Genomic DNA, 72,089 nt, shown 5'->3' with positions numbered 1-72,089 from the left:
CTATGGAATTCTACTCAGCTGAACGAAACAAAGCCAGTCTCAAAACGTCATATGTTGCATGATTTCACTTACATACTGTTCTTGTCAAGATAAAATCATAGAGATGAAAACCAGATTTGTGGGTTAGGGGTAATCTGGGATGTGGGATGTTCGGGACTGTAAAGCAGTAGCCAGAGGGAGATCTTTTTGGTTATGGAAAAGTTCTGCATCTTGATTGTGGGAAAATGATGGAAAACAACACACACACATTAAGCCATTGTTGAATTCTTAATTTAGATATTGTACTGTAGCTATCTATGTAAGATGTATACATTGAGGAGAATTGGGTGAAGGGTACGTGACACCTTTCTGTACTATCTTAGCTATTTTCTGTGAATCTAAAATTATTTCAAAATAAAAAGTTAAAAAATTGTTAGAGAAAAAATTTATCATACATGAAGTCACACAGAATGACTGAGCTTCTTTTATTAATTATAAGATAGATTTGTCTAATGAAATACTCTTTTAATTGAAAGGGACCAGAAAGTTAAAAGTGATTAAGAAATATGGAAGTTCCCATCGTGGCTCAGAGGAAACAAATCGGACTAGTATCCATGAGGACGCAGGTTCGATTCCTGGCTTTGCTCAGTGGGTTAAGGATCTGGTGTTGCCGTGAGCTGTGGTGTAGGTCGCAGACATAGCTCAAATCTGCCATTGCTGTGGCTGTGGTGTTGGCCCGAGGCTACAGCTCTGATTCGACCCCTAGCCTGGGAAACTCCATATGCCGCATGTGTGGCCCTAAAAAGACAAAAAAAAAAAAAAAAAAAGGAAAAAAAAGAAATATGGAACAAATGACTTTTCCATATGTTAGCCAGGTTTCCTTTTCTTTTTTTGTCTGCCCCCACAGCACATGGAAGTTCCAGGGCCAGGGGTCGAACCAATGCCACAGCAGCGACCCAGGCCAGATCCTTAACCTGGGTAGCCACAAGAAAACTTCCCAGGTTTCCTAATTATGTTGAGATAACAGGTTTTTTTTATCATTAAAAATAGAACTACCATATAATCCCACAATTCCACTTTTGTATATTTATCTGAGCAAAAGAAAACACTAATTAGAAAAGACATATGCACCCCCATGTTCACTGCAGGATTTTTTACAATAGGCAAGATATAGAAGCAACCTGAGTGTCCATCAGTGGGTGAATAGATGAAGAAAATATGGCATGTATATAGAATGGAATATTATTCAGCCATAAAATAGAATGAAATCTTACTATTTGGATGGAACTTAGGGCATTATGCTAAATGAAATAAGTCAGACAGCCAGAGAAAGACAAATACTATAAGAGCTCACTTATCTGTGGAATAGAAGAAGGAGGAGAAGATGAAGATGAAGAAGGAGAAATAGCACCTTATAGAGAGAGAAGAGATTGGTGGTTGCCAGAGGGGGTGGGTTGGGGATGGGCAAATGGGTGAAGGGGGTCAAAAGGAACAAACGTCCAGTGATATAATAAATAAGTCATGGGGATATAATGTACAGCATGGTGACTATAGTTAATGATACTATATCGCATATTTGAAAGTTACTAAGGAGAAAAAATCTTAAAAGTCCTCCTCACAAGAAAAAAATTTTTTTGTTAACTGTGTGTGGTGCTGATCTAGCTAGATGTATGGTGATCATTTTGAAAACCCAAAAGTTTTTTTTAACACCAGTTGATGGCTGTTTCTAATATTTTTATGGAAATGAAAATGTCCCGGAATAGCCAAAAGAACTTTTAAAAAGAACAAAGTTGGAGTTCTCTTGTGGCTCAGTGGGTTAAGGATCTGGCATTGTCACTGCAGTGGTGCAGGTTGTTGCTGTGAAAGAAGATACTGGAATGGCAAACAAGCACATGAAAAGATGCTTAGTCATTAGGGAAATGCTGCCTCACAATGAGATACTACTGTGTATTCATCAGAAGGTCTAAAATTGATGATACTGGTGACACTGTGTTTGTGAGGATATGGATCACTGGAATGCTACTATACTGCTGATTAAAATGTAAATCACTTAATCATTTGGGAAACAGCTTAGTATATTTGTAAGAAGTTAAACGTATACCTACTACGTGATTAATCGATTCTTAAGCTAGGTATTTATTCAAGAGACATGAAAACACATGTGATGCAAAGAACTATATGCAAATGTTCACAACAGCTTTATTCAGAAAGGCAAGAAAATTAGAAACAACCCAAATGTACACCAACAAAGGTATGGATAAACAAAATTTGATATATCCAAAAAATGGAAAACTATTCAGCCATAAAAATGAATAAACTATATTGATCCACAACGACGTGTATCAATCACAAAATAATTATGCTGAATGAAAGAAGGAAGAAAAAAAGAATGTATGATTCCATCTATGTAAATTTCCAGAATATTCAGTGATTTTTTTAAAAAAATTGACCACACCTGCAGCATGCAGAAGGTCCCAGGCCAGGGATGGAACGTACGCCGTAGCTGTAACCAGAGCCACAGTAGTGGCAACACCAAATCCTTAACCTGCTGAGCCACGAGGGAACTCCATTTCCAGAATATCTAAATTGATCTGTTGTCACAGAAAGCATATCAGTATTTGCTTTGGTTTGAGGTTGGAGAAGAGCCATCAGGATTAACTGGAGAAAGGAGATTGCAAAGTTGCATGAGGAAACTTTTGGAGATGACAGTTACATTCTCATGTGTGTATAAATGTCAAAAATTATCAAAGTGCACATTTTAAATACATGCAATTTATTATATATTATTATATTATGTATATATATATATATAGCATTAAGTATATATTATATATCTATTCATATTATTATCTATTGTTCTTCCAAAAAGCTGTGATTATTATTTTTTTTAAATTTTAATTTAATTTTTTTTCTTTTCTAGGGCCGCACCCATGGCATATGGAGGTTCCCAGGCTAGGGGTCCAATCTGAGCTGTAGCCGCCAGCCTATGCCACAGCCACAGCAATGCCAGATCCGAGCCACATCTGCGACCCACACCATAGTTCACAGCAACGCCGGATCCCCAACCCACTGAGCAAGGCCAGGGATCGAACCTGCAACCTCATGGTTCCTAGTCTGATTAGTTAACCACTGAGCCACGATGGGAACTCCTGATTATTTTTTCAAAGCTAGCTAGCAACAAAAACAAAATGACTAGTCAAAAGTTTGCTTTGTTCCATACATAAAGGGGTGATGAAAAAATGATTTCTAGCAAAAATGAATAAAAATATGTATTGTAAGGTCAAGTTTTCCTACTCTGTATTTTTCCATTGTACTTTGTGGTCACAGTGATTTCTACTTTGCTAAAAGTGCATTATATGATAATATTTCTATAAAAATGATGAAAGATTTCTGTCTATAAAATTCTCTGTATTTCAAGTTTTAGTAGTTTCAAATGTGCACAAAGGTATTTGCCATATACACCTAATACTACAAAAGCAAATCAAATGATTCATTTCTCTACATCAACCAAGGATAATTCCTTCTTAAAATATAACCAAATTGTAGAAATTCAACAAACCTATGAAAATCACTGCATTTTAAAATAAAAAGCTGCCCTGGAACCATAAAAGTGAACATTCTTATACTATTCCCTGGTGTTTATCTTCTTGTTCTAACTAAAACCTGGTTCTCCACTGAGGATGTTGATTCACTTAAATCCTTCTCAACTGGTGGCTGTTTGCTCTTCCTACTCCTGCATCTCATGGTACTCACACTCTCCATTGCCACTTTCATGCCATCCTCTTCTGCTCATCCTTTATGATTCCAGCTGTGAATCCATTGCCTTTAAGACTATACCAACTCTACCACCCAATTCCCACTTTGTTGTATTTATTCAGAGACTCTAAGAATATCCTTAATCCCATTTGTAAAACTATGCTAACATTTGTTGCGATGATAAAAGGCTGAAATATTAAAAGACAATCTTTCCTGTGTTGAAGTGCCTTTATTCCTTTGACCAAGGTCAAATTGTATTTGCATAGGTCTATCTGTGGACTTACTATTCTGTTCCATTTATGTAGGTGTCTAGTTGTTTTAAATATGCTTTCTTGTTTATTTTTACTTTGAAATAAATCCTGAAATTGGGAAGTGTGTTCTTTATCAGTATCGTCTAAACTGCTCAAGATTTAAAACGAGTTTGTCAATATCTACAAAATAGCTTGCTGAAATTTTTATTGGGATTGCACTGGATCTTTAGATCAATTTAAGAAAAGTTGGCATACCAATAATATTGTGTCTTTTGATCATTAACAGGGAATATATCTCAATTGATATTTTTCATTACATTCAAGAGTGTTTCATATTTTTTCCACAGAGATTTGTAAATATTTTATTGGATTTAACTTGGCCTTTTTTTTTTTCTTCTTATTTGCTATGTTGTAAAGGGTATTGTTTCTTTCATATTCCAGTTACTTATTACTGGTATACAGAAAATCAACTGAATTTTGTTTAACTTTGAACTTAGCTTCATGTTATCTCTATAAATTCCCATAAGGGCACAGAACAATGGGTTCCCTTTCTTGAACTTCCCAAGTCACCATATTGAATAACCTGAATACTGAGTTTTCATTGATTCACCAGGACCACCCAGAAGAGACACAACCACCAATCAATGAACAGGTAGGTTTGAGCTTTCTGCGCTGTGCCCCCACGACCAGCAGGGGGCGCTTGAACCTACCATTTCTACCCCGCGCAGAGCGCTTGTCTGGTCGGAGCGCATGCGTGGTTCGACGGTACCGTCGGCGCCTCGTCCGCAGCGAGGGCGAGCAGTTAGTTTCCTTGCAACCAAGGGGACGCCCTGGCAACTTCTGGACAGCCTGGAGCTTCATCCGTGGGGAAGAAGCTTCCTGTTACGGCCGCAAGGACTAAGAAGCAGGCTCTGCCACGGTTTGTCCCCGACGTCTTTCTAAATAGTGAGTATAGCATTTTTCATTTTCTGGAATGTTCTCACGTGCTTTTGTCTTTACGTTCTCGTATAATATTTTAACAAGAATTAATTTGCGCAATTGTCCAGTCACTGAGGGGTTTTAAGGGTCGAATTCATAGCATCTTGTATAATGGTTTGTGGTTTCAGGGATTCTGGGGAGAAATCCTGATACAGTTTGAGAGGGAAACACATAGACACGTGAAAGTAATATAAAAAAATAGGGGCAGCCAGCCCTCTGTGGAGCCATAGCATAGCCTGAGGCAAAGGAGGAAAGGTTTCCCTCAAGCGCCTTCTTCCACTCACTTGTAGTAATGTTTCTACCAGTGATTCAGGGGGTGAGCATCTCTTGCTATATCTCACCCTGTTTCCAAGACCACCCCCAGTGTTGCCTTGTCGCTCATTTCTCTGCTCAGAAAGGAGCAGTTCACATTCTCATCTGAGCAGGGCCGCCTTCCACAGTAGTCCTGCAGATGGTGTGGCTGAGCGTGGCAGCCCTGTTTTCTCTTAAAAAAAAAAAATCAGAAGTATAATTTACACACCATAAAATCCACTGGTTTCATGTAGTACAATTCAGTGAATTTTAGAAAGTTGAGAGGTGTACACCCATCTCCACAGTCAAATTTATAACATTGCCCTCAACTCGAAAAGAAACCTAATGCTCATTTGTAGCCCCTTCTGGTAACACTTTATTCACTTGGCCTCCAAGGCACTTCTTTTCTCCTACTTTTCTGCTTAAGGCTGTTCCTTCTCAGTGTCTTTTGCTGGATGCACTCTTCCTTGTTGTCTTAATGTTGGGATGCCTTTGGGTTCAGTTCTGGGACCGCCTCATCTTTTCTCTCTCCATACTTAGCCTGAATGAATGTTTCCAGTCTCCTGGCTTTACAGACTATCCATATGCTAATAACATCTAATTTTATATTTCCAGCTTAGGCTTTCCTCAACTCCAGAGGACCCTTGCCTACTCAGCATCTCTGTGTGCATATTAAATTTAATAAATCTCCTAATCAGCCCCACATTCTCCTTGAACTGGAGACCTCTCCATCTAGAAGACTCAACATCCTATTCGTTAGTAAAACCTGTAGGCACTCCTTTAAAAAATATATACAAAATAATTATTTTTTCTGGTCAGTCAGATAAATACTCTGCAGTGCCAAACCTGCGGTGGCTCCCCTATTGAACTCGGTTTAAAAGCCAGTCCATGCAATGGCTTGCTTACAAAGCCCTGTTTAACTAGCCTTCCTTTATTTTGCTGAACTTCATTCATTCCTAAAGACTTTCCCAGTGTACACTGCAGCTACGCTGGCTGCCTCTATGTTCCTAGAACCAGGCAACAACTCTCCTTAGGGTATTTGCGTGGGATATTCCTTAGGTGAGTTCTTCTGTGCTAGCCCATGTTATCCCTTTCTCACATCCTTCATATGTTTTAGATATTTGCTCAAAAATCACCTTCTCACTAAGACTCTAGGAGAGGACAAATAAGTTTTTCTCCACCCATCTGAGTTTTTGGTGGAGACCGCTGTTGTGAAAACCAAACAAGTGTCTTAACATGTATTCCTCCTTTATACATGGAAGATACTTGGGGAGAGTAACTGTGAGGTGCTTTGAATTGTAAGTAAATGCCTTCTTAATAGGGAAAGGGGAGAGGGTATGTAGATAACTTAGGGGGTAGCAAATGATTTTTAGGCAAGATGAGGGACCCTTAGAAGAATAGATGGGAGGTATGTTGGTTTATGAGAAAGTTTGTTTGGCTGTAGTGTTGACTAATCGTCTCCACTCCTGTGATAAAAATCTTTCCTGGTTGATGAATTGCTCAGGGAGAGCGTCTATGACAGTTGAGTTTCTTTTGGAGGATCTGTCTATAGGCAGATAAGGGGTTTCAGAAAAAGCCCCTCCCTGAAGTTGCTATTTTTCAAAAACCTACAGCTCAACATAATCAAAATATCAAAGTGGCATATTTTGGAGTGGCAGATTCTCCTACCCTTCAAGCCTTCCTTGATCACTTCATTTTGCAGCAGGTCCCCATACTAGAACTCCAGACCCCCTTTAATCTGGTTGTGTATTTTTTCTCTTGCCCTTCATCACCTTCTAACGGTACAGAGTTTACTTATATCTGTGCCCCCTCCACCTGCCTAGAATGCAAGTTCCCTGAGGACAAATATTCTTGGTTCTTTTGTTTAATAATGGCGCGTAGGAGTTCCTATCATGCTGCAGTGGAAATGAATCTGTCTAGGAACCATGAGGTTGTGGGTTTGATCCCTGGCCTCACTTAGTGGGTTAAGGATCTCGTGTTGCCATGAGCTCTGGTGTAGGTCTCAGACATCCTCAGATCCTGCGTTGCTGTAGCTGTGGTGTAGGCCGGCTGCTGTAGCTCGGATTAGACCCCTCGCCTGGGAACCTCCATATACCACAGGTGTGACACTAAAAAGCAAAAAATTAAAAAAATAATAGTAAAAAAATAATGGCACGTAATTGGCACCAACAAATATTTGTTGAATGAATACCAAGTGGCAGTGTGTAACTATCATAATGAAAACAGTTGGGTATATAGTTTAAGAAGTAACTGAGGGGGAGGAGGAATTAGATGAAGGTGGCTGCAAGGTACAGACTTTCAGTTTTAAGATAAATAAGTACAAGGGACATAATGTACAACACGAAAAATATAACTAACACTGTTATACATTATATATGAAAGTTGTTCAGAGAGTAAATCCTAAGAGTTCTCATCACAAGGAAAACATTTTTTCTATTTCTTTAATTTTGTGTATATACAAGATGATGAATGTTCCCTTAATCTTGGAGTTCCCATCGTGGCTCAGTGGTTAACGAATCTGACTAGGAACCATAAGGTTGCAGGTTCGATCCCAGGCCTTGTTCAGTGGGTTAAGGATCTGGCGTTGCCGTGAGCTGTGGTGTAGGTTGCAGATGCAGCTCGGATCCCGAGTTGCTGTGGCTCTGGTGTAGGCCGGCGGCTACAGCTCTGATTAGATTAGACCCCTAGCCTGGGAACCTCCATATGCCACGGGAGCAGCCCTAGAAAAAGGCAAAAAGACCAAAAAAAAAAAAAAAGTTCCCTTAATCTTATTGCAGTAATCATTTCATGATGCATTTAAGTCAAATCAATATGCTGTATACCTTAAACTTATACAGTGCTGTATGTCAATTATATCTCAGTAAAACTGGACCAAAAAAAAATGAAAGATCAGTTTAACAAAATTGAAAGCTCAATTATTACAAGGCCCAGTTTCATATTAGCATACCCCCCACAATTAAAGTTAAAAATCTCACCTTCCCAGTGTTTTCCCAAATAAACTCCACATGGATTAAAGAGAGTGTGAAATGTGAGCCATAAAATCCCATTGGTCCTGGGAGTGACATAATGCTGTCTTTTCTTAAGGAAGGAAAACAAGTTATAGAAAAACGTTCTTTAAAATGAGCTCATACTTGTACAAATGAAAATGAGGTGGAAAAGAAAGCCTAACGTGTACATTTGAGTTAGCAGATGGTTGTGTGAGCAAGGAAAACTGTGTGGACAGATAAGCACAGAGATTTTGGCAATGGTTGAGGCTGGGCACAAGAATTAAACTAATTTTTTTCTTTATTTTACATAGTTGTGTATTATCTCAAGTATTAGAATAAGCAAGTAGTGTCTTTTAATGAATGTTCCACACATTTAAAAAATTAAACTTACCTCCTACCACATTAAACAAAGTCTTCAAGGATCAAACTTCCCAATCTGTAAAAAGGGATAATTTCTGGCCTTATGACTGATAATGACAATTGTTAACATTTGCCAAGTTCTGACTGATATTTCAGGCACTGTGCTAAGAGCTTCTATGTGGTTCTGCTGATTTAATCTGCATAATAAAACTCATGGCAGATAATATTACTTCAGCCTCAGTGATCTGTCAAGAGGATTAAATGAGCCAACATGCAGTAAGAAAATACTGCTATAAACTGAACACAACCTAGAAATGGAAGTAATTACATGATTTTATTTATTTATTAAATGTTTTAATTGAAATATGGTTGATTTATAATGTGTAAATTTCTGCTATATAGCAAAGTGACTCATATATATATATATATATATTCTTTTTTAAATATTATTTCCCATTATGGTTTATCACAGGACATTGAATGTAGTTCACTGTGCTATATTGTAGGATCTTCTTGATTATCCCCTTCCTGTATAGTAGGTTATATCTATTAACCCCAACCTCCCACTCCATCCCTCTCCCCCCTCCCCTCTTTGGCAACCACAAGTTGGTTCTCTATGTCTGTGAGTACCAGACTTGTATATATTTTCGTCTATACCCACGGCATGTGGAAGTTCCTGGGCTACGAATCGAACCCATGCCACAGCAACGACTTGAGCCACAGCAGTGACAACACCAGATCCTTAACCCACTGTGTCACAAGGGAATCCCAGACTTAGATTTTTAAAGGACCATTCTGGTATTGATATTTAGGATAAATTGAAGAATGGGGGAAAGCAGGGAGACCATTAATAGTCTATTGTAGTCATCCAAGAAGAAGACAATGGTAGCTTGGACCAATGTAGTAGAAGTGGAGGTGGTAAAAATGGTGAGATTTTATACGTATTTTAAAGGAAGTGTCAATAGGCATTATTTTATTCTTTTTTATAGCTGAGTGATATTTCATTGTATAAATATACCATGTCCGATTTATCTGTTTGTTAATGGACATTTTAGGTTGTTTCCATGTCATGGCTATTGTGAATAGTGCTGCAGTGAACAAAGGGGTGCATGTATCTTTTTGAATGCAAGTTTTGTCTGGATATATGCCCAGGGGTGGGATTGCTGGATCATATGGGAGTTCTATATTTAGTTTTCTGAAAAACCTCCATACTGTTTTACATAGTGGTTGTGCCAATTTACTTTCCCACCAACAGTGTAGGAAAGTTCCCTTTTTCCCACACCCTCTCCAGCATTTGTTATTTGTTGACTTTTTGATGATGGCCATTCTGACAGGTATGAGGTGGTACCTCATAGTAGTTTTGATTTGCTTTTCTTTAATAGTAATGTTGAGCATCTTTGCATGTGCTTTTTGGCCATCTATATGTCTTTGGAGAAATGTCTGTTTAGATCTCCTGCTCATTTTTTGATTGGGTTGTTTTTTTTTTTTTTTTGATATAGAGCTGCGTGAGTTCTTTGTATATTTTGGAGATTAATCCCTTGTTGGTTGCTTTGTTTGCAAATATTTTCTCCCATTCTGTGGGTTGTCTTTTGGTTTTGTGTATGGTTTTCTTTGCTATGCAAAAGCTTTTAAGTTTAATTAGGTCCCATTTGTTTATTTTTGTTTTTATTTTCATTACTCTAGAGGTTGGATCAAAAAATATATTGCTGTAATTTATGTCAAAGACTGTTCTGCCTATGCTTTCTTGTAAGAGTTTTATATGTCCAGACTTATATTTAGGTCATCAGTCCATTTAGGGTTTATTGTTGTATATTTATGTTTGAGAAGATTCCAGTTTCATTCTTTTACATGTCCATTTTCCCCAGCACCACTTATTGAGGAGACTGTATTTTCTCCATTGTATATTCTTGCCTCCTTTGTCAAAAATTAATTGACCATAAGTGTGCAGGTTTATTTCTGGACTTTCTATCCTGTTCATGGATCTGTGTATCTGTTTTTGTACTAGTACCATACCGTTTTGATGACTGTAGCTTTGTAGTGTAGTCTAAAGTCAGGGAGCCTGATTCCTCCAGCTCCATTTTTCTTTCTCAGGATTGCTTTGGCTATTCAGGGTCTTTTGTGTTTCCATACAAATCTAAAAAATTTTTGTTCTAGTTTTGTGAAAAATGCCATTGGTAATTTGATAGGGATTGTATTGAATCTGTAGAGTGCCTTGGGTAGCATATTCATTTTGAAAATATTCACTCCTCCAGTATAAAAGCATGGTATATCTTTTCATCTGTTTGTTTCATCTTTGATTTCCTTCATCACAGTATTATAGTTTCAGAATACAGGTCTATTGCCTCTTTAGGTAGGTTTATTCCTAGGTATTTTATTTTATTTTATTTTTGTCCTTGCCTGAGACATATGGAAGGTTCCTGGGCCAGAGATTGAACTGCAGTGACAATGTCATATCCTTAACCTGCTGCTCCGCAAGGGAACTCCAGTATTTTATTCTTTTTGATGTGATGGTTAATGGGATTGTTTCTTTAATTTCTCTTTCTGATCTTTGGTTGTTAGTGTATAGGAATGCAGGAGGTTTCTTTGTATTAATTCTGTATTGGGGGACTTTATCGAATTCATTGATGAGCTCTAGTAGTTTTCTGGTAGCAGCTTTAGGATTTTCTATATATAGTATCATGTCGTCTGACAGTTTTACTTCTTCTTTTCCAACTTGGATCCCTTTTATTTCTTTTGCTTTTCTAATTGCCATGGCTAGGACTTCCAGAACTATGTTAAATAAAAGTGGTGAGAGTGGACATCCTTTTCTTGTTCCTGATCTTGGAGGAAATGCTTTCACCTTTTCACTGTTGAGAATGATTTTAGCTGTGGTTTTGTCATATATGCCATTTATTATGTTGTGGTAGGGTCCCTCTGTGCTCACTTTCTGGAGAAGTTTTTTTTTTTTAAATCAAATGGGTGTTGAATTTTGTCAAAAGCTTTTTCTGCATCTGTTGAGATGATCATATGGTTTTTACTCTTCAGTTTAATGTGGTGTATCACACTGGTTGATTTGCAGATAGTGAAAAATCCTTATGTCCCTGGGAAAAATTCCATTTGATCGTGGTATATGATCCTTTTAATGTATTGCTGGATTCAGTTTGCTAGTATTTTGTTGAGGATTTTTGCATCAATGTTCATCAGTGATATTGGTCTATAATTTTCTTTTTAGTGGTATCTTTGTCTGGTTTTGGTATCGTTGGGGACATGGCTCGGATCGTCAGTGTCGAAAAATGAGACACATGAACACGGGGAGATCTTGACAAGGCTCTTTACTTCTGCACAAGGGCACTGGTGCTCCACAAACCACGTGCGCCTAACAAAGGACCCTCCCCTATTTATCCCTAATGCAGGTGATTTACCTGTCCCCTCCCCATAGGTCAGGTCAGGGCGCACATTCTTCTCGGTTGGCTAATTTGAAACAAATTGTTACTGGGAGAAGAGAGAAAGAGGAGGGGTTGTTGCAGGAAGGCGTTTCAGCCAAAACCGAGTCAGCCAAAACCGAAACCGGAGCAAAATGGAGTAACCAAGATGTCCTTTGATAGGAAAGACATTATGTTACTTTGCACAGTATCAGGGTGATGGTGCCTCATAGAATGAGTTTGGGAGTGTTACTTCCACTGCACAAACAGAAATTTATTTTTATTTTTTTTTATATTATTTTAAGAAGTTTAATATGAATCATCATCAAAATAAGCAATTAAAAATAGGTTCACAAAATACCTAATTTCTTTAATATTTAAAATTCTTTTTTTAATTTATTTTTTATTTTTTATTTTTTATTTTATTTTCCCACTGTACAGCAAGGGGGTCAGGTTATCCTTACATGTATACATTACAATTACAGTCCCCCCCCCCTTTCTTCACAAACAGAAATTTAATAACATGGATACCTCCTGAATGCATGGCAGATACCCACCAAAACTGAGTAATTTTACAAAATGGCCCAGGCCACCACTTTAAATACCATCTTCAGCTAAAGACAAAAGAAAAATGTTGGGAGGAGGGGAACCAGTTATGGGAGGTTTTCAGGAAAAACAGTAAACAAAGGAAGGCAGTTATGCAGATTTAAGTCTGCCTTCTCCCTTGATAAATAGTTTCGGGAAATTTAGAGTCTCCCTTCTAGTATTGGCACCTACAGGTAACTACCAGGAGGGGATTTAAAAGGGAAACTCCCTAACAAATAGAGTTTTCCCTTATAATGTAAATGTCCTTTACCAAAGGGTAACTTCCACCGGGTTTTCCAGAGTTCTCCTGTGTCTTGTATTTCTTGGAAATAACTAGCTCAAGATAATCCTTATGCCAAAAGGGCATATTTTGGTATGGCATATTTGGCTCTCTTTCAGCCTAATCACCTCCCAAAGCCCCATGTATTAATACCAATACCTCTGCGAGTTAGGATTTCACCACTTGAATGGAAAATTGCCATTTTGTTGCTGCAACTGTATGAAGACCCATGAAAATAAATAGAAGTTTACAAATATAATAAAAATCAATATAAATCAATATCAGGATAGTAGTATAGTAGCAGTATGTGTCTGGCAAGCCACTCAGTTCCAAATGTGCAGAACTAGGGGAAAAATAATAGAGACCAAAGAAAGAAAAGATATTATGACCTCACATATACAAAGGCTTATGAATAAAGAACTATAATATGTAGCTTTATTACTAAATACAGAAACCAAAGCAACCTAAGTGAGTATCTATAGTGTCTTATTCTCCTGTTCTATTTTTAATATTCTGAGTGTAAAGATTCCTGCTCCTTTAAAACAGTCTATTATATTATGTGAGTTGCTTAAAGCTGGTAGTGGTAGTGGAATGGATTCTGGATGCTTGCTTTCTAGGCTCATTATCTGCAAGGATAAGCTGAGGGGATTCTCCTCTTTTATAATGAACTCTATGGGGAGCCTAAAAGAGTTTGGGAGAACACATAACTCAGTTTGAGTCACAGTTCAACCATTTAGTAGTTTTGTCAGTTAGATCAAGTTAAATTTTCTAAGTCTCAGTTCTTCCTTCTATAAAATGAAAACACTGATATCTCTTGTAGGGTCTTTAGTAAGATGATACACACACACACACACACACACACACACACACACACACACACACACACACACACAGTGCTTAGCATTGTGCCTGGCTATTAGAAAACACTCAAAATGCCAGTAATTAATATTATAAGATTACCTGTTAAATAAAATGGTTTAGAAGAGTTTTTCCAATATGCTTAATTAATAAAGGAGTTAATTTATGTGATAAGCGTTCTGGAAAAATAATTTATGGTGAGGGGCATAGAGAGTATTAGAGGAAAGTAGTAGCTTTTTTTTTTTTTTTTTGCTTTTTAGGGCCACACCCGCGGCATATGGAAGTTCACAGGCTAGGGGGCGAATTGGAACTGTAGTCTCTGGCCTATGCCAGAGCCACAGCAACGCCAGATCCGAGCCGTTTCTGCGACCTACATCACAGCTCATGGCAACACCGGATCCTTAACCCACTTGAGAGAGGCTAGGGACTGAACCTGCAACCTCACGGTTCCTAGTCAGATTTGTTTCCGCTGCACCATGATGGGAACTCCAGTAGTAGTTATTTTTATGCAGTGATCTTTTTCTTATAAGGTGATATTTGAGCAAAGACCTGAAGGAAGTGAGAGAACAAGCCATGCAAGTATTTGGAGATAGAAGAGAATGCTGTAGGCAGGGAAAACCCCAAATGCACCAAAATACCATGCCTGACATATTAGCCTTAGGTTAGGGTTAGGTTAGGATTTGGGATACCAACCAGGAAGCTATTTCATGAAGAGCATAGTCAGTACAGGGATTAGTGGTAGAAGATGAGTTCAGAGAAGTAGCCAGAAGGTTGATCTTGGAGGGGCTCATGTGATTGAGAATGGACTTTGAAATTAATCAGAAAAAAGTAGGAAGCGGTTTCAACAAGTTTTAAGCAGAGATACCATCTGACATGTTTTAACTGATCTGCTCAACATATTATGATCAGATTGAGCCATGGATCAAAAGGCCATAAGCAAGGGAGTTCCCATTGTGGTGCAGTGGAAACGAGTCCAACTAGGAACCATGAGGTGGTGGGTTCGATCCTTGGCCTCGCTTAGCGGATTAAATATCTGGCATTGCCGTGAGCTGTGGTGTAGGTTGCAGACGTGGCTTAGATCCTGCATTGCTGTGGCTGTGGTGTAGGCTGTCAGCTATAGCTCTGATTCAGTCCCTAGCCTGGAAACCTCCATATGCTATGAGTGCATCCCTAAAAAGCAAAAAAGGGGGGGAGGCATAAGCAGGGAGACCAGTTTGAAGGCTATTGTAATAATCCAGGTAGGAGATAATATTTGGACCATAATGTTGTTACTGGAATGTGGTTGAGAATTGACTTGTTTCTAGATATCTTTCGAAGTGCTAATGGACTAGATTGGTTGTGTGAACAAAATTGAGGAGTCCAGTTAATTCCTACGTTTTTACCTGAGCATTTGGTAATTCAAGATGCCTATTAGATATCCAAGTGAAATTTAAGTTTGTAGTTGGAAGGGAGATGCTGGATCTGGCGTAGAGCCATGCACTTGGGATTTATGAGGCTGTACGTGAATTTAATGTCATGAGAAAATACAAAATCATTTAGAAAGTGAATATATAGAGAGATCATAGATGGATGTGAATTTGAGAAAGAGCTTCTTAACTTGGTGCTTAACCCCACCCCCTAGTCCTGCTCCATCATATTGTCAGGAGAACATCATCATCCACACCATTGCTACTGTAAGGAGAGAAAACTGCACCTAGCCCAGCAGCAGCACCAGCACAGTGCCAGCCAAAGACAATGGGATACCACTAAGTGCTACTGCAACCTGCAACCTGACTGCAATAGGGAACCAATAACATGTGCAAGCAAGGGAGTCAGCTCCTAAACTTCCTCTCCTCATCCTGCCACTGCCCTACTCTACATGTTAGGCAATTGCATCAGTAAATTATACAGTTACCCTATCTATGAAAGATTTAAAACAAAAGTGCACATAAAATGAACATAGATGGCAGATTATGTATGAGACACATGTTAGCTAAAGGAAAGATATTATAACAATTTTGTCAGATAAAACAGAATTTGAAGTGAAAACATCATAAAAGATAAATGGGGTGTTATTTACTGATAACAAGAAAAATGGATCAGGAGAATCCAGTGATCATGAGAGCAGCACTCTAAAGCTATAAATGACAGAACCACAGAGAAAAGGCAAGTCAGACATTTTAGTTGGTATTATTAACATGCTTCTATTAGAAATTGATGGACAAGGATGCCAAAAACTCTAGTAAACTAGAAGATATAAATAACACAATTAGAGTAGCTAAGAGCATAAACTCTGGCAGACTGCTGAGTTCAGGTTTCATCTCTACTCTCACGTAGCTGTGTGACTTTGGGAAAATTATTTAACGGTTTTTTTAATCAGGTTTTTTTTATAAAATGGACATGATAATACATATCTCACAAGGTTTTGTTGAGGAATGAATGAATTATTGTATTTAAAGTGCTTGGGTAGTATCAGATACAGTTAATTACTATCAATAAATATATATAAATTTATACCTAGTCGAGAATACACATTTTAAATTGAGATATAATTGATACATAGTATTATATTAGTTTTAGGTGTACAAAATTATACATAATTTTTTAACCAAAATGAAACATTCACAGAATTTGGCCATGACACAAAAAAGAAATCTAAATAAATTCTAAAGAATCAGCATCAAGCAGGATGTGTTTCCCTGACCACAGTGAAACAAAATTAGGTATCAGTCAAAAGTGATGAATGAAAAGAGTCTTGTCTGGAAAAATATACTAATAAGTAACACTTGAATTTATAAGTATAAATAGGGGAAATAGTGAAATACTTAAATGAGAATGTTATTAAAAATACTGCATGTCAAAATGTACGGAACAAAGCTAAAGCAGAACCTAGAAGGGGACATACAATGAACGTCCATAAAGGAGTTGGAATCTTACCTCAAGGGTAAGCTCAATGTCACTCTACATCACTGTGCCACAGTGTTACTGAGCAGCATGAGTTGTTTTCCCATTGCTGAGATTCCCATTATGGCTTTCATAACTACATGTTGCATAGTTTATCTGTGTGGCATGTTCTAATTCTATATAAGGAGGGCTGCTGCTAGCAATCTGGACTTAAATTACAATATGGGACTTTAGTTATATATCATCTATCTCTGTTGTTATAAGATGAAAACATAATATAAATATAAAATTTTCCTTTGTAAAGATGAACTTTCCTGATACTATTGCCCTGTTCTTGCTTGCCACCATCTGTTACAAAATCTTCAACCTGTCCCACTATTCTTTTGGTGCATTATTTTAATTTGTGTGGAGTCTGTAAAGGTAGCTGAGAAAGGATAAAAGATAAAAGAATGACATATGTGCCAGGAAGGATGGCTTTTTCAAATTAGTTTCAAAGATAAAGCTGTGTTGACTAAAAAAATACACAACCTGAAAGTTGAGAGTTAAGTTTTATTTGGGGTAAAATTAAGACTTAAGCCTGGGAGACAGCATCTCAGGTAGCCCTGAGAAACCACTTGGAGGTGGTGATGGGGGAGCTAGGAAATATAGGAGTTTTTGCAACAAAGGGCAGGGAGCAGGAATCAGAGAGGCCCGGGCTCACTGAAATCATTCCTTTGATATGCACATCAGCTATCAGGGCCAGTATCCTGAGTTTTCATAGCCTGCACGACTCACGGGCTCTCACCCTTGGAGGTGACCACATTCACATGGACTGTGGCATTCTTTTATTCTTAACCACAGATGAGGTTGAAATACCACCCAAGGAGGAAAAGGAGGGATATCAGGATACGAGAAAGGTGAAGGGGAGGTGCATGCAGCACACACACATTTTACAAACGTTTGTTGCTGATCGCCTGAAGGTTGCTACCAGTCACAAGGAGCAGACATCACTATGGCGGATTTTAGTGTTTTTCTGGCTATGAGGAGATCCAAGAATTGGGCACATAAAACCTTCTCCTAAAAATATCTGACTATCTGAAGGCCTGTCCTTCCAGTTTTCCTAGAGCACAGAGTGCCTCACTCCTAGTCTCTAGCCCGAGCTCCACTCAGGCAGTGCTGTGGGTTGGTAGCTGCAATGGCTCATGTTTTAGTTCATGTAGAGGCAGATGGCAAGTGCCAAACTTCAGTTCACAGCTGGACCCTACTTAAAGTGGTAAGGACAGATTTTTAAGCAGTGACACAGTATTGCAATAAGGAAGAAGGTCCAGTGTGAACAGATTTCAACTTTGGTTTGTACAGAGATGACGGGGTGTTTTAAAGGGAGAAGAAGTGAAGAGAGAAGGGATGGTAGAGGCTTGAGCAGAATCAGGGAAGAGGGAATTTACAAAAAGCAGGGGTTACTCCTTGTGCCACATATCTGGGTTTGCTAACTGGTGCTTATCAAAGTTAGGTTCCCCTCCTCCCACAGAGGCTGGGAGACAGCAGCTCTGTGTTCAGGTGCTGGCTGGGACAAACAGTACTTGCTTTTGGCAGCCTTGATTTTTCTCAGGAGGACACTTTTAGGAGGGCTGGTGTCATGCTAGGGATGTGTCCTTAGACTGCTAGATGCTATGTTGATGTTTGTCCAAGTCTTTTAATGAGTGTTGGAGATGGACAAAATAATTTTTTTTTTTTGTCTTTTTTTGAGGGCTGCACCCGCGGCATATGGAGGCTCCCAGGCTAGGGGTCTAATCGGAGTTGTAGCTGCTGGCTCTGCTCAGCCACAGCAATGCCAGATCCAAGCTGCATCTGTGACCTACACCACAGCTCATGGCAATGTCGGATCCTTAACCCACTGAGCGAGGCCAGGGAGCGAACCCACAATCTCATGGTTCCTAGTCGGATTTGTTTCCGCTGTGCCACAACAGGAACTCCGCTGGACAAAATAATTTGTTCTGAAAATCTCTATATTATTATCAAAGTGGTCATAGGACAAACTAGATCAGGAAATGCTGTTCTAAGAAAGAAAGCACAGAGGCCTAATAAATAATCTGCCTCCAGTATTTCCTTCCTCTAATCCCATTTCCATACTGTCATTTTACTAATCTTTGTAAACCTGTGACCTTATTACTTCTTTCTTAAAACTTGTCATGTATTTGTTATCTGTATACCTAGATCATGAGAATTATAAACTTTCTTTTTCACCTTCAAGTTACTGATGCCTAGCACATAGTAGATGTTCACTGCATGTTTATTGCGTAGAATTGGTCTGTGGTAAAAGTTGTTATGCAAAAACTTGATATCCAAAAAATAGTAGCAGTGGAAAAAAAGAGGAGAGGAGACATGGGGTTATAAATCTATAGAGATCACATTTCCTTGGGGGAGTCCCTGTTTCCAAAACCATTTCCTTCTAAACAGTTTTACTTAATTTTCCTTCTCATCTCAGAAATCTAATCTTCACAAAGTCTTACTGCTCATCTGAAAGAGGTAATTTAAAAACTAAAAAGTTGCCAAAGGAAAATAATATCCTAATAATTAAATGTGATTGAGTTTAGCTGTCTTGTGCTCTCTGCTTATGTGTTATTTGTTCATTAAGTGAAAATGAATAGACAGGTAGATGGCACACCCCCACATTCACAGAGGCAGAATATCTTGAAAATTTGTGCTATAGGCAGTCAATCCTAAAGTGCAGTTCTTCTAGAAATATTTTATTTATGAATCATTGAATGATTTTTTTTTTCATCTTTTAGGGTCACACCCGTGGCATATGGAGGTTCCCAGGCTAGGGGTCCAACTGGAGCTGTAGTCACTGGCCTACACCATAGCCACAGCAACATCAGATCTGAGCCACATCTGTGACCTACACCAGAGCTCACAGCAACACCGGATCCTTAACCCACTGATTGAGGCCAGGGATGGAACCCACATCCTCATAGATGCTTGTGGGGTTCATTAACCATTGAGCCATGGCAGAAATTCCCTGACTTTTTTGGTTAAGTGATTTCTTTTATCTAATTTTGTTTTTCTTCTTCTAATGATTTACATTTGTTTGCATTCTCTAGCACAAGACAAAATCAGCATAGGGGACCACTCAGTAGCAGAGGGAATCAGTTGACTCTCCAATCCATAGACTTTACTCAATGAAAGCAAACACTCAGACCCTAATGAATAGCGGTGGGAGTTGCGTTGCTGGAATTCTAAAAATAAAAGTATCAAAACACTTCTTTACAATAGAACTAATGGCAAAACAGCATACCTAAGACACTAAATGGGAGCAAAGCACTATTTCCCTGACATGTAATGAATGCATCTTTCTGACTGTCATGACTTGATGAAGGCTCCAATGCCCTTATGCAGTTTTGGTGTTTTAAACCTGTAAAAGGATAGTCTGTTTGCTTTTCTATCTAACTTTCTTTGTAGTTTAAAGGCAAGTGACCATATGGAGAAGACTTATTTTAAAAACTGCATGTCTTTTAATCTAAGGGCTTATTAAAAATGGGAACAAATCTTGGAAATGTAAGAGATGCTGGCACTTGACATATGTATTAATGTTCAAGTCACTAGGAAAATGTGAACTTTCCTCTAGCATGAATTTAGTGCAAACAACACATTTCTGGAGATTCAGCAACTTGTGTAAATCCATAATAGATTGAAGAAAAGGGAAATAACATATCCTCAATGTCCTATTAGCTATCTTACCAGGAAATAACTTCTAAAAATAAGCCCTTTCCTTTTGCAAACAACTTCTCAGAAGCACAATAATCCATACAGGAAGACATTAAAATAGGTGAGCTCAGGGAGGCCTGCAAGTAGAAGGTATTTTTACCACGTCAGTGTGGGAGGGAGTGGAGCTGCAGTATACCCTAGAAATGACCAAGGTTGCGTAGCTAACACTCACTGAGCATCGACCATGGCCAGAGCTAGTTGCTAAATGCTTTGTATGAACCTATGATGGGTACTCAGCAAATATTTGTTGAATTGTATAAGTACCATATTTAAGTGTTTTTACCACCTGAAGGAACATGAATCTTATCATTATAATAGTATACTAATAAAGATATTGCTGTCTGCCTTTTCCAAATCAACCAAATGATGTTCGGCGGGATGAAGGCACTTGCCCAAGGTCAAGTAGCTTGTAAAGCAATGATCTGTTATAAACTTTATAGCTCCGTTAGGTTGGGATTATTAGCTCCATTTTATACATGAAGGCTCAGAGAGATTAAGAAATGTGCTCAGGGAGTTCCCATTGTGGCTCAGTAGGTTACGAACCTGACTAGTATCCATGAGGATGCAGGTTCAATCTCTGGCATCCCTCAGTGGGTTGTTAAGCATCCAGCATTGCCAGAGGCTGTGGTGTAGGTTGTAGACAGATGCGGCTTGGATATGGCATTGCTGTGGCTGTGGTGCAGGCCAGAGGCTGCAGCTTGGTTTCAAACTCTAGCCTTGGAACTTCCATATGCCTACATGCCTACGGTCTTTCCCTAAATCCCCTTTCAGGAGTCTCTATTACCAGGGACATCACTTCTACCTTTATTGAAATTCTCACAATTTCTAGTTGATTACAAGACAAATGAGGATGCTTTATCTATAAAACACTATTTTAAATGCTGTGATGGTTAATTTTATTTGTCAAATCAACTGAGCTAAATCATGCCCAAAGAGCATAATTTCTGGATGTATCTGTAAAGGTGTTTCCAGAAGAGATTAGTATTTGAATAAGTAGACTGAGGAAAGATCCACCCTCACCAGTGTGAGCCAGCACTATCCAATCCACTGACGGTCTGAATAGAACAGAATAGTAGAGGGAGGATGAATTTGCCCTCTATTCTTGAGCTGGAACTTCTGTCTTCTTTTATCACCAGATATCAGAGCTCCTTTTTCTCAGGTCTTCAGACTCTTGGACTTAACACCAGTGGTTCCCCCTCCTACTTGCAACTCCTCTGGTTGTCAGGCCTTTGGCCTTGAACTGGGAGTTTTACCATTATCTCCCCTGGTTGTCAGGCCTTTGGAGTTAGACTGAATTATACCACATGCTGGTTCTCTAGCTTGCAGATGGCAGACTGTGGGACTTCTCAGCCTCTATAACAGCGTGAACCAATTTCTATAATAAATTTATATTGGTTCTGATTCTCTGGAGAACATGGACTAATATAACTATTACCTGGGAAAACACATCAGCCAAGCTCTACCATCAGAGTGGCCAGTTCTCACATTGGATCTGAAGGGATGGTTCATGCAATGTGTGCGTTTTGGGAGTGCAACATGGATCAAAGGGGATTGAAAATAGAGAAGACAGCCTAGAGTGATGCTGTAAGAAGAATTGATGACAGTCTAAATGGGTGCAGTTGGAAGGGAGTTTTCAGGAGAAACATGATGAGAAGTATGTGAAAAGCATTATTTATAGTGTAAGTGTGTATAATTCTGAGTTATCAGACTTCCCCACATGCTAAATTGAGGTATGCATAATGATTGACCTCCCCCCAAATTAAGCGTTTTCTTCTTTTTTTTAAAAAGGTAAGGTGCTTGTACTACCTTTGAGGCTAAATAAATGAAATCAGGTATGACCTTATTATAAAGTTATTTATACCATTTATCTTGAAGATGCCTCCACTGGGAGAGAAAAAGATTGAATCCATAATGTTTTAATCTATTGCTGTTGGTGTGCATAAGTCACACATTTCTATATCGAGTGTTTGCATATTGATTTTAGCTTGACCTTAACAATTTATCATTTAGTCTCATACCTTCACCCTCCATGATAGATGTTATAGCTAAGGGTCTAGCAACAATTTCATTATAGACCCCACGTTTCAGGGTTTCATAAATAAGCAGTCAAAATCTACTGCAGGCTCTGAGATGTTTTAGTTTGCATATCATATTATCATTTTAGTTCCATATTGTGACTTCTATCCATCATCTATAGGATCATTTTTTTTTTCAGAGACATTTTATAGGAAACCATTTTATGACCATCAAGAGAAATCTTGCAAAGAGAAGGGAAAGGTATTAAATCTCATTCTTCCCCCACCACTTTAAATAAATAAATCAAATGAATTAATAAACAAACAATGCAAATTCTACTCTATAATATATGCAGATGAGGTTTACAAATGTTTATAGAATTCATCAGCAAACATATACAGTATTTATTAACAGCTGGGCACTGTAAGTATATTCTGAGTGAATAAATGATAAATTGGTTAAATATTGTAGAAGATGCAATTTTAAGACCATGACCATGTCCTCAATCAGCTTACCATCTAAGAGAAGATAAGATATAGAAGAAAATAATTAAGGAAGGGATTTAATACCTTTCCCTACTCTTTGCATGCTAAATGTCAAATGAGTAGTACCACAAGAACTGATGAGAAAAGAAAATATATCTGTTAATGCCTATGCAGATACCCAGCTACCCAAATGGTTAGCCCAGGGAAGGGTAAAGTGGCCTCAGGCAGTCTTCACATTGCTCTCTGTTTTGACAGATACAGGCCCCGGGCCTAGCTGAAGTGTGTGATACTTCTGGCCCTCCCTTGCAGGCTGTTTTAACATGGCTTTCACGCTGAACTCTTATAACCTAGTCATATCCATTACATATCTGATCATATTAACCCTTTATTCCTGTCCTGCTTGGGTTATCTCTTTCCCTGGATTTACTACATGTTTGACCTTTAGTAAGTTTCTTTACTTCTCTACATTTCAAGATATTTTTAACTATACAATGTTTAAAAATAATAATACCCTACCTATTGATAAAGTTGTTAGGAGAATTAGGTGTGGTTATGTGCAAACACATTTTTCTTTGTACTATAAGACAAAAATATATGTGCACAGAAATGAAAGGTGATATAATAGAAGTAGTAGTAACAGTGAACAGTAATAGTATGTTGAACTTTATGGTTAATATTATGGTACTTGTGTTGATAGGTGTAGGTGTTAAATAGTGTCCCCTCAAAATTTATGTGTGCCCAAAACCTCAGAATATAAGCCTAAATCCAAAGACTGGTGGCTTTATAAGAGAGGAAAGTTTGAACATAGAGACACAGGGAAGAAAAACTGTATAAAAATGGAAGCAGAGACTGGAGTGACACAGCCCTGAGTCAGGGAGTACCAAGGATTTCTGAGTGCCACGGAAAGCTGGAAAAAGGCAAGGAAGAATTCTCCAATAGAGCCTTCAGAGGAAACATGGCCCTGCTTGCATCTTAATTTCACACTTCTGGCCTCCAATTGTGAGACAAATTTCTGTTGTTGTAAGCCATCCAGCTATGATAATTTGGTACAACCACCTTTGGAAACTGATAGAATAGGTTTACTTATTTTCAACAAATATACATTGCTCAGTGGGTAAAGAATGTCTTGAGATACTTAATAGGTCTTGTTAAATTATCCGAGGGCCAAGACTGGAGCTCTGGCTTCAAATGTGCAGACTGTGCTGTAAGTTATTACCACTCATCCCCAATCCCTTCCCACTTGATAGAGTTTGTTGCAGAATAGGTATACTTGGAATAAAGTATTATGTGTTTGCAGTGGGTCCAGTGTTTGGTAGAATAGAGGACAGCTATGTTGTCATGAAAAAGAAATATGGTATTCTCGAAGAGATATCATGCTGCCTATTAAAATTGTGAACTGACGTATGTCACATAGTATTTTGCCCTTTTTTTTTGTCATCTGTAAAACAAGAGTAATTTTTGATTCATAAGATAGCTATGGAAATAAAGGATAAAACATATGGGAAAGCACAAAGCACAATTCCTGACCTTGCAAGTTTGTAAATCTTCCCTTTATTCTCAATATGCCTTTCATTTCCTCTTCCATCTCCCTTTATATACCTCTCTTTTTCACAGTGAGAATAATGAACACATAATTTTCACAGTATTAATTGACTCAGTGGCAGTTATGGGTAACTAAGTTTTGCCAAAAAGCAATAAAATGAATACAGTGTCCAAAGGGCCATCACTTGTGAAATATGATTTTAAATTTCAGATATATGCCAGTGAGAAATAAAATACAGTTGCTCCCCACCTCAACCATTATATATTAGGAAATATTCCCCCAGAATGGATTCTAATAGTGTAATTTACAGCACCTACCATTTTACTAGGTAGCTGAAGAATACTTCATATGGCCTAAGGCAAAAATGGATTGCCTTCAGAATGAGAAAATGAGTTGAGAATCTCTATTGAGGAGATAAATATAAGTAATTAAGGAACATTATAAAACAGTAGCAAGTATTCTGCACTTATCTTTTTAAAGCAACACGGATTTGTTAGAAATGTTTGGTGCACCTTTTGTTATAGTAGTTTAAATCTTATCTTTGTAAATGTGTTCACCTTCTCTTATCTCATGTTGTGATTCCTTACAACCAACCCCCAATTGATATATTTAAGAGATAGATGATTGAAACAGTAGACTTTTGGGAAGGTATGAACTTATCCCAACAGGACCAAAGGTAGAATCACTCTACTTTCTTTGCTTCTTTTTCTTTATTTGCATGTCACAGTTAACATTTAGAAATTTCAGACATTGTGCAGATTCACTTTCTTGAACTATTAGCAATGATAATAGACCCTCATTTGGGAGGAAAGGTATAAGGTAAAATGCAGTTAGGAGTGTCCTTTAAAAATTTTTTTGTGTTTATTTTTCCAGATGTATAGCTCAAATTTATCTTAGCAAATTGTTCATTCCTGAGGGATAACTTTGAGGAGGTTCTCACTCATTGTCTCCTAAAGATATTCCTTAGGGAACCTGATAATGCTTGTGTGGAAAAGCACACAGAAACAGAGAAAACATCCCTTTAAAGGTATATTGGAGCTTGGAAAAAAGTAAGGGATATCCTAGAGGCCAAAGGCAAAAAGAGATGATGGCTAGTGTCCTTAAACAAGAAACTTGGGTTTTAATGGTCTCAAATTGTTGTCAAACCCAAGTTTATGTGTCCAACTCACAGTGAGGTCAGGTGAACTGACACATTGGAGTTGGGAACAGAGGAAAGTTTATTGCAAGGGCTGAGCAAGGAGTACAGGTGGCTCGTGCTCAGAAGACCCAAACTCTCCAATGGTTTCCTGGAAGGAGTTTTTAAAAGCAGGTTTGTGGGGAGGGCTGCAAGATGTATAACCCTCCTCTGATTGGTTGGTGATTAGGTTACAGGGTGGTGCTCCAGGGATCTCAGTCATCCTAGTCTGGGGTCCAGTGCTTATGCTTAGCCTGAGGTTACCATCCTCCTACCTGAGTGAGAGCCTTAGTTTCTATAGATCAACCAAAGATATGTGTCACATTGTTATTTACTTACATCCTTTTAGGAGGAACTAGGACTCTGCTTTATACTGCACCATTGTTTCTTGACTGCTTTTCCTTTGTTTCTTTTTTTTTTAATAATGATTTTTATTTTTTCCATTATAGCTGGTTTACAGTGTTCTGTCAGTTTTCTACTGCATAGCAAGTTGATCCAGTCACACATACCCATATACATTCTTTTTTCTCACATTATCATGCTTCATCACAAATGACCAGACATAGTTCCCAGGGCTATACAGCAGGATTGCATTGCTTATCCACTCCAGATGTTATAGTTTGCATCTATTAACCCCAAATTACCAGTCCATCCCACTCCTTCCTCCTCTCCCTTGGCAACCACAAGTTTCTATTTTCCTTCACTTCCCTAATTAGTAACTCTTTGAATCTGCCTTTTGGAACTCAGGGAAGGCCTACAAGCAGAAATAGTGGTCTTGGAAAGGCTTTCTTACCTACTTGGTTTCAACATGAGCCCACGTGAGTCTTTGAGCTGGAATTTTGGCCTCTGTATAAGTGGAATAGAGGAACAGCAAAAATCCCCTGGCAGAAACTCAGGGAGATGAAAAGGAAATCTGTTAGTCTTTACTGAGTTTTGTCCAGGGGAGGGGACTTCTCTGAGTATGTATCACCAGAGGCCTACCTTCAGTGGCTTTTCAGGTTAAACAGACACTATTTGCAAAGCATAGAAACTCTCAAGATAAGAAATTAGGGAGTTCCCATTGTGACTTAGCAGGTTACAAACCCAAATAGTATCCATGAGAATATAGGTTTGATCCCTGGCCTCACTTAGTGGGTTAAGTATCCAGTGTTGACATGGCTTGGCTCTGGTGTTGCTGTGGCTGTGGCTGTGACTGTGACATAGGCCCGTAGGTGGCAGCTACAGCTCTGATTCAACCACTAGCCTGGTAACTTCCATATGCTGCAAGTGTGGCCATAAATTTAAAAAAAAAAAAACGAAAAAAAGACATTAATATAAAAACTATTACCAGCTGGTATGTGCACAAATAAACACAAGATCCTTTTGGAGGGACATTATGTCAGTTTGTGAACATCACAGCTGTCATGTGTAAGGCTGAGGATGAATTTCAATCCAAATTTCCAAAACCACAAAGAAACAATCTAACAGCAGAGTCAACTGACATGAGAAATAGCAGGATTATACTTCCAAGGACTTCAGATTATAAAATACTCATATAAAAGACCATAAAATGGATATGTTTTAAAAAAGACTGTCAGTCTAAAATATGAGAAAAGGATGGCTCAGTCATACTGAAAAAGGATCAAGAGAACTTCTGGAAATGAAAATTATAATCATTACAATTAAACCTCAATGACTCCTGTAGGAAAAAAGTCTTAGACATGTGTACCCGCAGTTTTATTAACACTTCTCCCAAAGATATAAGCAATAAACTCTAATTTCATGTGAACCCTTCTGTTATGGAAAAAAAATTCTGAATTCGCTTTATCAAACCAATAAAACTTTAAAACCAAAAGTGAGCAAGGACAGTAGCATATTAAGGAAAATTACAGGAGAAACATTCTCTTGAACACAGGTGCAGCGATCATTAGCAAATGGTGGCAAAATGAATACAGCAGAATTTTAAAATGACAAAAGTTATGTTTACCTCAGGAATATAAGAATGGTCTTAAACTCAGAAATCAGTTATAGAAATTAGTTTGGAGTTCCCTGGTGGCCCAGTGGTTGGGAATCCAGTGTTGTCAGTGCTGTGGCTTGGGTTGCTGCTGTGGTGTGGGTTCAGTCCGTGGCCTGTGAACTCTTGCATGCTGTGGGCACAGCCAAAAAAAAAAAAAAATCAATTAACATATTTACTTATTAAAGGGGAAAATAATATGACCATCTCTATACTACAGACAAAAAGTTTGATAAAATTCAATATCTACTATTTATTAAAAAAAAAACTTTTGCAAAGCAAGAATAGAAGAAATCTTTATTAGCCTGATATGGGGTACCTATAAAAATTTACAGAAAGCATCATACTTAATGTTGAAGTAATGAAAAATTTCCGTTTAAAATCTGGAATGACAAAAGGTTTCCCACTGCTACTGTTTCTCTTCAACAGTGCTTAATATCTGAATCAGTACAGTACGGCAATACAAAATGTGAGGATTCCAGAAATACTACTCATTATTTGCACATGATAATCATTTATGTACATAATCTAAAATATATACAGATAAATTAGAATTAATAATGTTTTGCAAACTATTGGGATGCATGATCAGCAGATGTAAAATGTATTTTTATTCTCAGGCTATGCAGAGTTAGAAAATACAATATAAATGGTACCAGTTATAAAAGTATCAACAATTATAAATTACCCAGGAATACTCACCCCAAAATATGGAAGACCTTTCAGGAGAAAGTTTTGTTAATTTTACTGAAAAGGTATTAAATCTAAATAAATGGAGAGAAACACCATATTTATGGATTAGAAGGCTCTGCATTATAAAGCTATGTCATTCCCAAGTTGATTTATAAAGACAATAAATTACAGTCAAAATCCACACCTTTGTTTTGTGGAACTTGAGAAGCTAATTCCTAAAAATTTATTTTGAAAATCAGAAGTCCTGGAGTTCCCGTCGTGGCTCAGTGGTTAACAAATCCAACTAGGAACCATGAGGTTGCGGGTTTGATCCCTGGCCTTGCTCAGTGGGTTAAGGATCCAGCGTTGCCATGAGCTGTGGTGTAGGTTGCAAACATGGCTTAAATCCTGCGTTGCTGTGGCTCTGGTGTAGGCTGGCAGCTATAGCTCCGATTAGACCCCTAGCCTCGGAACCTCCATATGCTGCGGGAGTGGCCCAAGAAATGGCAAAAAAAAAAAAAAAAAAAAAAAAAAAAGAAAATCGAAGTCCTAAAATAGTCCTGACATAGACACCAAAGTGTGGGAAGGTGTTGCCTCACTAGATTTCAGGAGCTTTTGTGAAGTTGTGGCAATTAAAACACTGTGGCACATTTTTAGGGAAAGAGATAAGCAGGCAAGCTTATCTCAAGTATAGAAAAGAGACCAGAGATGGAGTCACACATACTTGGTAATTTGTGTTATGACAGAAATAGTTCTGCAGATTATCTGGGAAAGGAGAACTCTTCAATAAATGCTGATGGATGGGGCAAATGCTTTGAAAAACTAAAATCTGAGCCCTACTTCAAACTAGAAACAGAAATAAATTGCAGATAAATTTAGGTTTAATGTGATGAGGAAAAATATTAAACTCTAGAAGGAAAGGTAATAAGATTAGGTCCTTGGGATAAGAAACTATCTAAATATATAGAAAGCATAAACTACAAAGAAAATGTTTTAAATTCACCCATATCAAGGTTAAGAACACTTCTTTTAAAAGACCCAAAAATAAAACTGAAAGACAAAGCATAAACTAAGAGAAAAAATTGCAACGTGTGTAGCTGACAATAGATTAGTATCTACAGCATATGAAGAACATATTTTAAAAATTCACAGACCAATAGAAAATCAGTCCAGCTCCAATTGGCCCCCTAGCCTGGGAACCTCCATATGCTGCGGGTATGGCCCTAAAAAGACAAACAAAACAAAATAAAACAAACAAAAAACACCAGGCAAAATAATTCAGACGCAGGGTCTTGATCAAGATAGAAGAGTAGGAAGATCCTGAGCTTACTTCCTCCTATGAACACCAAAGCTACAACGAAATATAAAACAACTTTTTCTGAGAATGACATGGAGACTAGCAGAACAGATCTTCTACAACTAAAGAAAATGCCACATAGAGACAGGTACGAGGGATAGAAATGTGGTCTAGTCCAAACCCACACTCTGGGTGCAGTGACTCACAAATGAGAGGATATCACAACTGTGGTGGTCCACCCTGAGGAGTGGGAGTCTCTCGAGCTCCCAAACCTAGGAATCTGCGCTGGCAAGATGAGACCCACAGCGTCTGTCTTTGAAAATCAGTGGGGCTTCTGTACAAGAGAAAACTGCGACTATGCGTTTGAAGGCTCATCCACAAACTCACTTGCTCTGAGACCAGAGGCAGCAGCTTGAAAAGTGCCTGGCTCACACAAAAAGGAGATTCATGGACTAATTTTAGGATGTATGCTGCAGGGGCAGGGATCTGGTAGGACTTTCTCTGGGTATGGAAGCATTAGTGGGTGCCATTTTTAAAAACTCCGCTTTGCTGGCCAGACGCTGAGAGGTGCCATTTCTGTCACTCTCTATCAACCTATTTAACACTGTGTGCCCTGCCTTGAGGTTCCCCTAAGAACCAGCCTTGCCTAATAGGCTCACACTGGTCAGCCCCACTCACAGGCAGGCAAAATTAAACAATGTAATGTTTAGGGACACAAATACATATAATAAAATTATATGAAGAAAAGTAAGGGGCTGATAAATGCATCTACACTTTAGTTGGGAAATGTAATCAAAAAAGAAGAAAAAGAACATATAGTACTCCAAGATGTGCATTAGCATCATCACTAGAGGATGCCAGAATGGGATGATTTTGCTCTTGGACTCCTCAGTGAGTACAGGAATTTGTGGCCTGCATATTTGAGAAAATCCAGGCTTGGGTGTGCAGACAAGTGAATGGGGGGGGGGGAGGAGAGTTGTGAGGAGGAGGGAGCTCTACAAGCTGATGTTAAGAAAGTCCAAAGACCCAGGAAAGCAGTATTTAAATTATGAGCTCACTTTTCAGCACAAAATCTGTCCCTCAAACTAAAGTCAGTGAAGTGTATTTACATGTTAGCAAAGGCTGTATTGAAGCGACAAAGATTGAATATTAAATGACGATTTCAATTTTTACTTCAAAATGCTCTAATGATTGAAAAAGCCCTGTAAATCGCATTACTTGTCCACGACCAACTTTCTCAGCACAGTTTTATTTTTAGCTAGGGAGGAAAAGAACTTTGACTAAATGGATATTGTTACTGACTGCTAGCATTCATGCTAAGCTTGCTGCCCCAAATCCAATAAGAAGAAACTGGGTAACAGCCTGTTCACCATTTCATGGCTGGGTTAGTGAAATCTTGATTTAGAATACTCCTAAGGTCCTTTATCATTCTGTGCCTCCATATCTCTCTAAGAGCACTTAGTAGGAAATGGTCACTTTTACCCCAGTCCTGGTTTAGGAGAGATGCTGCTTCTGATATGGAGTCATAAAGGATCACGATTGATTTCTATAGGCCACCTGGAGAATCTGGGTTCTGAAGTGACAAAAAGACATGTATGTCAGAGTTAGGATGTTATCCTTCTCCATCCTAGACATGACAGGACACTGACATTGCAACTACACAGTTGGGCCTGGAGAGAGGCCAGAATTATTACCCCTTCTCGGTGATATCTCCAAACCATCAAACCTTAATGTTTTCTGATTGTTACCACACTGATCTCATTGTCAGGAGACATACCTTCTAGTCCTGCCTCTGACTTTAACATACCATGTACCTTTGGGCATGTTGTTTTCAAGATCTCAATTTCTCCATAGATAACATGAAAGATTTGAACCAGGTGATCTCTAAAGCCCCAGAGGTCATACATGCTAAGCTTCTGTGATTCCAGCTGATTTCATCTACTCTTATGGTACCTTTCCTAGGTATGTTGGCATGAAGGATCCATTCTCAAGCCTATTGAATGAATAAATAAAAACAAAAAATACAGGCATATCAAAGCTGTGGCTTTCAAAAATTCTGGAAAAAGCAAATAATATATATATATATAAATTATGGTCTTACCCTTCTATTGTGTCATTTATTTTCCCATTTTTGCCAGTAATACAGGATAAACATTTTAGAATGAAATCTGAAAGAGTTGAATGAACACATTGTGGTGTTTCAGCTTAAGAGTATTGGTAGTAATAATTCTGTAATTGGTAAAATTAAGCTGTAGAGCAAGAGTTCTAGCATGGGATTTTAAAAAACTGTTGTTCTTCTGCCCTCTTGTGGAATATTTGGTGTACTACAACAATGTGTCATGCAACCCATGCAAAACAGGTCCACTCAGTTCTGAAGAGGTTAAGAGGTTTTTCTCTGAAAGAGCCCCAAACCCATTCTGTATTACAAAGTATTTTGTTATAATTTTTAATATTATTAGTCCACTTAAAAATTTTTATGCACAACTTTGACTGATAATTCTTCAGGTATTTCTAAAAAAGGTTTTTTTTTTAGAGAGATCCATTCTGAAAGACCACTATAAAATCTAACATGTTTATCGTCCCAAGTCCCGCCAAGGTTTATTTATACTGTGTATAACTGAAAAATCAGCAGTCAAAAGACTAATAATTATCATGTTTTTGAGGAAATCAATGTGTTCTTATTCTGAAATACACTATTAGAGAAGAATTTTTTAAATATAGAAAGATGCAAAGGAAAATCACCAGTATTTCCAACAACCACCATTGGCTCTTTCAATTCTTTTATTACAGGTTATTTTTCTAAACATATTCACCATTATTATACAAAGTAGGCAATTAGTAAACAATTGCTGAATATATAGGAATATATATACAAGCATTTCCTCTTTTCATTAAATGTCCTTTATAAATATAATTTTAACCTCTTAAAGTGTTTATAGAAATTAATGTTTAGTTAAACATATCTCATTATGTTTTTATGGTACATGATAAATCTTCATAAGTTCCCATCAAGAAAGTTTGTACTGCTTTATATTCCTATTAATAGGATATAAAGTTATACATCTCGCGAAACCATTACCAAAATTGAATATTACTATTTATGTTTTTACTGAATCGAAGAATGGAAATGTATCTTATTTAAATTTCCATCCTTTCATTCATCCATATATGTATTTATATATACATGTACATATGTTACATGCATATATATATATATATAAATATAGCAAGAAAGGTGCTGTGATTGGCATTTTTTTGTCTTTTTTTATTTAGGGCTGCACCTGCAGCATATGGAGGTTCCCAGGGTAGGGGTCGAATTGGAGCTGTAGCCGCTGGCCTACACCACAGCTCAAGATAATGCCAGATTCTTGACCCACTGAGCGAGGGCAGGGATTGAACCTGAGTCTTCATGGATACTAGTAAAATTTGTTTCCACTGAGCCATGGTGGAAACTCCATGACTGGCCTTTTAATTTTGTTTATATTTTGCTCAATTTTTTTTTATACAAGCAAACAGCCATATTGTCATTTGTAATTTTTTCCATTGCTTTGAAGCCTTAAAAGTATCACCATTAGCAATTTGATAATCACTTGTATTTTTTATGGTTTGATTTTTTAAAATATCACTTTTATATAATATGAATCATATTAGAAACTTCCATTGAGCAGTCCTTAGATATACAGTAAATGTTCACTTAAACATGTTTCAGGGAAAATCCAGTTTCTTCATAGAGTCAAATGTTTCCACAGCATATGTGAAAAATCAGATTGTTAAAAATATTTATTTTTTTTAGAAAACATCAGGGTGCATAGGCTAATCGTTTGAAAGTTGTAAAACCTGATTAGCATTTTTTAAACGTAGCTGCTATATCTGGACTCTTCCTAAAATGGCACAAAATAGTAAACTACAAAAATAACTTGGAACCTGCATCCATTCAATTTTGGAGATTAAGAAAGCAACAGTCGAGCCTTGAGAAACTTTTAAGACTATTTCTTCATCTCTAACTCTTTTAAAGTGTATGAGAATGAAGATAATGAATTGCAAATAAAATATTGTTTATAATGGAAATTACTTGAGAATTTCAAAATGACCAACTAATTTGGTTTATAACTCCATAAATATAGGGAAACATGATAGATTGCTTTCTCTTATGGTATTCAAGGACTTTTAGGTGAGGCGTGAAGCCCAGTAGTTAACTGATTTTTTCACACTGAATCTTGTTTTCATTAGAATGAAAGATAGATTCTAATAGGTAAAGTAATCAACAGGGCAAATGTGCTTAAGGTACATTTTGCTGGTTATAGAAGAGATAAAAGAGGATTATAAAATTTGCTAAAGCAGAATGTAGTAACACTGAGGGCTTATTATGTACCAGGTTCTATGGTAAATTTATATGTCAGCTTTTATTTCTCATATAGCAACTGTATGAAATAGTTACTATTGTTATCCATTTAACAGATGGGGAAAATGATTCTTAAAGTCATTAATTACATTGTCCAAGTTCACACAATTTATAAAACCAGAGCCAGCGTTCAAACCTAGGTCTTTGTGGTGCTACCAGTTTTAAGCCCTTACTATTTGTGCTATATTTCTGGGGTGTATTCATCTGTGAGCCAGATTAAATCTGCTATAGGAGAGAGAAAGTTTTCATTAAAGATCTTGAAGGTAAAACTTGAATAGATGAAGAAAAAAAGAAGACAGTATTTTTTGGGGGAGTGAGCAGTGAGAGCAAAGGGAAGGAGATATGAATGAACACATAAGGGAAATTAAAAAAAAAAGCCAAAGAACTTTTTTGTTTACTGTGTGCTAAATATTTTACTATTTTCAAAGCAGTCCTGTGCTTTTAATAAAACAATTAAAAAAACATACAAAAGCACAAAAGGAAATTGAAATCATTTGTAATCCTACTTCTCAAAAATATATAAACATGGGTTTTAATAGTATCATATTGCGTGTGAAAGTTTATAGTGTATTTTTTAAAGTTATTAGAGTTGATTTATAATGTACTAATTTCTGCTATACAGCATATAATGTGTTTTTAATGTCACTCATTTTATATCCTTACTATATTATATACTTATTTTTGTTAGTAACCTAATTGTCCTATTTTAGATATATAATGAAAATATACACCACATTTAGTTTCTTTTCATTATTCGTTGCAATATATACAGATGATTACTCATCATGGATTTTTTTGCCTTTTATTACTAGACGGAGTCCCTGAAAGACTCTGAGTCACTGAAAGTGTTTTCCTTTGCATATGGTTTTGCATCTGATATTCCTTTGTCAATTCTCCTATTTTTAATCTTTTGGCTTAACTTTGTTTTAGGTAGATTTTTTTGTTATCTCATTCTGTTGTTGTTTTTCTTTTACTACATAGATTTTTTTTTTTAGCCATTTTCATTATTGTCTTGTTTCTGTTGTTTTAAGCTTGTTAATTTTAATGTTTCTTAAAATTTCTTTTCTATTCTAATTCTTTTTGTTGTCCGAATTGTTTTCTCCTTCTCACCCTCTTATTATGCAGGTTCTTCTTCCTTCACTGCTAAATAACTAGTAATCCAAGTAAAAGTTTATCATAAAATTAAACAACAGTACTTTTTTGGGGGGTGGGGGGAGCAGGCCCACAGTATGTGGCAGTTCCTGAGCCAGGGATGGAACTGGCACCACAGCATTGACCTGAGCCTCTGCAGTGACAAGGCTGGATCCTTAACCTGCTGCACCACAGAAGCACTACAAACAATAGAACTTTTAAAGACAAACTTAGAGGAATAAAGTTTGGTGTGTGTGTAAGTTTATTTTTTATAAAGTCCAAATCAATACAGTATTAATCAAGTCAAATTAATTGGTGGGAACATATTCTAAATCTGAAAAATTATTTTACACATATAGAAATGGCAAAATCATCACCTTGAATATTTTCCAAATGAAAAATGTGGATCGTTTATAAATTCTTTAGAGTTCATAAGTACGTAGATAATTTTTTTTAAATTCTATAGGGATCTACACCCTGTTGGTGAATTGGAATGGGGAAGTCAAGAAATATGTTATTGCTTTTGTATGACATTTTTATAATGTACTGTGAAACTCAAAGATTGTAAAATAAGAGTATACAAGGTTATACCTAACATATTTGAAAGAAGCCTTGTATTTCAGTGACTAGATCATGGAAAAATCCACCAATAATTGTTCATGGGAAAAACAGAGATCTTAAAGCCCTGGGAGTAGGCATTAATTAGTCTGGGTTCTAATTCACTGATTTTTCTCTAGGAAGCAACTTATTATCATCTACTATGCATTTAACCATCACGTGCCCAGTGAGAAGTACAGGCAGACACAGGTAACACTTCCAGTTTTTAGGATGGAAGAAATGAGGAATCTTAAAATGACTTGCCTAGGATCATCATAGTATTTACTGTAAGTAATTATGTAACTGAATCCTAGGGTAGTTGACCACTTAACAAATTCTAATACATACAGAATTTGTTGGTTTAGCCAAAGGTAAATGTGTCCATTATTTTTTCTGTAATATTCAAGTATTGTTTTTATTGTTTAGCTGTTAAACAATATTCACTGGGTTACTAATATTCTCTGGGTTCTCCACAAAACATTTCAAATACTCTCCATTGGCTTTGTCATCGTTAAGACCCAATATGCTTATGTAAACTGGATAAATACCAATGTGAATCTCAGACTTCTGTGAATTGTCACTTTAACTCTAGGGTTTGACATGCTGAAGACTACATTTTCTTATTCTGGGATCCCAGCTTTGTATTTACTACATTTTCGATATAGAAGCTGTTGGCAAGTCTTTTTTGTCATTGTATTTCCTACAAAGTAACTTGGAAAACTGCCAATCCACGAGAAATTCTAGCCAACAGAAATAAGTCCTTTCATTTTGGGGGAGGACCTCTGTGCCTCTTGTCCCTTGAAAGCCCTGGGAGGCCCTACCTGGCTCCATGCACCAGAAGCCATCAAAGTAGGTACATACCTATCTTGCTGGGTTTGAGGTTTGTTTCCTTTTGTCTGAGAGTATTTTCACATTTCCCCCTGGTTGATAGATTGCTATTAGAGACATGTATTTATTTAATCCTGGGTTCTGCAAACTTTTACCATAAAAGGCCAGATAGCAAATATTTTAAGCCTATGGGCCATACAGTCTGAGTGTGTTATAGCCCCAGACAGTAGGTAAGTGACTAGGTGTTGCTGTGTTCCACTAAATCTTTATTTACATACACTGTCAGATTAGAAAAGACCTTTGAGGCTGGAATTTAAAGCATCTATGTTGTCTCCCTTTTCCTATTCTTAATCTTCAGTGCATTGAGAGCAAGTAAAAAAAAAAAAAAAAAAAAAAAAAGAAAACAGATTTTAAAGGAATGAGAAGGGAAGTCTGGGATTTATAAATAGACCACACTCGTTGCTCTTTGCAGGACTCTGTTTAGTGTGACACTCTGTGATACAAATGCTGAATACCAAGTCCTTGTCTCCTATAACTCACCCTCATAAAAACACTGCTGATACCATTTTGTCTGCAGCTGTCACCCTCCTTCTGGTTACGTATTTATGTTCCTGGTAAAATACGTAGTAAACGGGAATCTTTCTCCATTAAGGAGTCTGTGTCATTTTTGTCTCCGCCAGATGACTTTTCACTTAATTATCTGGTTTTTGTGCCAAATGCTAATAGCATTTGGACACATGACTATTGCCACATTAAAATGAGAGACAAACTAATGCTTTTTGCGTGTTTATTGCTTATATTTGCCTACAATTTCCTGTCCACTACAGTACATAAATAATAAGGTAGATTTCAGGAGGATCCTTTCCCTATCATTTAACTTTTGTCCCCTTTAATGACCCATAAATTTGATTACCATTTGCCTTGTTCTTTGCTTTTATAAAACAATGTTTTCATTTTCAGAATGTCTTGGGTAATTTAAAAGTTGTTTTAAAAGGGTAGCATTTTTCCAAGTGGCATCTAAAAAATTACAGTTGGTTTTATAACTTTTACTACTTATAGGTCTAGGGCCTTAATCAACCTCCCTATTTTGAGTATTTACTGTGGCCAAGGATTATATTAAGCACTGTACCAAACTAATATCTGCCATCCAACTGGAACAAGTAGATAGAAATTTGAGACAGATATCGAAGGTACATTTTTTTTTTTTTTTTTTTGCTATTTCTTGGGCCGCTCCCACGGCATATGGAGGTTCCCGGGCTAGGGGTCAAATCGGAGCTGTAGCCACTGGCCTACGCCAGAGCCACAGCAACGCGGGATCCGAGCCGCGTCTGCAACGTACACCACAGCTCACGGCAATGCCGGATCATTAACCCACTGAGCAAGGGCAGGGACCGAACCCGCAACCTCATGGTTCCTAGTCGGATTTGTTAACCACTGCACCACAACGGGAACTCCCGAAGGTACATTTTTAACTTATCAACAAAATCAGTTTGACGTAGGATATTGTCTATGAATATCTGCATACCACGCTTTATTCTCTGCTTTACTTTGCAAATGGAGATTTAGATTTAATGTTCGTGATAGCGGATATACTGGTACATTATGAGAAAAACATCATCCAGACTAGTTATTTGTGTAGTGAAAATAGAAATGCGATCTTCTTTGGTACAGCATGACACATTCAGAACCTAATATTTCCTTAGCCTAGGATTGTACCTATGTGGAAAATTATTTGTAGTTATAGAGACAACATAATTTTATAGTCTTAATTGTTTTTAACACTATAAAATTAGTATTCCCATCTGATCATAAAATAATTTTGAATCATGTTTTTATTTTTTTTAATTTTAATTTTAATTTTTTGTCTTTTGTCCTTTTAGGGCTGCACCCGCGGCATATGGAGGTTCCCAGGCTAGGGATCTAATCGGATCTGTAGCCACCGGCCTCTGCCAGAGCCACAGCAACGCGGGATCCGAGCCGCGTCTGCAACCTACACCACAACTCACGGCAGTGCCAGATCCTTAACCCACTGAGCGAGGCCAGGGAGTGAACCCGCAACCTCATGGTTCCTATTTGGATTCGTTTGTGCTGCGCCACAATGGGAACTCCCTGCATCATGTTTTTAATCACTGCTTGGTATCTCATGGATAAATGAGATTGCATTCTCCTTCTTTTCGAAGTTTGGCATGTCCTTTTTTTTTGGCTGGGCCTGCAGCATGTGAAGTTCCTGGGCCATGGATCGAATTTGCGCCACAGCCACAACAGCTGTTGTAGTGACAACTCTGGATCCTTAACCTGTTGTGCCACAAGAAAACTCCTAGCTGTATCTATTTTTTAAAGACAATTTTTTAAGAGCAATTTTAGGTTTAAAGCAAAACTGAGAGGAGGGTAGAGAGATTTCATGTATACCTCCAGCCCTCATACATGCATAACTTCCCCCACAACATCTCCCACCAGAGTGGTACATTTTATGAACCTGCACTGACACATCATTGTCACCCATAGTCTATAGTTTACATTGGTGTTCACCCTTTTTTTTTTTTTTTGGCTGCACTCACAGCACGTGTGTGTTCCCTAGCCAGGATTTGAACCCACACCACAGCAGTGACCCAAGCCATTGCAGTGACAACACTGTAGTGGATCCTTAATCTGCTGCATCATAAGGGATGATATTTCAGTCTTGATATTGTACATTCTATGGGTGGGGGCAAGTATATGATGACACATAGTCATCATATGAAGTATTTTCACTGCCCTAAAAATCCTGTGTGCTCTACCTGGCACCTGGCAACCACTGATTTTTTTTTTCTTTTTTTTTTTGCTTTTTACGGCTGCACCTGCATCATATGGAAGTTCCCAGGCTAGGGGCTGAATCAGAGCTGCAGCTGCTGGCCTTCGCCACAGCCACAGCAGTGTGGGATCCAAGTCTTGTCTGTGAACTACGCCACAGCTCATGGCAATGCCAGACCCTGAGTTTGATGCGAGGGATCAAACTTGCATCCTCATGGATACTAGTTGGGTTCACTACCACTGAGCCACAACGGGAACTCCCACTTTTCTTTTTATTGTCTCTATAGTTTTGCCTTAGCCAGAATGTCTTATAGTTGGAATCATATAGTATAGTGTATCTATTTTTCACCGTGTAAATTATGATGCAGTAAAATATCTATCTATATCAAGGTTTTCCCACACTCAGGATTTTTTTCTTAGGCTAGATTCGTTTGTTTGTTTTTGTTTGTTTTGTTTTGTTTTGTTTTGCTTTATCTAGGGCCGCTTCCACGGCATGTGGAGGTTCCCAGGCTAGGGGTCGAATCGGAGCTGTAGCCACTGGCCTACGCCAGAGCCACAGCAATGCAGGATCCCAGCAGTGTCTGCAACCTACACCACAGTTCACAGCAACGCCGGATCCTTTAACCCACTGAGCAAGGCCAGGGATCGAACCTGCAACCTCATGGTTCCTAGTCAGATTCGTAAACTACTGCGCCACAGCAGGAACTCCTCAGGCTAGATTCGTATTCACACTGGGTAAAAAGGACATCATTAGATACTTCATTTTAAAAATTGTTTTTTAGTAGGTAAAAATTAGAACCATATGTTGTTACTTTGAAAAAATATCACTTTATTTTTAACTTTTTTATATCTTTGATTTCTACTAATGTTGAACTTTTTATTCAAAATTATTAGCAATTGACTTTCATAATTTGTGAATTATCTGTTACATCCATTGCTCAATTTTATGTAAAATGTTTTAACATTTTTCTTAAAAATTTATATTGAGCTTTTAAAATAAGTTGCCATATTTCTTACATTCTAAATGTATTGTTTGCTTTTTAATTTTCCTAGTTATACTTTGAAATTCAGAAGTTTTTTGATTTATTCCAGTCATTTATATCAACATTATTTAATGATTTCTTCTGCTTTGAAACTTAGGAAGCCCCCGAGTCCTACTCATATTTAAAAAATTATTCACCTTTGTGCTCCTCTAGGATTCTATTGATTAGTTAATTTTATATTTACTTCTGTAATCCAGCTTGAATTTATTTTCTGCATGCAGGAAGATGAATGTATAAATTTATTTTCCTAATAGCACCAACATCATTTATCCCTTCCCCACTGCTTTATGGTGTTTTCATCATATACCACATTTTATATTATGGCAAGATTCTTTTGGAGTATCTAGTAGAGAGGTCTCCCAAAATTTATGATCACACATACCTAGCAATACAAAGTATCTGTCCATGTGCCATCAATATATGTATCCCCTGCTTTTTGAAAGTTCACTTTCTAACACTTTCCTTTTATGAAAGACTTGCATTAGTACCATTTTTCATTAAACAACAGAAATCCTAAGAGGATTTTTGCTTTTAAGAAAAAAATTAAAAAGCAGATATAGCATTCAGTGTTTGTTTTGCTGTGGCCTGAGCAGTTACAGAGGCCATATGCACCCCGGTATGGAGAATGTAATGGCTAAGCTCTTTCCACAGGAACCACACTCAGCATCCCAACATCCAGCCACTGTAGCTAGCTTTGAACTGGGTCTCTGAGCCTCTGTACTTTATATCTCAGTTCATTGTGTGCCTCCCTTAGTGAGACATGTCCAAACCTAATTGCTCCTTTGGTTTATGCCATTTGGGCTTACGAAAGGTTTCCTAGGAATGCTGTATTTTTTGATAGCAGGGGAAACCTGTATTTATTTTTATTATATACTTGCACTACTGTCAATACACATGTTAATAACGCATTAAAATTGTATCTTTAAATCAAGTGAAAATATACTTTCTAATATTTTTTATCTCCTGGTGAATTTTATTTTGCGTGTTACAAAGTGCTTATCATATGATTTCTATTATTTTAGCTTTATAACTACTTAAATATACTTTCCTGTAAATCTACTTTATCCCTCAAGATTATCCTTTCTTCGCATATTTATTTGACATTCACTTCTATGTAAACATAGGTATCATTTTGTAAATTTCCTGAAAAATTCCATTTAGACTGTAATTGTACTGTAGTTTCAATTTATATTTTTTTCTTTTGACATCTTTAGATGGTCTAGTTTTCCATTTGTATAGCTTTTGTCGTCTTTATGTCTCTTGGTAGGATTTTGAAAATGAATCTTAAAAATGGTTAATGTTCCTTAATTATAGGCATTTTATATATATATATGTATTTGCATGTATAGGGTAACTATATAATTTTTATCATTCCAACCATTTCATTATTGAGCATGAAAGGAGACACTATTACAGCAGGGATAAATAGGACTCTCCTAGGGAAACCAGGCCATTTGTTAACTCTAGGAACCTAAAAGGCTTTTCACATTGCAGAATGCAGGTGTAGAACATCCTTGCAATAACTTACTGTGAAGGAGAAGAATCAGAGAGTGTGGTTGATGTAGGGTAACACAGGATTAAATAATGCTATTTACTTTTAATTCAGCCTATTTAAATGTTGATAGAGAGACATCAGTAAAAATAGAGATGTTCAAATGATATCAGAAGGTTGAATAATTAACAGAGAAGTCTGTAATGAGGTCACAAGGGGTTGGATTCTGACAGCAGGAGGAAGAGAAAGCATTGGGCTTAGAAGGAAAAAGGGAAAGATAACTTCATATGAAAATAAATTTGTAGGTAGAAGCTAGGTAGCTGATATTATTCGCATCACCTGTCAAAACATATAGGGCTATATAATACTGAAAATACTCAAGAAACTTATCAAAAACATCATTTGCACATGTTTTGGAAATGAGATTTAATATTTTTGTTTTTATTTCATTCACAATTTCATTGAAAATCATTGATCATTAAAATAACTCTGCAAATGTATATGTATGGTTTTGTAATCTCCATCTATATTTACTGTTATAGTATCATTTTATCATTTTTCATCTTTAATTTTTTGCCCCCACAAGTCTTCCAGAGATACACTCCTAAGAGAAAGAGTTGACACATAAATAAGAGGCAGTGCATTCCTCTGGTTTTTATTTCATCGATATCTCTTTTAAATCCTTGGTACTTCATTACTTCCATTTTTTGGTTAAACTTTAGTTTTGTTGATTATAAAATGGGAACGATAATGATTCTTCTCTAGGTATTTTGTAACATGAATGATAAGATGTATATGCAACAGTTTTATGAAGTACTGTACATCTATTAAGTTTTGAGTGTTCTGATAGCAGTATTTAGCCTTTCTCTTGAAGTGGCTGTAAACTTTCAAATTTGGAAAAGATTTTTCCAAGGACTAGCTTTGCTAACTTCCCACAGCTATGCACCAGACTTGGTGGCTTGTTTTCACCAACTTTCATTGCTATCTAACTTTTAAAGACTACCATTTTTATATTTTTATTAGGGAACAAAGCCTACATAAGTTTATACATGCAATACAAATTTATTGCTCACCTGTCCTAGGAAAGAATGTGCTAGGTGCTAAAGTTTTAAAGGTGAATATAATGACCTTTTTTTTTCCCAAAAAGGTCAGGATATAGTCATGGAAATAAAGTTGTAAACAATTGTAGTACATCGTGTTCAGGGAAATGAAAGTAAACCATACAGTAGTTGTGGGAAAGCAGAAGCCTGGGAATTCAGCCTAGGCTGATTAAGGAAAGCTTCCTGGAGAAGGTAAGATCTAAGCGTCATCATTCATTCAGCAAGTGTATACTGATCATCTACTATGTATGTGTGAAGTACAGTTCTAGGCACTTGAGATATATGATGAGCAAAATTGGGATCATTCCTGCCCTTTTGGATTTACATTCTATCAGAAGAGACAGTCTGATGATTGTTCAAATAAATATAGAATCACAACCACGGGAATTAATGCAAAGGTACTTAGTACTAGAAAAGCTCATAGTAGACATATTTGTTCTAATTGCAAGTTAGGTTTGGGGAAAGATTCCCTCATAAAGTAACTGAGATCTAAAAGATGCACAGGAATTGACTGGTTTGGGTTGGGCCATAGACTGATTCCAGGCAGAAGAAATAGCATGTTTATGAGGGAATGTAGCCATTGGAGTTAGCCTTTGAGAAACACCCAATAAACAGAAACCCTTTTCACTGTCTAGGTGTTAAGTAAATTCAGGAGAATTAAAAAAAAAAAGATAAAGGAGGAGGACATCAATCAAAGTGTCATTTTCATTAATGACAAAGTTGTTACTGGAGAATGTTACATATGTGTGATAGTCGAATTCACTGCCTATTATTGAATATGAGAATTAATTATATTTACTTGCCTAGTTAAAAAAATTGTAGACCACCTATGGTCTCCATGGAAGAGAAGACTTTTGGGAAATTTACAGCACAAAGAAACAGAGCATGGCTTGAACATTGTGTAGGGTGAGTGGAAAGACTATATAGAAGGGAGAAGTTGAAGATAATAGAAATGATGAATGATGAGTCAAGGTTTTGGAGGAGGCAGGTAGACAGGGACTGGACTAGGGTGAGTGAAGGGTCCAGGGCAGAGTGTAAGGATGTACTCCTTCCCAAGGTCATTTGAGTAAAGGTTTGGCACCTGAAAGTGAGTGCTGCTTAAATTTTGTGCCCTGGGCAACTCCCTTGCCTATTCTGGTCCTGGTCCTGCTTTAGGGCATGAAATTGAAAGCAGAGAGGAGGTTCTGGCCCTGAGAAAGATCAAGGATTATCATCCTCTGAGACTGGAGGAACGATGTGGGAATGGAGATGTATGCAGATAATGGAACAGTGTACAGGAAGTTAAGAGAGTACACATCAGATGGTCTTGTGTTTTTTTTTTAAAATTATTATTATCTACTTTTATTTTTACGGCCATACCTGCAGCATATCGAAGTTCCCGGGCTAAGGGTCAGATTGGAGCTACAGCTGCCAGCCTATGCCACAGCCATAGCAATGCCAGGTCTGAACTGCATCTGAGACCTACGCCACAGCTTGTGGCAATGCCGGATCCTTAACTCACTGAGCAAGGCCAGGGATCTAACGCACATCCTCACAGAGACTATGTCCTGCTGAGCCACAACAGGAACTCTTCATGTTTCTTGATGATGAGTAAATAAACAGTCACCAGCTTAAAATGAGTATGGAGTTTGAGAGTTGTGATTATTTAGAACATGCACAAGCAGGCATTGGTTAAGACTGAAAATCAGTCTGTGTCATTGATCATCTCCACTTGTGTGCAGCTGCCTATGTTCATGGACAGAGGCATAACATAGCACCAGTATAGGGTAGGGGTTTTATAAGGTGAGTATGATGGTGGGTTAGAGTAAAAGGTGCAGGTGGGAGGGGAGTCCAGGTGATAAACCTTCAGAACCAGGTATGGTGTAGAAACAGAGGAGGCCAGTAGGGTGATAATTAACTGCAAGAAAATGGTAAGATCAAGTGAGATAATAATGGTATTGGTGAAGCTGTATAAGAGAGGTGGCTTGAATCAGGTTGGTATATAAGACTGAGAAAACACCAATGATTTGTCTGTATTCTTTTCAGCAGCTGAGCCTGTTCTAGAGTGTTTCTGAGTGAGGTCCTAGATGCAAATGGCTGTGGATATATAGCAGTGAAGGTTAATGAAGTTGAAAAGATGAAAGAACTTAGAGACTCAGTGGCTCCATGGTAAGTCCACACAAACAGTGAATTGCTCTAAGAAGCTGGGTGGAATTAGATTGCAGATGTTTTAATATTCATTCCAAAATGACTAGTGAATATTAGTGAGTGCCCCAGGAGGAGGCCTGCTCGTGACAGTAATGGGTGGGATTGGAGTATGATACAGTGAGGTGGCATGAGAAGCAAAGCCTTTTTTTTTTTTTTTCTTTCTTTTCGTGGCTGCACCCACAGCATGTTGAAGTTCCCAGGCTAGGTGTCAAATTGGAGCTACAGGTGAGACCCATGCCACAACCACGACAACACTGGATCTGAGCCACATCTGCCACCTATGCCCCCACTTGCAGCAATGCGAGATCCTTAACCCACTGAGAGAGGCCAGGGATCGATCCTGTGTCCTCACAGACACTATGTCAGGTTTTTAACCTGCTGAGACACAGAAAGAACTCCTTAATGCCTTTAAAAAAAATGAGTGGTGTAAAAATATGTGGAATGTTGGATAATAAACAGGCTCTGATTAAGAAAGCTTCAGAGGAATGTCCTCCAAGGAAAATCAGGTTTCAGCTGACTTTACTGAAGAAATTGAGTATGTATGGGATGTAGGACCATGCCACTGAATGAGGCTCATGCAGGACTTAGTGGAAAGATTTTTTTTTTTGAGAGGGAGGGTGTTCTTGTATCATTGAGAGAAGTACAGAATAGTATGGAGAGGAGAAGAGTACTAGGGATATATATGGACTTGGCTTAAATCCTAGCTTCATCAGTTAAAAGCCCTGTGATTGTAAACAAGTTATTAACTTGAGTTCTTTGTAAAGTGGAGTTATAACATATGAAGCTCATAGGATTATTGTAGAGAGTAACAAATTAATATGTGTTACTGCTTTGCACATAGTAAGTACTAAATAAAAATTATTACTATGGAGTTCCTGTCATGGTGCAGCGGAAACAAATCCGACTAGGAACCATGAGGTTGCAGGTTCAATCTCTGGCTTCGCTCAGCGGGTTAAGGATCGGATGTTGCCGTGAGCTGTGGTGTAGGTTGCAGATACAGCTCAGATCTGGCGTTGCTGTGGCTATGGTGTGGGCTGGTGGCTACAGCTCTGATTGGACCCCTAGCCTGGGAACCTCCATGTGCTGCGGGTGCGGCCCTAAAAAGACAACAACAAAAGACCAAAAAAAAAAAAAAAAAAAACCCTCCAAAAAATTATTGCTATAAAGGATCAATTACAAAAAGGACATGGTCAGTGATAATAGAGATATGAGGCCTAGTGGCATTAACTGAATTTAGTTCTTTTTTTTTTTTGCTTTGCAATTATGCCACTTAAAACATGTTGTATTATTGTTCTCCCATTATGGCTATGTAGAATTGTTTTCCTCACAAGGATTCACTGGAGTTCTAATCCACAGAAGTGCAATACTTCTGAGAGCTATCATGTGTTGATTCTATTTTTTTTAATTAACATTTTAATTTATTTTTTCCATTGTATTTTTTAAAATTATAGTTGATTTACAGTGTTGTACCAACTTCTGCTGTATAGCATAGTGACCCAGTCATGTATATATGTGTGCTTAGGTTTATTTCTTGGCTTTCTCTCCTGTTCCATTGATCTATATTTCTGTTTTTGTCAGTACCATACTGTTTTGATTACTGTAGCTTTGTAGTATAACCTGCAGTAAGGGAGCCTGATATCTCCAGTTCCATTTTCTTTTTCAGTATTGCTTTGGCTATTCTTGCTCTTTTGTGTTTCCATACAGATTTTTAAATATTTTGTTCTAGTTTTTGAAGAATGTCATATTGGTAATTTGCTAGGGATTGCATTGAATCTGTAGATTGCCCTGGGCAGTAGAGTCATTTTGACAATATGGATTCTCTGAACACAATGCTATGAGACTAGAAATCAACTACAAGTAAAAAACAGCAAAAGACACAAATTCCTGGAAGCTGAACAATGTACCACAAAGCAAACAATGGATCACTGAAGAAATCAAAGAAGAAATCAGAAGATACTTAGAGGCTAGTGACCATGAAGATATAACAATCCAAAACCTATGGGACAAAGCAAAAGCAGTTCTGAGAGGGAAATTGATTCTGTTTCTAAAGAAAAGTAGTGCAAATACTTAGTTCCAGTAGTCTTGGGAAGTGGAGTCCTTTGATTCCAAAAAATATTTCTTGAATGCTTTTTATATGTTTAGTAGCTCTGCTAGATGCTAGTTATAAGGAAGTATATATTACTCACTTTTGATATCTTTCTCTGAAAGCCCTAGTTTCTGGGAGAAATCTTGTGCTAGAACTACGATGTTCAGTGGAGAATAGAAAACACCAAATCCACTAATTTTGGAAGATATTCTCAGATATTTAAGATATTAAATACAATAGAATAAAAAAATCTCCCTCCAATGTAAGATTTGAGCTGTATGACCTAAACCCATAAACTCTTAGCCTTATCTTCCATCTCCCTCCTCTATCTTTAAATATGTTTTTATTTTTTAACTATAAAATACATCAAAGATGCAGAAAGGTATAGAAGAGAATATTAATAGCTGATACTCCTTGTGTTGATTTTGTACCAGGCTGTGTTCTATGTGTTTTAAATGTATCGACTCATTTAATCTGTAAGACAGTGCTATGAGATAGGTTGTTTCTATTATTCCTATTTTGCAGCTAAAAAACAGACTCAGAGAAATATGTAAGTAAATATGTAATTTATCCAGGATCACACAGCAGTCTCTCTGTTAACTACTTATACTATACTGCTTTTCATATGTCATCTTTAATAAATCTTAATATTTTGTATATTTGCTTCAGACCTTTTTTATGGAAAAAAAATTATAGAACATAGTTTACATTCCCCTGTCAAGTACTCCTGCCTATTTTGTCCTCTTTATCATCCCAACGGTAACCACTATCTTGAATTTGATGTTTATCAATTCCATGGGTATTTCTACAAATTATATATATATGTACTATATATATATAGTGTATATATATATATATAGTACATATATATGTTTGTACAAAGAATACATAGAATTATTTTGCAAACTTTTTATGGTTGGTTTTTTACTCAACATTTTTGAGAGGTAGCCTTGTTGATATATATAGAGTTGGAGGTTATACATTTTTAGAATACTCCAGTGAACATATACAGTACCTATTCTTCTGTTTAAGAACCCGTGGTAAATTGCATTGTTGTCCCCAGTTCTCTACCCCTCCCTACATCTACACCCTTTTCAATGGGAGGCAGAATATATTTTCACACTCAATTAATGTTAGCCTTGGCCGTATGACTTCCTTTAAACCAAAGGAATGTTAGCAGGCATAACACAAGAAAGGTCTTGAAATGTGTTTCTATGTTTGGATCTGCCCTCTTGCACTGCTGCCACCTTAGACAACCTACAGACATGTGAGTAACAATCAATAGGAATTGTTTTAAGCTGCCAGTTTGGGGGTGGGTAAAGCTAATTGAGACAAACTTTATTTTCTTTCCAGTATTTTACTACTAAAAACAATTTTTCTATAAATAATGTGCAGGTTTCTTTGAATATATAGGAGTTGAATTGCTGGATTGTAGAGTGCACACTGCTAAGCACAGTGCTAGTTTTCTCTGCAAAGTAGTGGTGACTAGTGGACCATGTTTTATTGTTTGTTTCTCCACCTTTTCACAAACAATTAGTATTTTCTGAATTTTATTTGTTTGCCATTCTGACAGGTATGCAATGCTATCTCATTAACTTTACATTTCATGGTTACTTATAAGGTTTAACATATTTTTTACATTTATTGATCATTTGGATTTCTGTGTGTGTGTGTGTGTTTGTGTACGGGCCTCCAACCCAGTCCAAAGTCAGGTGATTGCTATGATATCTCACCCTGACAAAAGAGATGATACCCCCTACTCTCTGTATCTGGCAGGGGAGGAGAGTGGAGGGGGGAGGAATTAAACATTTTTTTCTAGGATTGTTTTAATTCCTTGGGAACAGGGTCTGTGTATTATTTCTGTATGCCTAGTGACTAGCAAAAATTTGCTGGACCTCCTGATATATTTTCATTATGAGTTTTAGAGGGATATAATTTAAAGAAAACAATACAATTGAGTGAAAATATTTGATTTAAAAAGGTTAGTCATCTTTCAATATTATACACTTTTAACTGTGATGTAGAAAACCTTAAAAGGGGAGTTCCCGTCGTGGCGCAGTGGTTAACGAATCCGACTAGGAACCATGAGGTTGCGGGTTCGGTCCCTGCCCTTGCTCAGTGGGTTAACGATCCGGCGTTGCCGTGAGCTGCGGTGTAGGTTGCAGACGCGGCTCGGATGCGGCTTGGATCCCGCATTTGTGTGGCTCTGGCGTAGGCTGGCAGCTACAGCTCCAATTAGACCCCTAGCCTGGGAACCTCCATATGCTGTGGGAGCAGCCCAAGAAATGGCAAAAAGACAAAAAAAAAAAAAAAAAAGAAAACCTTAAAAGATATTTATAGACTCTCACTTTCTTAGTAACGGATTAATGAGAATTGACCTAAAATGAATTCTTACCGTCATGAGCATTCTGACAGACTCATTTAAAGAAAGTTAACAGAGACAAGACTCTTCCTTTAGTATAATAACAATGATTATAATTAATAATTGTACATACATTTTATCTAAACATAATTTGAATCCATTTACTTGAGAACCCTTGTACACAGGAAGAAATATTCAAGAGAATGAAAAGTTAGAAGTCTCAGAAGAGTTTCAAAAGAAGTGATTAATACTGAGAACATAATTGAGGGGCTGTTAAAGGGAATATTTCAAAGAAATGCCTTTCAAATGAATGTCTTATTATATAGTAATTTTATTTTCTGACCTAAAAAAAAATCATTGAAGGCTTGCTTGTATGTAGTTGATTGTCAATTTGCTGGTTAGCTCTAATTGCTCATAATTTGTATTCTTTCTTTGCTTAATGCCAGCATTATGCATGGACCTTGCCTATTTTTCAGTGGTTTTCACATCATAATTTCTCTTTTATATTTTGTTGAAGATATTCCATTTCTCTTTCTCTATCTGTTATTATATTTTAAGTTAAGTGCTACGCTATTATTTTACATCACTGTGATCACAGGTTGATCGAAGAGTTCATGCAAAATTTAAGAAATCATTTAATAAAGAGTTGGAAATTGGCACCATTCTGGAGTTTAGGATTTTTCCTTATTCTATTTCAATTGAGGTTGGCCTATATTTATTATAGTCAACACATATAAATTATGCATGTGATCTTTATGTATCTCTGACCAAAGGGTAAAATGTAGAGAATGTGCATTCTTACCCTTGAATAAACCCCATCATTTCAGGGGAAAGAAAGCCAATCCCATGTTATTGTCATTTTTGACTCCAGGGGGCAGTGTAAAATAAGAAATGTTAAGGCCTTACCTAGTTGCAGCTTATATTTAATGTAATTATAAAAGCCAGAAGGAAATGATGGATTTTATGAAGCCAACCAGGATTTCACTCTGTAAGTTATATTATTCTGAGATGGCTCTTTAGATGTAGAAGCTAGAGTGTCCATTTGAATCCTCATGTGGAGGCTAATTACTGTTTCAGTGTTCTTATATGCAGACCTTTAATGGTTTTTAACCCAGACAATGTAGTTCTTCTAAAGGACTTGTTAAAAAAATTCTCTATATTTCAAATAGACCTTTCCTTATGTATACACATATACATACAAACATGCAGGCTCACACATACACATATTACATAGACAGCCAGAGAGATAAGAAGTCATTAGCACACCATTATGGCTATATACTTAAGCAGGTGACATCCCAAAATGGTGGTAACAAAAGCTATTTATTGAGTATTACTCAATGACAGGCACTGTGCTAGGAGCTTTGTATATTAAATCTATTTACCCTTGTAACAAAATCTCATTTTTACAGATAAGAATTGAATCTCAGCAATTTACGCAATGACTGCCAACTAGCAAATGGCTAATGAGGATTTAAATACAAATGTTATTTTTATTATGGGAACTTATATACCTGTACCCTATATGACAGATATTTTGTGCAAGAAGTAATAAGTACCAGTTGGAAACAGATTTTATGATCCCATTCTGTGTGTCTTTTTTAGTGCCACATCAGTTATATTAAAAGACTGAGTTTTTATTTGAGAGGAGCAATTTTACCACTTCAGTATTTAGTCTGTACTTGGTAAAAAAAAAAAAAATCACATCTCCAGACTAATGAATTTTAAGAGGCTACCTGCTCAACTCCTAAAGCAGTTCTGGGTCCATGGCATAGGTTTTGGTTGTGTGGACTAGACTTAGTTGAGTCACGATATTAGAAAGACGTGTGAAGAACATTTTTGGTTGAAGAGCCCAGGAATTAATATTTGGTATTACTATCCTATGATCAGTGCCATATCCTGCCTTATGTGCTTCACTGAGGAGTGCTAGGGACATCTGAGAAGCTAAGTATTTGCAGTTCTTTTAAGCAACAACAAAAAAACAGAGCTCCACCTTCATTTATGCCTTTATGTTATTTATGCCTTTGATAACATTTAATCCAGAATAGATTAAATTAGGAATTAAAATTAATAAACGTTGATTACAAATCCCTGAAGAAATGGGGCTAAGCTATAAGGTAACCAGTGTTGATATATATTATAAAATACTTACCAGTGCTTAGAATGATAGATTGTTAGACCTGATATAGATCATAAAGTTGCCTTATTCTACCTCCCTGTTTTCTCAGATGTGGAAATCGACCTGTGAACAAGCTTTAAATTACTGATGTGTGTGCAATGTTAGCACACCTGTAAAAGAGTAAACAACATTATAACACCATTTCATAAGATGCACTGCTTACATGACATTGACAATCCACCCCCAAAGCTGGATTATAATCACCAGTCACATATTACTAGTCCAGATATACATGTAACAGGGAATTTTGAAGGGGATCTTTAACTTGTAATTTCTAAAGTTAATAAATGTTGAGAATAAAGCAGTGTTCAAGTATTAGTTTATAATTCTCATTCAACAGGTGCTGAAACCCTGAGGAAGATCTAGCTTCCTTCTTTGCTCCTTAAGTCTTTTTCAGGTTTTTTTTCATGTACTGCTTATATCTGTTCAGTTCTCACACTTTGGGAATTGTCTCACTGGCTATCCTGGAATGATCTCTTTCTTATAGTAGGACTGTAATTACTAATTACAAAGGAGTTTTGGTCTCTTTTGCATCTGGGATTGTTTAAAGTTTAGATTTGTAAATAACAACCCTTCCTCAATTGATCCTAAAGAAGACTGTTTTCCTCTAAATTGGATCTGCAAGATGACTTCTCATGGTAATGGCTTATCTATTTGTATGGGTCTGCAGATTGCATGGGTCTGCAGATTTCTCCTCTGAACTTCTACTGATAGTGAGTTCTCCCTGCTGAGATACTTGATGGGAGAGTGGTGGGATGGTTATATTCCTTTAATTTTTGTGAGTAGCCTAGCAGCTAGATTGGGATCTGATCTACAAAAGTGTCTTCCAGTGGAAAGGGGCGTAGACAGTATAGTACTTTTTGAAAAAAATTAAAGTGTGGTTGATTTATAATGTTGTGCAATTTCTAACTATAGTACTTTATATCCTCTGACTATAGCAGACCTGAAATTTATTCTTGTAACCATTTCATTTCTAGTTTGTCTAATAAACATTAGGATTTTAAGCATTCATAATTATTAAGTTCATCTTTGATATCAGTTGAATACATACAAGCATTCAGAAGGGACTGTGTCTTCTTACCACTTAATCACCCAGGCAAATTGTTCATATGACCATATTCCCTGTTTCTGTCCAAGTATAGTAGAAACACCATCATTCCTCTTTACCACTTATACCCTGTATCCCATTCCTTCTTGCATGTTTTAAGAATGGTATACCCTGGAGTTCCCATCGTGGTGCAGTGGAAATGAATCTGACCAGGAACCATGAGGTTGCAAGTTCAATCCCTGGCCTCGCTCAGTGGGTTAAGGATCCGGCATTGCCATGAGCTGAGGTGTAGGTCACAGACGCGGCTCGGATCTGGTGTTGCTGTAGCTCTGGGGTGGGCCGTCGGCAACAGCTCCGATTAGACCCCTAGCTTGGGAACCTCCATATGCTGTGGAAGCAGCCCTAAAAAAAAAAAAGGCAAAAGACAAAAGACAAAAAAAAAAAAAAAAAAAAAAAAAAGAATGGTAGACCCTAAATCAACTCCTCTCTTTCCTGAACCAACAATTTCTCATTCTCTGTTGGAGTATTCTCAGCAGCAAAAAAACATGCTCTGACATCTCCCATTTTAAAATTTAACTCTTCACCCTTTGCTTCTAAGTTCTGTCTTTCCTTAACATCAAAATTTGCGTGTTTGCATCTACCTCCATATTCATCATCTCTGTAGCTGCCACACATTTAGGCTTATGTTCCCTCCACTCAAGATCCTCAACAACCTCCATGGTGCCAAATACAATGATTAATGTTCAATTATTCCCCAGAGTTGGCCAAGCCTTGTGTAAAACTCATCTCCTGTTGCCTTCTTTAACATCACACTATCCAGGTTTTACCCCTACCTCCCTGGCCACTGTTTCTTAGTCTCTTTAATATGCTCTTTCTCCTCTTTCTAATTAGCACAATTTGGAGTGTGTGGGGCTTCATCCTTGGGCCTTCCCCCTTACAACTACACTCAGTCTTCAGTTCCGTGACTTCATTCTCTATGTGTTGTTGCAATTTGCTAATTTTTTTTTTTCCTGTTTTGGCCCCCCCTGCAACATATGGTACTTCCTGGGCCAGGGATCAAATCTGAGCTGGAGCCGTGACTTACACCATAGTTGTAGCAATTCTGGATCCTTAACCCACAGTGCCAGGCTGGGAATTGAACCCATGCCTCCACAGAGACAAGCCGGATCATTAACTCAATGTGCTACACTGGGAACTCCTGCTAATTTATACTTTTAACTTGAATTCTTCCCAAGTTCCATTCTTATATTTTAGGCTGCCTACATATCATCTGTACTTGGAGAGCTTTCTTAGATTTGGCATGGCCAAAAGGGAAGTTTTGATTCCTGATCTTTCACTCTTCACCCCACAGCTACTCCTCTCCTTTCCTTAGCCATCTCAATAATGAGTACAGCCATTCATGCAGTTGCTAAAACCAAAATATTAGATGTCGTCCTTGGTTCCTTTCTTTCCCTCATTCCCTGTATCCATTCCATAGCAAGTCTTGCCAGTTCTCTCTTTGTCTCTGTCTCCCTTTCTCTATGTAATCTTTCAAACTTGTCCCTTTCCCTCCATTTCTACTGTTTGTCACTCTAGTCCAAATAACCATCATTTATATCCTGAGCTTAACTAGTCCCCTTGTTTCTCTTCATAGCCAAAGTGATCTTGGTAGAACATGAATCAGATCATGTTATGTTTCTGCTTAAACTCTGGTGCTTTCCCATGAAAACTTCTTATCATGGCCTACAAAGCCTTGTATGATCTAGCTCTCTTTAAAGCATTCCCTATTACTTACTTTGCCATGATCACCTTCCTTTCATTTCTCCAACATACCAAGCTACTTTCTACCTCAGATTGGCACTTCCTCTGTGCTCTTTGGGGAATTATTTTCCTTAAGATTTTAGTAGCCTCTTCCTTATCATCTTAACCTCAATACTTTGTGAAGTTGCATCTCCTGTACCTGTTACTCTCCATTGTATTATGCTGTTACTTAAAAAAAAATCTTCCTAGCACTTATCTCTAAAATTTTCTTAGCTATTTATATATTTTCTAAAATGCTTAATGAAAACCCTTTAAGCTTCATGAGAAGAGGATATATCACTATATCCCTAGACCTAGAACAGTGTCTGGCTAAAGTAAGTGCACAGTACTTCTTAGATGATTTAATTTTGCGTGATTTTCCAGCTATTTGAATTTTCCTTTTTTATGAAGAGGTATAACTAAATCCCAGATATGTCACAGTTCGATGTAAACTGGAAGCAATGGGGAAACTAAACATTGTAGTTAATGAAGCTGTTAGAAAAATAACCACAGTTCATTTCATTCTTCTTTTGGACACTGATGGTCATTGTTTCTTTTCCTCTGTTATTTAATGTCTGTTTCACTGCTTATTGACACTTGTGGTAGTGTGTAGTAAGGGAAAAGTATAAATGACAATATCCAAATTGACTTAAGCCATGTGATAAGGTAATAAAGTATTTCACTATTAATTAATTCATAGAATCATAAGAGTATTGATGGATAGACTCATACATAGGATGTTGGAACCAGGTCCGTCACAGACCACCTAGTCCAATCTCCTCACTTTACTAATGGGAAAACTAAGCCTCCAAGAAGGGAAAATGACTTTTCAAGGTCACATTTTCCTGAGTTATGCATAACTGGAACACTAAACTAGTATGTCTAGAAGCTGCTTTCCTTCTCTACTTTCAGAAAGGCATGAAGAAAGATTTCATATTCCTGGCCCACATGATCACTTGGGCTCTTCTAGTTTTGACATTTGTTCATTATCTGATTGGACTTTACTTGAAACTTGTCATGTTCTATATTTTAAAATTGGATTTATAACATTTAAAATGACACTAGTACTTAGGGTTCAATTAGCAATAGAAATTACTACTTTAATGGACGGTGAGTTTCTGTTTAATTTGCATATTCTTTTGGTCTGTTCCTACTGGAACTTTTCCCCAGTTTTCCTGAGTTATCAAGATGTGACCAAAGAGAAAAGCTTTAAATACCATCAGAGGCAGAGGTTTGATTGGGGCATCAAAACACAAAATTAAGGGCAAGAAAGAATATTCTAAAGGAGCTATGTAAGTGAGGGGCCCTGAAGGCTACGAATCTTCTTTAACTTGACTGTGATCCACCTCTGAATTCCAGAACAGATAAATTAGCTAGATAAATATTTTTTTATTGCACAAGGAAGGGGAGGGACAAAAAGAAGCTAATATTGTCTAGGTACGTACTGTGTGACTGGCATTATGCTATGCACTTTACACAAAGTATCTTATTTAAGCTTCACAAAACTATGAGACTAATAATACATATGGGCTATATTTCAATGTTAGGTATGTCTAATAAATGGCAAAAACAGGGTTTGAGCCTGAATCTTTCTGATTCCAAAACCTGTGCATACTCCACCATACTCTTAGGAGAATAGCCAACACTATAAATTTCTGTTAATCATATTAAAAAGTAGAAATATGATCAAATACAGATATTGACAGCAGAGGGCTTCCATTCATAAGGGATAAGAGAAGTACTCAAATAATGATAAAACAGAATGTTTTATTTGTCACAAGAAAGTTTTCAAGATAGAACCATATCCATCTTTTGCCCATGGTGGGAGGATTCTAAGAAATATAAACATAAAGCAGCTTTTTTTATTCCAAGCACAGCTTTTAACCACACTCTTTCCATCCTCCATTCTGTCCCTTAGCAACATCATTAGTATAGTCTATTGATTTGTGACCATTTTCATTTATTCCAATTTTATTCAATTTGATGTAAAAATTAAAAAATCTTTCTGATCTTCTTTTCCAGTGCAGACCAGAGCTGTGACCCTGGTTGTTTGGAGACTAGTCTGAGTGGTAGAGAGTGCTGGGGGTGCTCAGTATCAATTGATTCTGAAATGTATTCTACCTTATTCCTTTTCCCAAACCAGTTCCTTTGGTACTGGGGACAGGGAAGGGGGAATAGTGGACACAGAGCTCATCTTACATAACTTACGGATCACCTTCTGTAACTGGTGACCCCAGTTTGTTCAATTTGGTAGCCTCTGCTGCTGTGTGACCTTTGCCTATGTGAAATGTGTGGCTTTCCTGAGGTATTGTTCAACTTTATCCCCGCAGCTTCTATCACTGAGTTACTTAGGAAGGAGTTGTACCGATCTTCAGCTTCTCCAGGTGGAAAGGCATTTTGTTTATTCAACATCTCTCTAGATAGCCCTATAACTTCTACCCTGTGTGTTAAGATTTTCTTCTGAGTCCTGCAAGGCCCATGACTGAGGATTTCTCCCATATTCTTCCTAGCCATAACCTCATTTTGCCCTGCTGGTGTGGGCGACTTCACCAGGGCTCCTCCCTTTAGAAACGTCTATACCAGAAAAGTGTATATTTCTGTTTTTATTGTTTTCCAAAACATACCAGGCTCTTTTAAGAAATCTCTCACCATTCTCCTGACTCATAGCATTATCAGGATGAGATCGCAGTCTCATCTAGGAAATGAGATACAGCTCATCTTCTTTCAGGCAGCCCTGGTCTCTCTGAATGATTGTCTTGAAGCTGTCCCTTGGCCTCACTCAGCCTGTCTTAATGACAGAAAGCACACCATTCCCTCTCCCATAGGGAGAGGAAGAAGTAATTTCTAACTATAAACACTGTACAACTCACAAAACTAGTGATTTTACCCTTTACACTCCTTATATAGACCAGGGGAGGAGTTGAGGTATCTGCCACCAGTTGTTACCTAGAGACTTAAAAATGGTTCATATCCAGCTTTGGGCCTTAGTCAGTAACATTCTGTTAAAGGATTATTTGGACTAGTAAGGGAAAGAAGCCTAGTATGTATGATAGTTGCAGTAAGTCTAGGGTTTCTAGAACCTGGAGGAATAATGATAGAACTATTGTAATTTAACTTTTTTTTTTTTGTCTTTTTTCCTTTTGAGGGCCTCACCCTCGGCCTGTGGAGGTTCCCAGGCTAGGGGTCTGATCGGAGCTGTAGCCGCTGGCCTACACCCAGAACCACAGCAATGCCAGATCCGAGCTGTGTCTGTGACCTACACCTCAGCTCATGGCAGCGCCAGATCCTTAATCCACTGAGTGAGGCCAGGGATCAAACCTGCAATCTCGTGGTTCCTAGTCGGATTTGTTATCCATTGAGCCATGACGGGAACTCTGTAATTAAACCTTTGTAACTGGAAAATGAAGTATCATTAGTTTGTTCATCTGTACATATAGATGCCATAGCATAGCAGGTAAGACTTTGAGTTTTGGACTTCAAAAGACGTAGATTCATGTGTCAACCTAGAAACATTAGTTAGTACTAAGTTCATGTTCAGAATAAATTTTGAAAAGTGTTTTTTAAGGTCCTTTTCTTCATAGGCATTTATATTAGCTACATAGACTATAGAATGTGCTGTAGACTTAATATTTGTGTCATCTAAAAGTTCATTTGTTGAAACCTAATTTCTAATATAATATTTGGAGGTGGGACCTTTTAGAAATGGTTAAGTCATAAATGTGAAGCCTTCATGAATGAGATTAGTGGCTTTGTAACTTTGTAAAAGAGACCTCTGAGAAATTCCTTGCCTTTCTGCCATGTGAAGGCATAGCAAGAATATGGTCATCTATGAGCCAGGAGGATCATCTTCACCAGATACTGAGTTTAAGGTTGTATTGATGAGAAATACATACAATAGTAACATTCCTCTACTTCAGGGGATCAGTAAACATTTTCTGTAAAGGATCAGTGAGTAAATATTTTAGGCTTTATAGTCCACAAAAGGTGTTGGTCGCATATTCTTTATTTTTGACAAATCTTTAAAGTAGTTAAAAAACATTCATAGTTAACAGATAGTGCAAAAATAGGATTTGTGGGCTGTAGTTTGCCAACTCTGCAAGGATAAAGAGAAACTCTAAGAAACATTAATACAGGAAGAATAAGTTACCTAGAAAGGAAAAACATAATCAGATTGGAATTGGATTTCTCATTTGCAGTACTGAAACTGGAAAGCTCTTGAAAAGCATCTACAGACTACTGATCAAAAAGCACCACAAGGGACACTTTAGACCAAAGCAAAAGGATCCTTTTTGCCACAAAAGTGAACACTCTGGCCTTCCTATGGCCATGACCCTCCTCACAGGGCAATGAGTCTAATAAGACAAGGATCCATGCTGTGCCATTAAATCCTGGTACAGAACTGGAGTCAACGAATTTTTTAGGAGGTCATTATAAAGGTGTGCTTATTAAGGTAGGATACTAGAACATGTTTAATGACTTACTAGCTTGATTTAGAGCTTTTAAATATTTAGATATATGGTATGTGGACCTCTGTTTTTATCTTTGCTCCCATCCCCACAAATGTTATAAGAATGTCTGACCATAACCTAAGAATAATACCCTGGCCACAGTATCAATGATATGTCCAAGATATAATAAAACAAAGATGTTTAGAAATATGTGAGAATTTAGAGGTTATATCATTCATGAACCTCACATGAGGAAAATACTTAAATGAAAAAAATTAGTAGCCAAACACTAAAGGAACCAAAAGAAAAACCTCAAGAGAGAAGAGAGGAAAGTGAGAGAACACCATGGTGAGCAGGTTTTATAGGAACAAATGGGATAGGTTAGACAGAAAGTTTGGAATGTGTGCCTTAAGGGCAAAATAAGGGCTCTAGAAATAAGATGTAATATAAGGGAAATTTGGATAATTGCTAAACTATCTTAACAAAACTTAGAGCTCTGGGACTAGGGAAATGATAAAATAAAATATCTTCCATAGTTCTTTTTGCAGTTGTAGTGATGATGTTGCTGTGAGAATAGGTAGAAAAAGTGAAGAACATACAAATATTCTAAAGGCCTCAAGTTATTGAAAAGGGGGTAATTAGGGACGACATGGGAAATATAGGAGTAGCTTAAACGATCATGATCACATTCACATGATAGAATATTATGCAGTTATTAAAAAGGAATCAGTGGAGTTCACCTTGTGGCTCAGTGATAATGAACCCGACTAATATCCATGAGGACATGGGTTTAATCCCTGGCCCTGCTCAGTGGGTGTGGGTTAATAATCTGGCATTGCTGAGAGCTGTGGTGTAAGTCACAGATGCAGCTTGGATCTGGCGGTGCTGTGGCTGTGGTGTAGGCTGGGGGCCTTAGCTTCAATTTGACCCTTAGCCTGTGAACTTCCATATGATGTGGGTGCAGCCCTAAAAAGACCAAAAAAAAAAAAAAAAAAAAAATCAGGGGAGTTCCCGTCGTGGCGCAGTGGTTAACGAATCTGACTAGGAACCATGAGGTTGCGGGTTCGATACCTGCCCTTGCTCAGTGGGTTAACGATCCGGCGTTGCCGTGGCTCTGGCGTAGGCCGGTGGCTGCAGCTCCGATTCGACCCCTAGCCTGGGAGCCTCCATATGCCGCGGGAGCGGCCCAAGAAATAGCAACAATAACAACAACAACAACAACAACAAAAAAGACAAAAGACAAAAAAAAAAATAAATAAATAAATAAATAAAAAAAAATTTATAAAAAAAAAAATCAATTATATTTATACCAGTTGACTTGGGAGGGTTTTCCATAAGTATTGTTGTTTGGAAGAAAAACCAGTGCAATAAAGGTATTAAAAAATGATCACTGTTGTAAAACAAGTAATCAAAGGCTGAAACCTCTCCTGTACATGTATGTTGTATGTGTAGAATTTTATGAGCCCCCAAATATGGAGTGATATAAACTTGTTAACACAGGTTCCCTGGGGGTTAGGGGTATTGGAACAGAGGAAGAGAGGGGATATGTTAGAATCAAGTGAAAAAACAAAAAATAAAAAGTGCCCATACAAAAATAAAGACAGTGATGCTCTCCTTCCCTCAAAATAGTATATCATTTTCAAGTTTAGGGAAATACTAAATTGCACTAAGTTAAATATAGGTTTCTTTACTGTAGGCCTTCACAGAATCTTTCATATATTAAATATACACTGATAATCTGTAAGAGAAAGATATATAGAATACATTTGTGTAGCACACCTTAAAAGAGTATTTTGTGGTTAACGAATCCGACTGGGAACCATGAGGTTGCGGGTTCGGTCCCTGCCCTTGCACAGTGGGTTAACGATCTGGCGTTGCCGTGAGCTGTGGTGTAGGTTGCAGACGCGGCTCGGATCCCGCGTTGCTGTGGCTCTGGTGTAGGCCGGTGGCTACAGCTCCGATTCAACCCCTAGCCTGGGAACCTCCATATGCCGCGGGAGCGGCCCAAGAAATAGCAACAACAACAACAACAACAAAAGACAAAAAGACAAAAAAAAAAAAAAAGTATTTTGCGGGACAGTTTTGGAAATGGTACTTTAGTCATGTTTAACATGAATGTATTGATATTGCCCTCTGGTAGATATATTATGATGACTCTTTTGTTCTATGTCATTTTTAATTACATAATTAAGGTACCTTGTTATATTACTTACTATTATTTAATACTCTCAAATTGTTCAGAAATGATTATGTAAGAATTTCATGTTCTTATGCATATTCTGTTTATTTGGTCAGTGCTGAATGTTGCCATCTTGATAATACCTCTGTCAAATATTCCTTGTACATTTTTGCTGTTAGTAGATTTTTGAGATTTAAGTTTATTTTTTCCTTCTTCCACACCAATACCTCCTACAATTTTCAAGGATTACCATTACTCTATATTTAATGGACTATACTTTTTCAGAGACTGAAAAATACTTTTCCTTTTCTTAACTCAAGCTTGTACAAGCTGACAGTTTAATCCAGACACTGTGTAATCCTTAGAATTCAAAGCTTGGACACTGTTGGAAGAAAGAAATACATGTTTTCTATCATCTCAGTCAAAAAACAGAAACGAAAAAGAAGATGTTGAACTATAAGTATTTTCAGTCTTTTGCTGAATGCTGTCAGGTTAGGAAAGGTGCACAAGTATTTTGATAACTGACTGAGATGTTTTCAAGGACTCAGAAGATGGGATTGAGAGATTGCTCACTTAACAGGCATTGATTGACATAGTTTCACCAGCTAGCTAGTAGGGAAAACTTTTGTGAGCAGTGATTTCATTTTTATAGTATTTTAGACTCTGAACATAAAGCTCCAAATAATATAGAATCATAGAATCTCAAGAACAACTACTGCATTAGTCAGGATGAGCTAGAGTATACTGCAGGAACAAATGGCCCCCAAATCCTAGTGACTTAAAGTGAGAAAGTTCATGCCTCACTCACACTCTAAACTCTCCATGGGTTGATTTTCGGCTCTGCTCCTATGTTGTCTTCCCTCTAAAACCCTGGCTGTTGAAATAGCCACCATCTAGAATGTTGTTGAATGTTGTGGCAAAAGGGAAAAGTGAGTGTAAAGGCTCTCAAAGCGTCCATTCTGCTCAGGAGTAAAGTGTGTCACTTTTGCTCACATGGCCAAACCAAGTCACATGGCCACACCTAACTTCTAGTGGGTGGAGAAGTACAATCAATCTGTGCCCAGAAGGATAGTCGTAGTCTTGTGAAGAGCCCTAAGGCTTATTGCGTGGGTCATCCAGTCTAAACCTGGACAAAATTCTGTTTTTGCTCTGGCTAGTTTGTACACTCCCACACACTTTCCAAAATCATCTGCTCATAAAGATACACTGTATCTGTATTATTACTGTCAGTGTTAGAATTCTTTTCTTTAATTGAAGTATAGTTGATGTATAATATTATGTTATAGATGTGTAATATAATGATTCACAATTTTTAAGTGTTATATTCCATTTATAGTTATTATAATATATTAGCTATAGTTCCTGTGTTATATACAGTATATCCTGTGGTTTGTCTTATACATAATACTTTGTACCTCTTAATCCCCTGCCCATATATCGTGCCTCCCCACTTCCATCTCCCCAGTGGTTTGGATTGCTTTTTCTTTTTGCACATGTGTGTCTATTGTAGATTTTTGGTTTTCAGTTCCCATGAGGTTTTGATAAAGCAGTCTCTCTCTCTATATGTATATATATATATATATACACACAAGATTGTTTTAAGTTGCTGGTCTCTTAATTAAATGCATTTCCAGTATCCTCCCTTTGTATTCTCCTTTTCTCACAGTTGCTGGTTTTGGTGTCATATTTGCATGTGGATGATTTCTTAGCTTTACTGTATGTTTGCCTTTACTGGTAAGCTTTCCCATTGATGATTTTCTTATTTCTAGTTGTGACCTTTTCTTTTCTACCTAGAGAAGTTCCTTTAGCATTTGTTATAACACTTGTTCAGTGGTGGAGAATTTTCTTAGCTTTTGCTTGTCTGTGAAGTTTTTTTTTTTTTTCTTTTTTTTTAAAAAAAAATTAATTTTAACTTTTTTGTTATTTCCCCAATACATTTTTTTTCTACTATACAACATGGTGACCCAGTTATACATACATGTATACATTCTTTTTTTCCCCATTATCACGCTCCATCATAAGTGAGAAGACATAGTTCTCAGTGCTACACAGCTGGATCTCTTTGCTAATCCATTCCAAAAGCAATACTTTGCATCTGTTAACCCCAAGCTCCCAATCCGTCCCACTCCCTTGCCCTCCCCCTTTGCAACCACAAGTCTATTCTCCAAGTCCATAATTTTCTTTTCTGTGGAAAGGTTCATTTGTGCCGTATATTAGATTCCAGATATAAGTGATATCATATGGTATTTGTCTTTCTCTTTCTGACTCACTTCACTAAGTATGAGAGTGTCTAGTTCCATCCATGTTGCTGCAAATGGCATTATTTCATTCTTTTTATGGCTGAGTAGTATTCCATTGTGTATATATACCTCATCTTCCTAATCCAATCATCTATTGATGGTCATTTGGGTTGTTTCCATGTCTTGGCTATTGTGAATAGTGCTGCAATGAACATGCAGGTGCATGTGTCTTTTTTAAGAAAAGTTTTGTCTGGATATGTGCCCAAGAGTGGGGTTTCTGGGTCATATGGTAGGTAAAACTGTCACTGTATTCAGGTAACATGATACTATATACAGAAAACCCTAAGGACTCAACTCAAAAACTGCTTGAACTGATCAACGAATTCAGCAAAGTAGCAGGATTCAAGATTAACATTCAGAAATCAGTCGCATTTTTGTATACTAACAATGAATTATTAGAAAAGGAATACAAAAATACAATACCTTTTTAATTGCACTCCAAAAAATCAAATATCTGGGAATACACCTGACCAAGGAAGTAAAAGACTTATATGCCAAGAACTATAAAATATTTATCAAGGAAATTAAGGAAGTTAGAAAAAAATGGACAGATATTCCATGCTTCTGGGTTGGAAAAATTAATATTGTAAAAACGGCCATACTACCCAAAGCATTCTACAGATTCAATGCAATCCCTATCAAATTACCCAGGACATTTTTCACAGAACGAGAACAAACAATCCAAACATTTATATGGAACCACAAAAGACCCAGAATTGCCAAAGCAATTCTGAAGAACAAAAAATTCGCCCAGACGTCAGGCAATCTCACAAAGCCACAGTCGTCAAGACAGTGTGGTACTGGTACCAAAACAGACATACAGATCAATGGAACAGAATAGAGAACCCAGAAATAAACCCAGACACCTGTGGTCAATTACTCTTTGACAAAGGAGGCAAGAACCTCAAATGGGAAAAAGATAGTCTTTTCAGCAAGTATTGCTGGGAAACCTTTAAATCTATCTCTTTGTTAAACATTTCTTGTATCTTCTTTGTCTGTACCTCCATTCTTTTTCTGAGATCTTGGATCATCTTTACTATCATTACTCTGAATTCTGATTGCCTATCTCCACTTAGTTATTCTTCTGGGGTTTTATCTTGTTCCTTCACCTGGAACATAATTCTCTGCTGTCTCATTTCATCTGACTTTCTGTGTTCATGGTCTCCATTCCACAGGCTGTAGGACTCTAGTTCCTCTTGCTTCTGGTGTCTGCCTCTGGTGAGTGAGGTTGGTCCAGGGTTTTATGCAGTCTTCCTAGTGGGAGGGACTTGTGCCTGCCCACTGGTAGGTAGAGCTGGGTCTTGTCCCTCTGGTGGGGCAGAGCCATGTCAAGGAGTGGGTTTAGAAGTGGCTGTGTGCTCATGTTGACTTTAGGCAGCCTGTCTGCTGATAGATGGGGCTGTGTTCCCACTCTGTTGGTTGTTTGGCCTGAGGCATCCGAGCACTGAAGCCTGCAAGCCGTTGGGTGGGGCCAGGTCTCAGTAACAAAATGGGGACCTCCAGAAGAGCTCATACTCATGAATATTCCCTGGGGCCTCCTCTACCGGTGTCTTTGCTCCCAGAGTGAGCCACACCTCCCCCAGAAGTCCCTCTAAGATCCACAGGTAGGTCTGGCCTGGGCATCTATGGAGTCACTGCTTTGTCCTGGGTACTAGTGCACATGAAATCTTGTGTGAGCCCTCTAAGAGTGGAGTCTCTATTTCCCCAAGTCCTGTGGAGCTCCTGCATTAAAGCTCTGCTGGCCCTCAAGACCAAATTATCTGGGGGCTCCTCCTCATGATGATAGACCCCAAGGCTGGGAACCTGATGTGGGGCTCATAATTCTCACTCCTATTATACACACACACACACATACACACACACACATATATATATATAAAATTATTTTCCAGTCTTTGCGTTAACCTACCCAACAGATATATTCCAGAGGTGCCCCTCATACTGTCTCTTTGTGGCTTTTTGTTTGTCTTTGGTTGTAGAATATCTTTTTTGGTAGGTTCCAGCCCTTTTTGTCAATGTTTGTTCAGAAGTTAGTTGTGATGTTGGTGTTTTCATGAGAGGAGGTGAGCTCAAGTCCTTCTAATCTGCCATCTTGTCTCCTTCCTCCCCAGCGGTAACTACTAGTTTGTTTTCTGTATCTGTGAGTTTGCTTCTTGTTTTGAAATATTCCCTATTCATTGTATTTTTTAGATTCCACATATAAGTAATATCATATAGTATTTGCCTTCGTAACTTATTTCACTTAGAATAAGTATTAGAATTCTTTACCTATGAGCAGGGTCATAAATCTGGGTAAACAGCCCAACATATGATTATTATTATTTGTTTGGACTGAACACTTTGCAGGTGTATATCAGGATGTGTGTGTGTTATTTTATGAATTAGGTACGTCTTTGAGAATATTTTAACACAAAAGTCGCTTATTATAGGAAAGGGAACAAAGAAGGCCCGGTCTTCAAATATCCTGTGAATATTTTTTGATGATGTCCCAGGAGCTATGGTAATGACCAGATGTTTAAGGGTAGGACTCTAGAGTGAAATGATGGGTAAGGAAAGAATATTTAGAACATATTTCTAGTCTTTATAAATCAGAATTTGTGTGTATAAAAGAAGGTTTGATTTAAGATAAATTTATTACTATTTTATTTTTATTACATTAGACTGCAACATTCAACATTTAGTGAATTATGTATTTGTAAATCACAATAACATTGTGAAATTAAACATATTCTTTTTTCTTGTTTTTCTTAAAAAAATAAGTTTTCCCCTCCTCTTATCCTCCACTTCTGGTAACCAACAGTCTTATCTTTATTTCTGTGGTTTGGAGTTTTTGTGTTTTGTTTTCTGGTTTTTGCTTTTTTGTTTTAGGTTACACATATAAGTGAGGTCATATAGTATTTATTCTTTGTCTGACATGTGTTACTTAGCATGATGCCTTCAAGATCCAACCCTATTGTCACAGATGGTAGGATTTCCTTTTTTTTTTTTTAATGGCTGAATAATTTTTGTGTTTGTACGTGTGTGTGTGTATGTATATCACAACTTCTGTATCTGTTCGTCCATCAGTGGACAGTTTGTTTCCGTGTCTTGGCTATTGTAAATAATACTGCTATGAACATGGGGGGTGTAGATATCTTTTTGAGTTGATGTTTTAATTTCCTTTGGATTTATTTCCAGAGATGGAATTTCTGGATCATATGGGTACTTTTAATTTTTAAGGATCTTCTATACTCTTTTCCATAGTGGCTGTACCAATCTATAATCCTACCAAAAGTGCACATGGATTCCCTTCTCTTTATATCCATGCCAGCATTTGTTATCTCTTGTCTTTTTGAAGATGGTCATTCTAATAGGTATGAGGTGATATCTCATTGTGGTTTTAATTTGCATTTCTCTGATGATTAAGGATGTTGAGCTTCTCTTCATGTGCATGTTGGCCTTTCATTTATCTTTGGAGAAATGTCTATTTAGGTCTTTTGCCAACTTAAAAATTGTGTTATCTGGGTTTTTTGCTATGGATTTATATTACTTCTTTATATATTTGGATATTAGCCCCTTATCAGATATATGTTTGCACATTTTTTCCCATTCCAGTTGATTGTCTTTTCACTTTGTTGATGGTTTCCTTGCTGTATAGAAACTTTTTAGTTTGATATAGTCCCACTTGTTTATTCTTGCTTTTGTTTCTTGTGCTTTAGGTGTAAAATTAAACATTTTAAACAATAACATGTTCAAATATGGGAAGTGAGTGAACATCTTTTTAAAATCAATTTGAAGTTGTTAAAAGAAAAATTTAAACTAAAAATATGTGAAGGGTAGAGATTTTTAAGTCTCATAATTTAAAAGCTAATGTTTCTCCATATATCTTTGAAGAATCTCAAATTTACTACTAAGGGCACTTAGGGAATAATCTTCCCTTGAGTCAGTCCTACTGCCTAGATAAGATCACATAAAGCCAGAGATCAGCTTTCCAATTTTTTCATTTTTTTTTCCTTCAGAAAATATCTGGTGACTTCTTTCCAAGTCACTATTAACAGTTAAAATGCTCACTCCCAGGCTTCCCAGTCACCCTGAATTGGGAAATAAAAGTGACTTTAATTTTTAAAAAATATGCGTCAGTGGAAACTGATGTCCATATCTTGGTAGCATGAAATGCTCCCTTTGTCTTTCCCTTTTAATCTGAAGCCAGTAAAACATCCATAACTCCATGAAAGTTCCTCTGCACAACACACAAGAATGCTGGAGAGTTCCACACATATGTACATCTAAAGGTGGGTGAATTGGAACACAAAGAGTAGGTGGAAGTGAGGGAACAGCAAAGGCGGTACTCATGATCCTAGACCCCTAGCCATGGAGGATAAGCCTGAAGCCTCAGATAACCTGGTAGCAGCAGAGTAGGTGCACTTGGAAACCCAATAATACCAGATATGGCAAAGACACTTGTGACCTCAGCACCCCCAGTTCCCTTCTCCCATAACAGCAGAGCCCACTACCCAGGTGACCCAAGACATGATAGAGCTGCTGTTATTGTGGTGTTGCAGGCAGTGACACCTGTGACAACCATTACAGTTGCAGCAGCAGGGCACCAGAGGCCTCAGAATTACAAGAAGTGACAATGACAGCACTAGGTGACACTTCTACCACAGGGGGAAGGGTGAAAAGTGCTAAATCTGAAATATAACCAGAGGCAGCACAGTAAGAGAAACCAGAAACTTGTGCTATGGCACCACCTACTTAAAAAACAAGAGCCTCTAATTACTAACCTGCTGAATCCTTAGAACTAAAGTTTTTTTGTTTTTTGTTTTTTTAAAGTTCTACCTAAATAAGAAAGGTGTTTGCTGCTTCAAATGTGCCAACAGAGAAACAGCTCATTAAGCACCATGAAGAACCATGGTAACATGGTATATCACAAAAAGAAAATGACAGTTCTCCAAGAACCAAACTTAGAGTCACGAAATATTATGATTTGATAGAAAATCCAAAATAGTTGTCATGAAGAAATTCAGTAGTTATAAGAAAACTTTGAGAGGAAGTTCAGTGAACTCAAGAATAAAATTAATGAATAGAAGAAATATTTTACCAAAGGGATTGAAGCTCTAAGAAAGAACTAAACAATTTATGGAGCTGAAGAATTCAATAAATGAGATGAAGGGAGTTCCCTGATGACCTCGTGGTTAGGACTTGGCATTTTCACCACTGTGGCCTGGGTCTGATCTCTGGTCTGGGAACTAAGATCCCACATCAAGCTGTATGCTACAGCCAGTGAATGAATGAATGAATGGATGAATGAACAAATAAATAAAATGAGACAAAGAACACATTAGAAAGCATTGGACATGGAGAAGATCATGTGGAAGAGAAAATTAGAGAGATTGAAGATAGAAATCTAGAAGTGATACAAGAAGAAGAGGAAAGAGAAATAAGATATTTTAAAAATGAGGAAATCCTACAAAAACTATTTGACTCTTTTAGGAATGGCAACATTAGGATAATTGTTATCCCAGAAAGACAAGACAGGAAGAAGGGAGCAGGGAGGTTATTTAAAGAAATAATAGCTGAGAACTTCTCAAACTTGGAGAAGGAAGTGGATATAAAAGGCCACTAAACTAAGAGAAAACCTAAATTACTGAAATGCAAAAAGACCTTTGATACACATATTATTAAAATTGTCAAAAGTCAATAGCAAAGAAAGAGTTGTAAAGGTAGCTAGGTAAAAAAGGATCTATAAAGGAACCCCAGTTAGGCTATCAGCAGATTTCTCAGCTGAAACCCCACAGGCTGGGGGGAGTACAATAACATTCTCAAAACACTGATCGATAAAAACCACCAGCCAAGAATATTCTATCCAAAAAAAATTATCCTTCATAATTTCATGAAGGAGAAATAAAAGCTTTCCCAGGCAAAACAAAAGCTGAGGGAGTTCATTACCACTATTTCTGCATTACAAGAAATGTTGAAAGGAGCTCTTCTATCTGAAAGAAAAAGGTAAAAGTACATAAAACTTTGAGTAAGGTGATAAATACACAGAATCAGAAAATTGCAACTCTATCAGAATAGACTGTTAAACACCTAATTATAACATAGTGGGTTAAAGGGGAAAAAAAGCAGTAAAAATAATGATAGGTATTTCAGTTTGGTGATAAAATCACAATATAAAAAGGGATAATTTAAGATAACAAAAACATAAAAGGTAAGAGGAAAAGGATGAAACTTATTTAGCCAAATTAAGGTGAGATGTTACCAGAAAAAAGATTACTTCATCTATAAGACATGTTATACAAATCTTATGGTAACCACAAAACATAAATCTAGAGCAGAGATATGAAACATTAAAGAAGAAGAAACCAAAGATCCCTGGCCTGGGAGCTTCCACATGGCATGGGTGCAGCCATAAAAGAGAAAAAAAAATAACCTCCCTGTACTCCTCTTGTGGAGCAGGTTAAAGTTCAGGCATTGTCAGTGAAGTGGCTTGGGTTGCTGCTGTGATACACACCGGTTTTGTCCCTGGCTTAGGAACTTCCAAATTCCACAGGTGTGGCAAAAAAAAAAAAAATAAAAAAAAAGAAACTGAGCAAAACATTACAGAAAACCACTGAACCAAAATGGCAGACAGAAACACAAGGAAAAAGAGCAGTGGAGACATAGCACAGCCAAAAACCATAAGATAAAATGTTATACTAAGTCTTTATCAACCAATAATAACCTTAAATGTAAATGCATTGAATTCACCAGTCAAAAGCACAAAGTGGCTGTGTGGATTAAAAATCAAGACCCAACTATATGCTGCCTCAAGGAGAATCACCTCAGTTCTAAAGACAAATATAGTCTCAAAGTAAAGGGATAGAAGATGTAATTTCAAGGAAATAGCAGTCAGAAGAAAGTCCATTTAGCCATATTCAGATGAAATAGACTTCAAGCTAAAAAAGATAACAAAAGACAGAGATAGTAGTATATAATGATAAAGTGGACAATTCATCAGGAGGACATGACAGTTATTAGTATACATGCACCCAACACAGGAGCACTAAAATATGTAAAGCAATCAGTAACAGACCTAAAAGGAGAACTTGACAGTAACATAATAATAGTAGGGGGCATTAAGACCCCACTCACATCAGTGAATATATCATTCAGACAGAAAGTCAAGGAAGCAGTGGTCTTAAATGAAATACTGTGGATAAACTTAATAGATTTGTACAGAACATTCCATACAATTGAAGCAAAGTACACATTATTCTCAAGTGCACATGGAACTTTCTTAGGGATAGATCATACGATGGGACACAAAACAAGTCTTAATAAGCCTCTTTTCTAACCATGATATGAAACTAGAAATCACCTATAAGAAAAAACTGGAAAAAAACCAAAGATATGTGGAGACTAAACATGCTATTGAGCAAGTATTGGGTCAAGGGAGAAATTACAGGAAAAATAAAAAAAATACCTGAAGACAAATGAAAATAAAAATACAACATACCAAAATATATGGACTACAGCAAGAACAGTAATAAGAGGGAAGTTTTAGCAATTCAGGCCTACCTCAAGAAACAAGAAAAAGCTTAAAAAAAATTTTTTTTCTTTTTAGGACCATACCCGTGGCATATGGAGGTTCCCAGGCTAGGAGTCAGATTGGAGCTACACTGCCAACCTACACCACAGCCACAGTCATGCAGGATCCAAGCCGTGTCTGTGACCTACACCACAGCTCATGGCAACACCAGATCCTTAACCCACTGAGCAATGCCAAGGATTGAACCTGCAACCTCATGGTTACTAGTCAGGTTTATTTCTGCTGCACCACAACAGGAACTCCAAGAAAACTCTCAAATAAACAATCTCACCTAATACCTAAAGGAACTAGAAAAAGAACAAAGCCAAAAGTCAATGGAAGGAAAGAGGTAAATGAAATAGAGGCTAAAACGATGGTAGAAAAGATCAATAAAGTTAAGAGCCAGTTCTTTGAAAAGATAAACAAAAATGACAAACCTCTAGCTAGATTTACTATGAAAGAAAAAGTAAAATCAGAAATTAAAGAGAAATTACAATGGTTACCACAGAAATGCAACAGATTATAAGAGAATACTATTAACAGGTATATGCCAACAAATTGGACAAAAAAAGAATGTATATGTGACTGGGTCACTTTGCTGTACAGTAGAAAATTGACAGAACACTGTAAACCAGCTATAATGGAAAAAAATAAAAATCATTTTAAAAATTCTTAAAATCATACAACCTTCCAAGACTGAATCATTAAGAAATACACAATCAGACTGGACTGACCACTAATACAGAGATTGAAACATTAATAAAAAAAAAGTACCAAGATACAAAAGTCCAAAACCAGAAAACCTCATAGGTGAGTGCTACCAAACATTCAAAGAAGATTTAAAAATACCTATACTTCTCAACCATGAGGTTGCGGGTTCGGTCCCTGCCCTTGCTCAGTGGGTTAACGATCCGGCGTTGCCGTGAGCTGTGGTGTAGCTTGCAGACGCGGCTCGGATCCCGCGGTGCTGTGGCTCTGGCGTAGGCCGGTGGCTACAGCTCCGATTCAACCCCTAGCCTGGGAACCTCCATATGCCGCGGGAGCGGCCCAAGAAAT

The sequence above is a fragment of the Sus scrofa genome, chromosome X (assembly GCF_000003025.6).
Source record: "Sus scrofa isolate TJ Tabasco breed Duroc chromosome X, Sscrofa11.1, whole genome shotgun sequence".
Lineage (NCBI taxonomy): Eukaryota > Metazoa > Chordata > Mammalia > Artiodactyla > Suidae > Sus > Sus scrofa.
Note: the sequence above shows the minus strand (reverse complement) of the source record.